The sequence below is a fragment of the Dermacentor albipictus genome, chromosome 2, assembly GCF_038994185.2.
Source record: "Dermacentor albipictus isolate Rhodes 1998 colony chromosome 2, USDA_Dalb.pri_finalv2, whole genome shotgun sequence".
Classification (NCBI taxonomy): domain Eukaryota; kingdom Metazoa; phylum Arthropoda; class Arachnida; order Ixodida; family Ixodidae; genus Dermacentor; species Dermacentor albipictus.
Genome location: NC_091822.1, coordinates 59,360,297 through 59,432,385, shown reverse-complemented (window position 1 = coordinate 59,432,385; position 72,089 = coordinate 59,360,297). Strand labels below are relative to the sequence as shown.

Genomic DNA, 72,089 nt, shown 5'->3' with positions numbered 1-72,089 from the left:
CTTCGGTTTGCGGATCACACTGTCCTGTTCAGCAACACTAGAGAGGAGTACTCGACAGCAAATGATTGCGAATCTTACCAGACAGAGTGTAGCAGTAGGGTTGAAGACTAATATGCCGAAGAGAAAGATAATGATCAATTGCAAGGGAACGAGAGCACGCTCGCCAGTCAGCCTCTACAGTCTTACCGAAGTCAATTACTCGAAGTATGCTCTGATCATGAGAAGGAAATTTACAGAATAAAAGTGGGTTGAAGCGCACACGCAAATATTCTCACATCCTGACTGGAAGCTTACCACTATCATTGATGACTATTGATGCATTCTACCATTCTACTATCATCGGACTATTGATGCATTCTACCAGTGCTAACATATAGGGCAGAAACGTAGAGGTTTGCAAGTAGCTTCCAGAAGAAGTTAAGAACCGCGCAAAGAGCGATGGAATGAATAATGTTAGGCGTAACGTTAAGAGACAGGAAGAGAACGGTGTGGATCAGAGAAAATACGGGGTAGCGGATATTCTAGTTGACATTAAGAGAAAAAAAAATGAAGCTGGGCATGCCATGTATAGCGCAGTTTAGATAACCGGTGGACCACTGGGGTTTCAGGACGGGTGCCAAGAGAAGGGAAGCACAGTCGAGGACGGCAGAAAACTAGGTGGGGTGATGAAATTGGGAAATTCGCAGCCGCAAGCTGGAATCTGTTTGCGCAGGACAGGGGTAATCGGAGATTGCAAGGAGAGGCCTTCGTCCTGCAGTAGGCATAGCACGGGCTGATGATGATGAAGGCATTGCTCCTGGGCTTGCACTGCTGCCGGGCATGTCCAGGAATTCTGAACATTCTTTATCGAAATTTCAAAGCAATACTCAAGTGTAACTCAATGGGAAAACATTTTTTCAAAGTTATATTTCAGAATATCGGCCGAGGGTCAGAAAGTTTCAACTGACTACAACAATCAGCAGTCCCTCCTAACATGCTATGCCTTTGGCACTTAGTCGGAACATTGGTGGTGCGTTAAAGCAGGTCAGAGAGGGGCGGTGAAGTCCCACGACAGGAGGAAATCGTTTTATACCTTCCCGGCAGAGATCACATTGACTTGAAGAAGCACGACATTTAAACCGTGAAGCGATCTATTGCAGTTAGCATTGAGACGGTAATGGTAGAGGGAGTGTCATAAAGTCTGTTAGCACGCGCAGGTTTTTGAGAGGCAGCCGATATGGTATAGAGTGGCTATGTGTGTGCATGTCTTGAGCGTGCCTGGGTATGGTTGTACGCGCGTGTGCCCTCTGTGTATGTGTGTGCGGGCGTGTGCCTCGGTATTTGCGTTTGTAAGCGCGCGAGTGCGTGTATGCGTGTGTGAGCGTTCGCGGCGTGTGTGCATGCCTGCGTGTGCGTGCGCGTGTGCGTGCGCTTGCGGTGCATGCGTGGGCACGTGTGAACGTGCACGCGTGCCAACGAACTTCTGCATGCGCGGGTGCGAACAAATGTATGCGTCTTTGTGTGCGCATGGATGTCTGTGCGTGCGTATTGTGTGTGCGTGTGTGCGTATGTGTAGGCGCGCGTGCACGACGGATAGAGAGAGAGAAAGAGTGCGTGTGAGGGAGAGCGTGTTTCTATGCGAGAGAGAGAACGTGTATATGCGCGAGGGAGAGAGAGAGTGTGTGTGTGGGAGCATGCGTGAGCGAGGGAGACAGATAGTGTGTGCGCGTGCTAGTGCCTCCATATTTGCATATGCATGTGCGCGAGTGCTCATATGCGTGTGTGAAAGTTTGCAGCGTGTGTGCATGCCTGCATCTGGGCGTGCGTGAACGTGTGCGCGCGTGTTAGTGCATGTGTGTGTGCGCTTGCGTGCTTGCGGTGCATGCATGGCGACGTGTGAATGTGCAAGCGTGCGTGTTCGTGTTTCAGCATGCATGCCTGGGGACAGAAGTGTGCGTGTTTGTGTGGGTGATGGAGAGAGTGTGTGTGCGTGCGTGTGAGGAGGAGAGTGTGCGTTCGCGCGACGGAAAGAGAGTGCGTGCGTGTGTGCTTGCGACGGTATTTGTGTGTTTGCGAGTGGGAGCGAACATTTTCCTGCTTACACCTACCCTTGGAAACCAACGCTACAATAAACATAGGTGTACTGCACAAGTTAGAGAACAGGCAGTTTACAATAGTTTCTCGGTTTACTTACGCTCAACGTAAGCACATTAGCAGGATGTTACGGCGCGCGTCCCTACAAGACAGAGACGCGAACGCAAACATAAGAACGCGTTAGAAGACAGGGTGCCGTCGTGGGCCTTGTTCCAACCATATCGAAGGCAACAATCTATTATTGTTGCACCTGCTGTTGCACCTGCTGTTGTTGCACCTGCTGCAGATGCCTGCAGCATCTGCAGCAGGTGCAGATGCTGTAGTTTCTTTGCAAGGAGGTTATATACTTCAACTTCTTGAGTGGCAGTCCCAGCCACTGCCTACGGGAGCGCGTGAAGCTACCGGCGACCGTATTGCTAGAGGAAAGAGAGCACGTCTACAGTACGTGGCCGCGGTATACGCGCGGCGCTCCGTGCGCTTGCGATGTGCAATGAAAAAATAAAATTATACCCCTTTAAGAAGTATATCAGTCCACCTTTGTGTGTCGCTGTCGTCGAAAAAAAATGTGTCATGGTGGCGGGTGCCTTGTGTTCTGTGTATAATAAGTAGTGACAACTGAAAAAGAGACGTATTTTCTGTTTTCATCATTCAGTAAACTGCCATGTACACCAACAGAGAGATGCCTTCTAGTCCATACGCTGCACCGGCCTGTATTGCCAGTGACATAACCTCGAAATATAGTATCCTTATGCCATTTCTTAAAAAAATATCAGTATTTCTGTAAATGACCGTTCAAGTCGTTGTTGATGAAGCTGGTGCTGCTTTAAAGTTAAGAATGAGCGTTTTTTTGTTTAAACCTAGAAAACAAAATAGAGGGTAGATCTCGTTCTTGTCCAGCGTTTCAGTTTTAACCGAAAGGAGTCAGTGAAAGCAAATTTGCAATAAAGCTAAGGCGACGACCTGTGCACAGCTGCAAGCCCTCACGCGCTCCAATGAGTGTAGCCTGCCGAAGTGTCATGTGTCAGCGAGCGGGTCAAGCAATCTTCATTTTTTTTTCATTTCTGCGTCTGTTCTGCCTGCGTCTGCGACAAAAGCGAGATTTTGGAAGGCAGATAAATTTAATGTGGTGGCAGGTGTCGGTAGCGCCGTCCAGCTCAGAAATGCAGAATGCTGTCGATAAATGGGCTGGAATCCCGGCGGCTTGTTTGGAAATACAGCTTTCTGTGCTCTCTGGTGATGGCGAAGCTCAGAATGAGGTGGTTACCTGACGACGACGGTTGCTGTCAGCGGAACACAATAAGCGAGCCTTCATGGTCGCACCTAAAGCCGAAAGTATATTAAGAGGAAATACAGTATGCTCCTGTCGACAAAAAAAAGTGCTGAATAACGAGCGGTGTTGTTGAGCGAGGTTGTAGACCCATAAGGTCACGTTCCTATCCCGGTGATCAGCGAAATGAACATTGACAGCATGTCAACTAGCGTGTAATTGATACTTCATTAAGGTCGTTGCTTGTTTGTGTTGTGTCTAGCACGATCGAGTAGTGTAAGCGATGACGGTGGAGAGAAAGCCGTGAGCGAAGTCTGCGAAAAGTACTTGAGGATAGCCATATTTAACGTCAACGCCGTGTTGAAGAAAGCCCGCGTCTTTTGTTGCTCACGTTGCCAGAAAGGCTTGAGTGGTAGCATACTGCTGGGCGTATTTGGTAACCACAGTGACAGACACACACTTTGTGGCAATAAGCAGAGGAAAGTGACCAAGTGAGTTGGACGGCCTTTTTCGAGCTCTGGCATAGTTTGAAAACTCAATGTGGTGAAGTATGATGCAATAATAATATACGCCAACGCAAATCAATCAACCCGGTCATACTTGCGCGACACGCCATGGTGGCCTGCTACCTGGACATCATGGAGTTGCGGCGAAGAGAGTTTACATTGGGTGCTTGAGAATCAAAACGAGCACCCCAGAAACGTCCCAGGGACGTCTCTACGGTACAGATCGGACGCACCTCCCCCCCCCCCCCCCCAGGAAAAATGGGCGTGAGAAGATGACGAAGCGCTACTACTAAATACATGACAGTGGTTCCACCAAACTGAACTCATGGTACTTACTGTACGTCTCTGCTAGTTCTAAAAAATAAATACCATGCAAATTGCTCAAGTGGACAACTGACGCAGGGCCTGCAGGCGCCAAACCGCAATTAATCAACGTAGGGTATAGGCGACACTACATGAAGCGGTCGCACGCAAAACCGAAACTTCTGTGCCCGACGAGGCCGCTTGACGGCTATAGGCTGTTTCACATGACGTGAGTGGGGCGAAAAAAATCGTTCTGCCGCGCACATGGCTGAGCGAATTTCGCTGACAGCTTTCACATGCCTTTGCGGCAGCGCGATTTCCGTAGCAGCGATGCGCAAGGTTACCTCCTGTTGACGAAGTATCCACGCCTGCATCGTTAAATGAAAACAACATGGCAACTAGCGTCAAATATTCAAATGTTCCTATTATTATTCGATAACAGAATAGGTACACTATTTTTTAACGTTTAAAAGCGTTGAGACTTTACGACAGCTTGCAGATACGGTGAGTGAGGTACTGCACAAGACCCCAAGTATGAGCGTACGGCTTGGCCTTGTGCGGCGTCGGTGGGGTGGTTAAGTTTAGTACACTCTAGTTTCGTTGTTACTATAGAAGCCACAACTTTTTTCTGGATGAGTATTTGCTTTTGCAGATGAACAAGCTACTATTGAGTGTGCATGTATAAGCAGCTGGCTCAATTTGTAGTGATGAAAAGGTTGACGAGGGTGACGATCAAGTGGGTACGTGCCTTACGTTGAAGCGGCGCCCTTCTCCCAATCTGGATAGCGTGCAGCTTCTCCTTTGAAACGAATTGTGTAAGCGGAAGGAAAGGAAAATGTTTATGTCGCTCCTAAGCCGGAAACGCTGGCGGGTACGCGCTGTTAAAACATAGCTAAAACTGGCCCGCGACATAGCTCCACAGTGCTACTAACGCGCGGTAAAACAAGGAAGCGCCTATTTCGACGGCGCTTTGTTTCGTCACACATTGCCCCTCCCACATCGCGTCGATCGCTGCAACTCAGCGATGGAATCCAGTAGCGGAGAGCCCACGACGTCGCCGCCGTCGCTGAGCGACGGAATTCGCTGTGTCGCTGACTAAAAATCGCGCCATGTGAAACAGCCTTATCGCATTGCTCGAGGTCTCGGGTTCCATCCCCGGCGCGGTAGTCGGATTTCGAGGGGAGCCAAATACAAAAACGGTCGTGTACTTTGTTTTTGGAGCACGGTAAAGAACCCCAGGGTATCAAAGTTCACCCGGAGTACCCCACTACGGCGTGCCTCGTAAACCGATTGTGGTTTTGCACGTAAAGCCCCATAATTCTGCCTGAACGTCTGCTACGATACGATGTGCCATGTGCAGCAATGACAATGCTCAACCGGCTGTCGTGTCTACGGTAGAACTAATTTGAACGGCTTCACTCCCATAGGGATAAATCATAGCAGACTAGCAGGGGATCGTAGTCGTCAAAATGCGATAGAAGAGACAGGGAAATCAGGAGGGAAATGCACGCCAAGAAGGCAGAAGCTTGCACAAGACCTCAGAAAAATAATATGTCTTTTTAAGCAGCGTGGTCTGGGGGCCGTGCTATTTTTTCAACGTCTATTAGGTGTCCAACAAAACATTAAAACAGGCCGACAAAAATGAGCGCACTTTGGGAAAGGTGAAACCACTGGATATCCCAGGACAGCATCAAATCAAATATTAAAGATGAGGTCAAAATAAAAAACCACAACGTTGACTGGGTGGCCAAATTTGGGGGAAATAAACTGGCCGTGGTATCCGTTCAGCTGAAACCCGATGGCGCGAAATAAGGCGACGATGTCGGCAAGTGTTGATGAAAGGTCAAGCAGGTCCTGTGGCCGACGACAGAGGCCGGCAGCCGTCAGGCGACTGCACGTATAAGAAAGGTCGTCAGTTGTTGCAGGGAGATTCGCGTCTAAAATTTCAGACGCGGACTCCATGACATTAAGTACAACGTGGTCTACGGTATCATTGGCTCGTACGGATTCTTGCGCCATAAAGACGGGAGCTAATTGTCTCACGGGCCGACTGTGACCTTCCTCGAACTGCCAACATCCCTTACCCGTCGTAGTTGCTTGGTGGTGATGGTGTTCGCTGCTAAGCACGAGGTCGTGGGTTTGAATCCCGGCCAAGGCAGTCGTATTACGATGGGCGTTAAATGCGAAAAGACCCGTGTAATTAGGTTTAGGCGCACATTAAAGGAAACTAGGTGGTACAAATTATTCCGGAATCTCCCAGTACTGTGTGCCTCATAATGAAATCGCAGTTTTGGCACGTAAAGCCCATTCATTCATTATTTAATATTCCTTAAGGATGCCCTTGGCAGTCGCGCAACTCTTGAATACATGTAAATCTCAGCAGTTAAGTGCGAGGTCTTTGAGTATGTGGGCAGCCTTTATATCGTTCGATATCTGATAGTCTACATTGCAGCTATATTATAGTCGCGGTACGGCAACATGGCAGACAATATTGAGAAACAGACAATTCGCGCATATATTACACAACAATAATTTTCAACAACGGTAATCCTTCACGTACTTGAATAACCATGACGTCAGACTACTTTGGGAACTAACTGCAACTGCTATATATGTCATACCTGAAGGTGTACCTGGCCCGGTACGCAAGTGCCAGCAAGTGCCAGCAGTTCTGTGGAATTTTGAACGCTGCCAGTGGATTCATCGCGGTGCTCTGTGCCCCCCGACGATTCAGTTCGACCCACGGAAAGGGTTCGGCAGTTTCCTTGTACTTTGCCGGTTGTCACCAAGGCAAACACATGGATGAGTGCACAGGAAACCCGGAACGAGCATTTATATAGGTCCAAATAAACATTTCATATATTTGAGAAGACTTCTTGCGTTTACTTTACGAAATTGCGCGTGGCACAGATTTGGTAGGGGCTTGTAAAGATCGTTCGCAATCATTTTTACTGAATAATGAAATCATTCCGTGCCAAGGCCACTCATGGTTCAGCAGTAGAAGCGAAAAAAAAAAATAAATGCCGCGCCGATCAGCGGCACTGGCGTGGCGTGTACCAGCTGACGTTCAACACACGCACGCCCAAAACCAAAACGTGTTAATCTCATCCGCTTGGTGCGCTCGACTCAGTTCGGCCGCTGGGCTCTGCGGGAGTGTCCGCTCTTGTTGAATTTCTTTCTCTATGCCACGGCCAATAATGGCCGCTTTTGTAGGTCTTGAGGAGACCTCCATTCTGTATGCGTACAGCTGGATGACGACACCCCTAGGTATATCTATATGCCACGCCTTTCAATATGACATGTGGCATATGGGGTTTATATTGCCATACGATTCTACCACTAAGGTAGCTCATACCTTGTCTTATATTCTTGACAAAGTTATTGCTCGGAATTCTGAGGATGACAGCCCACAAAAAAGAAATGCAATGAAATAAAACACTGACAGCGCATGCCTTTTATGTAACATCTCAGACTTACATGTTAAAGATGCGAAAAATAACAGAAACCTGAAAATGATGTAATTTTTCTGGAGCGGTTGTGGACTGCCTTCGGTATTGGCACACGCAAGAGGCCACCTTTCTTGCAGAAAGCTCGCCTTCGTGCATACCGTTTACTGCTTGCATTTCTCCGTAAATATTACGGTTACACAAGCTGCAGTAACTAGGAAGTGTGAGAAGCAGTCAGGGCTATTTGAACGCTGTCGCCTTCCACTGTTAAAGGCGACACTTAAACGTTTTTAGATACTATAATATTTTTCGAATATTTCACGCCCTTTCCGAAGACTAGTTACATTTGTTTGTATGTATTTACCTATCTATCAATGTATGCATCTAACAGTTTTCTCGCCTACCTTGGTAATGGGATAGTCCTTAGTCGAATAGGTAGTGCATATGGCTGTTATGCTGAGGTAACAGGGTTAGAAACAACCATCGGACCAACTTGGGTCTCTGAGTATGTTGCAATGCGTGCATACGTGTGACTCTTAATCGACATTCTTACACGCCGACATTACTCACAGTTGGGACTCACGTCCCGACAGTGACCGGGATTGGGACGGGAAAGTCCCGACAGATGCGGGACTGGGTAGGTACCGCTCTTCGAAGATACTGTTTGAGGCTGACTTCGAACACTGCTTATGCGCCACTCGCTGTGATCTGGTCTTCAACATATCTCTTTGATGTCAACTTGGATAACTAGGTATGCATCAGAGGGAATGTACAGCTCTACAATGTCGAATAGATGCATTAAATTTCGGCGGAGGAGAGCGGAATCGAAGCCACGTCAAGAGGGTTCCTCAAGGACAGCAATCCGACGCCGTAGCAGACTGCGCCACATGTGCACTGGGTATGTGCCACTTTAAAATGAACGCATTTTCGAAGCTACATCTTTAGTGAGCTACCCCAAGAATCCACTTGATATGTGCCGCTCTTAACTGAATATCTAGTCAAATTGAGGCTCTGGCTGCTTGGAAATCCAATGCACAATTAATAACGCTTGCAGGAACCAGCTTACCACACTTCCCGTCTCGGAGGCTACGCGCGAAATTCTGGACAGCGCCGCTAGATGGTGCAGTGTGTTAAGAGGGGTGAGAGAGGAGCCCGGCGACTGCATGAGGCGTTTTTCGGCGTTCGTAGTATCGGCACGCGGTGCATTTCGTAAAACACGCAGAGCCTTTGTAGCGGCAGCACTAGAGGTCGCCGACTGTTCTTAAGATTGTGTTGCTACATTCATTCAATGGTAAACGCATTACAAATCTTTCCTGATAGAGTCACTGTGCACTCGGGAAACTCCATAGTTTCCCGTTTGTTGTCTGCCGTCGACGAGCAGCAGCAGCGGTGGCCGTGGAAAGATGCTAGGTGGTAGGTACCGCTATGCTGGCGGGAGCACCAGCGAAAATGTATTCGCCCCGTTGTAGACCCGACAGAATATTGACCTTGATGATCGGTGAAGTTTCTTAAAGCGTACGCGGCTGTCAACAACAACTCAATTTTTTGTTCTGCGTAGCCATCTTTTTTCTTTTTTATGCGAAGCATATTACGAGAGCTCAACCCAGCTCCTCAGGCGCGGCGGTGTCGCCTTCAATACCACGTGACACCGTGACGTCACGACGGAGGAGAAACGGGGCTCCAACTCGCGCCGTCGCTCGCGGCGTCGCGGCGGTATATAAGCATCTGCACTTGCCTCTGCTTGACACTCACGAGGTGAGATGCCTCCTGTAGACAGCTGCTCGTTGGAATGAGAAGCGAAGGTTGCGGTGTGCTACAGAGACTGATTTTCTAGGTGGCTTTGGCTCCACTCTTGCAAGATGGGCTGGGTGGGAATCGAACCAGGGTCTCCGGAGTGTGAGATGAAGACGCTACCACTGAGCCACGAGTACGATGCTTCAAAGCGGTATAAAAGCGCCTCTAGTGAATGTGGTGTTGCCTTAGAAACGAGCTGTTTCTAAGGCTGAGGAGTGCGTCGCTTGCTCAGGCGCACATTTCGTTGCCGCGCCGAACGCTGCGTTGCTCGACGCTCACCGCGTCCAATGCGGGGCGCGTAGTCGCTGCGCCGTAGGCCATTGTCTTCCACCCCTTGGCGGGTCGACGGGAACGCTGTCGCGTTCCACTCTTGAAGGCGAAGCAGAGTAACGCATGAGTTGTTTCTTCGTTTAGCCGAACCAAATATAACCAAGCAACAGCAGTTCACCAGGCTAAACAGTGGTTCAACAACTAAAATAAAGGCTAGTATGCTTCGCATCCTGGGCTTAACCTTAGCTAAGCCACAGCCATCTTTTTTTTTGCTGCGAAGCAGTCAGTAGATCCAATGGCAAATTTCCGTTGAAACCATCACTGATAGTTCATAAATATAACCATCGGAGTTTGAGCAATCAAATAGCGGGAGAATGTTGGGTCAGTATGTCAACTTAAAATTAAATGTATGTGGGGTAACTGTGCGTGTTTAGTGAACCTACCAAAATCCCCAAGATAGCTCTTTGTACCAAATGAGGTTTCTAAATTGCGTCGTTTGAAATCTGTAGCCATGTTAAACCTTGCTGTTGCTGTAAAGGAAGTGTGTTTTTCATGACTCAAGAGGGTGAGGTTTCATCATGTAGGTGTTCCTGTCAACGACCGCTCAATTTTTTGTTCCACGTAGCCCTTGGTTTTTCTTTTTGCTGCGAAGCAGTCAGTAGATGCGATGGCAAAGCTCAGTTGAAAGCATCACTGACAGTTCATAAAAATAACCATAGGAGCTTGCGCAATCAAATAGCGAGGAAATTCTGCGTTGGTATGTCAACTTAAAATTAAATGCATGTGGGGTAGCTGTGCGTGTTTTGTGAACATACCAAAATCTCCGTGATAGCTCTTTCTACCGAATTAGTTTTCTAAATTGCGCCGTTTGAAATCTGTAGCCATGTTAAAGTTTGCTGTTGCTGTAAATGAAGTGTGTTTTTCACGACTCAAGGGGGTGAAGTTTCATCGTTGTAGGTCGCTAGAATAGCAGTTTGGGCTTGTTGGTTTTCCATTCTTCTGTTAACAGCGCAAAATGTAGACAAGAGACGAGACAAAAAGACACCACAAGCGCTGTTGTGCTTGTGGTGTCTTATGATGCTTGGGCTTATGATGCATGGTGTCTTGTGATGCTTGTGGTGCTTGTGGTGTCTTCTTGTCCCGTCTCTTGTCCACATTTGGCGCTGTTAACAGCAGGATCATTGTAGGTGTTTTTTGCCGTTGTAAGAAATCGTCCAGTTTGTGTTAAGTGAAGTTCACGACGCTTTCTGGGGCAGTAAACACTGTTCTGCTTGCAAAGAGCGGAACATATTCAGCTAAATTTTCGTAGGAATAAGCCGTGTTATGTGCGGAAATCCTTCATTCAGCTGGGAATGGTTGAGTGTTCCAGTTGTATAAAGCCCCAAAATATAGGTTCCACAAGAATGCTCCGTATTAATACTTATGTAACGAAGCTGCTTACAAATGCGCAGAGTGATTTAACGGGCATAAGTAGTTTCTTCATCGAAGTACAGGGTAAGAATTGTGAGTGAGTGCTTCGAACATTGAATGATTGACTCATTCGGTGACACATGTAAGTTATTTTGCGGTCTCGTGAACTTGGCAAGAAAACAGTAAAATTACATTTAATTAGCCCAATCTTCTGTTATTTACGCTAGTCCGGCTGACATACCTGTTTTACTCATGCTCACAAGCGTTCACACCTAAACGAAAATTCACCGACACTTATTTGCGCTCATACACGCGTCCACTCAGGAGCAGTCAGTCGAGTTCACACTAACGTGCACTCAGCTACACTCGCGTCGACTCACACTCGCTGACATTTCACATATTCACTCATTCGCCAGCTCACACTGGTTTCTACTCGCTTCCACTCGCACACTTCGTCTCACAGAGCCGTACTGATGGTTATGAAAGCATCAGTCAGTATGAGTAGGTGTATTCGTGAGCAGTACGCCGAAGTAGGAGGCGGCGTACTTGGGACACAGATGCTTAGGAGAACGCGTAATTCCAACAAGCGTAGAAGTTATGACCTAACCTAACGCTCCTGTATGGCAACAGTAGTCTTAGACAATTTACTGTTTAAATATCCTGGTACTTTACCTTTTAAAACGTTCATGTTTTTGGACGTGTATTAGGGCCACGGGCCCCCAATTTAAACTCACCTGGGCCCTCTCTCACAAATATTATTTTTGCTTGGGCTCATTCGAACTCACATTCACCAAGCTTGCACTACGCCGGGGTCCCTCGAACTCAGAATCACCACAATTATACATCGCTAGGCTCCCTCGTAGTCAGACTCACCAACATTCTACTCATGCATCCAAGCACACTCCAACTGAGACTCATCAGAGTTCTACTTAACCCTCGGGCTCGTGTGGATTCACTTGCCTATCTTCACCTCAGATGGGCTGATTCGAACTCAGACTTACCAGAATTCTACTCAGCCTGGATCGCTACGAGTCAGACGAACCAAGATTTTGCTGAGTTATGCTGACGCGGACTGAGACTCACCAATACTCTTATCTTCCGCACTTATTCAGATTCACCGGTTGGTATCAGTGTGAGTGTGAGTCTAATCATCAAGTTGTTTGCGGACGCATGGCGGCCAGTTTGGTCAATGTAAGCATTGTCGCAAGACAATGGAACCTTGAAAACCATTGCCCCTACAACAGCGTGTGACATTTCTACGTGAGTGCGCTCCACACACGTGACTGTCGTGTCAGGAACGTGGCTATTAAGCCTATTTTGAATGCCGGCTCAGTGCATTCTTAGAGTGAAAAAAATGATCTCCCTGTGTCATGCTTGAATGCTTGAAATCTGCCTTGTATAAATTATGTTCATTTCATGCAGGCTATAGTTTCAGGACGCCATCTGACTGTCTTCTGTGGGCTACGTTCTCTACCAATTTGTCATTATTATGATTTTTTTATGAGTGTGCATCTCTGACCGGCTGTCCCGTAAAATGAAAGCAGTGCCAGAGTACAGAACTTTGACTATCCTGCTGCTGCGGTGAAAAATTGCGAATAACTATTCTGTGCCTGCACCTGATGTCACACCGTCTGAATTGGTAGGACGTAAGTAAGTGGCATAGTTTTTTTTTCTCGAAGTGCAAGTTCAGAAGCGTTTGTGCGTTCATTAAAAGAAAGCTAGAGGGTGGGGACTGCTTGTAAGGTTAATTTATGTACAGTTAACCACGCCACCTAGGTTACACGCTGTAGTAATGGTTTTTTTCACGAGGTTCGGCTGTCTTGCGACAAGACTTACATTGACCAAACTGACCGGTTTATCAATTTACGCTTGACCGAACACTGCACGTTGCTAAAATGTACACCAAGCTACAGTTTAACAGAAACTCGGCACTCATGAGGCTGCTGACTATATATCAATGTAGCATATGCAGTCTTATGAGGCTGATCAGTGCACGCCTGAAATCGCAAAGCTTACCGTATTTCAAAGCATGCGCAGCCTTTCGTGAGCCAGTGATTTATCGATCTGAGGAGGGGCTTGCTTTTCTAGATAAGATATAATTATACCTCGCCCCATGTCACCACTCATTTTGTCATCCATTTCTGATAGTATCCTTTTTTATTACAACGTGATTAGCAGCTTGTTTGATGTTTCTTTTATCTCCCTGGTACATGTATTAGGCACTAGCTTTCAATAAGCCTTCAGTTGAAAGAGAACGCTCCAGTAGTTTCTTTCCTGTCGCACCCTTTTTGTCACCGTTAATTAATGAATCTTCTCCAACGCTCCAACTACTGCACTCGTACTGAATACATAGCTTCACTGAAGGAACGTTGGGCAGAGGACGTCGAAGTGCTAGCACTGAAGCAAAATGAGACATAAAGGTTGGAAAGCAGAAGGAGATAAAAAGAACAAAACGAGGGGGAACTCGAGAAAACTTAACGAAAGCAAGTAGAGCGCTGATAACATGTCTGCGATAAGACGCGCAGTAAATGGCCCTATGAATTGACCCTGCGGCTACAACGCCGCTGGGCAAACGTCTTACAGCAGAATGTAGTAACTTGCCACGTGCTCCCGTCATTGTATCTGACAACCTGGGTTAATGTTTAAGGCACGACTTTGACCTCCACAGACAAGAGGGAGTGTACGATTCGAATCAGCGGCTGACCGAGATGCAGCATTATGCAAGACGTTCTAGAAGACAGTGAGACTGCACGTGTAACTCTGGTCTGCCGACTCAAGAAGCAGCGAAAGCGCGAAGAGACCATCCCCGAAGGCACCTCTGTTTTTGCGAGGTTAGAATTCTTCCCTGCAAACTTCTCTATAGATAAGCGTATTGGTCAACTGAGTCATGCATTATTCTGAAAGGCTACTTTTGAAACAACTAACTATAAAAGATCCCCCCCCCCCTTGTTTGTAGCACGATGATACGCATGCATTCATATATAGCCCTCCGAAGAGTTTTAGTTGAAGCAAATTCTATACCTTATTCCGAGAAAGAAAGGCAGCACCCCCACTTTATCTCAGCCTTAACCGGACCATGTGGCATAATCAATATCATTTATACGAGTAGGAACAAATAAATCACTAAATCTCATCATTGCACACCTAATTTATCGATTTAACAACAACAATGCTGCTTAGCGAAAGCTTTTTCGCACTGCGGCTGTTTATGAACAGACTCCGCAACGCAACGCAAGTTACGGCGACTGTCGTTGCGAACAGGTGGGGCACTGCACAAATTGCTTGCGCTGCAGATTGTCGCTCGTTACCAGACCGCCATGTGCGACGACGAAAGTGAGCAGTTTATGATCTCGCGTTAATGGTTTCGGCGCATCTCGACATTCAAATTTTATTTCTGCTGCTGTACGAGAGGGTGCAGTGCTTTTCTTCTGCCAACAATGTCGCGCGTCCTGCTCACTCACTTGACTTGTTTGTATGGGCATCAGTAGAGGCTCTATAGTCTCCTGACAATTAAAACACGGCAGCTTAGGCATGCTGCAAACCAGCAAGGCGAGCATGGCGCGAACAAAGCGTGCGCCACCGGTAAAAAGCGGCCATATTAGATATTGCACTAAAAATGCAATTCCGCTTTCTGTTTAAGGCTACGTTCACACTTGGGAAACCGCAAGCAGACGGAAAAGCCAAAGCGACCGGATAATCTTTTTCGCGCATGTACGAAATGTTCAGATTTGTTTCGCCACTGCAGCGGAAACCACTTCCGCTTTCGCCCACATCTATCTAGTTTGCGTACGTTTGTCCGCGTGGTGGCACTGTTCATCACACTATTTCAAGACATACGTTCGTTGATTGACCACTAAAAACTACCATTTCGCGCAACTGCGCGTGTCGTTTTTAACTTTCGTCTACCATGGAAGATAAACAAGACACAGTTTCGATAGCTTTAGCTAGTTGCTTTTCCTAAAAATAGACAATGAGCAACGGAAAATGTTAAATTTTACGACCGGATGTTTACATGCGATTGCAGCTTCCGGTAAAGCGGAACGTCTTCTCGCTTCGCCTGGGCCAAAAAATCGGTCCGAGAGCGATTTTTTCGCCGCCTGGTTTTCTGCCCGTTTCTCCGCCTAGGCGGGTGGATTTTGTCAAATTTTTTCCACTTCCGCCTGCTCCGAGACCAAGTTTGAACGCCATGGAGTTTCCTACAAAAATTACTAGAGGGAACTCTGGCGCTGCAGTCGTTGTCCTACCGTGGGAATGATGGGAAGTACATGGATTTGTGTGGTCTTCGTGCTTGTGGATTTAGACGTTGTTGTGGCTTTGTATATTACGCTATATAAATTTTATTGTCGTAGATTTGAGCGCAATCTATATTCTTCGAAGGGCAGAAGACGCCGGGAACGCGTACATTTGCTATTAATTGCAACGATTGAGCTTGTCCAGGTGGCCAAATCAAAACGCGCCAAGCGTCTCAAGGCACTGACATGCCCGCGATAAATTCATAAGGGTGTTTCATTCGCTTGTCGATGCATGCGTCCGTGGCTTAATCGTTTCAATATCAGTCTTCTGTGCTGGAGTCCGTATGTTCGAATCCTGCCGTCGGGCAATTTTAATGTTTATTTAATTATTTATTACGCAATACACTGTTGAAAATGACGAGTTTACAAAGTCACAAATCCGTGTTTTAAGCCAAAAGAACGAAGTTTAGGCAAATCCATGTACTTCCCATAACTCCCATGCAGGTACAACCGCTTCCATTGCAGCTCCCGTAGACACTAGCGCCAGAGTTCCGTCTAGTTTTGTAGGAAACTCTATGGTGAACGAGGCCTAAGTAGCGCCATCTGTCGGGCCCCCGCTAAGTTTCATGTGCTGCCGCTTCTTATTTTCGTACCACTGTGGAAGGTACAGTTTCCCTTCTCTTAAGTTGGTTCTTTATTCTATGCCAACAAGGCCAGCAAGCACCCATTCTGCATTTTTAAGGATTGCTAAAATATTCAGCTAGCGGAACCGTAAGGAACGACCACGCTACGGGAACGCTGGGGCTCAGAGAAGACTGTAGCATCGCTGACCACGAGCCTAGAAACGTTTGCAGTATTCCTTTAAAATAAATAAGGCAGAGGTTAACTCGGGACCGACGCCGGCTTAAGTTGCTTTACAATATAGAGATAGATGTTTTATTGAAGAGAAAAATACAATGTAGAGAAAGGCATAATTCGAGACGACAGCAGACGCAGTAAGTCTATTGCGTAAGACGCAGTAATTAGCTCATGCCGGCTAATGCCTATACGTATCATCGGGATACTACATGTGTCGCTGGGCAACTTCAACAGGGATGCCTTCAGCATCTTCGATCATCATCTGCCCACTGATTTATTCACACAAATTTTACTCAAACATACGTGCACATAAACGAAAGAGAGAGAGAGAGAAAGGCGTTTATCATTACATAAAAGCTGGGAGGACGGTCTGACAGCCACGCACATCATACTGCTTGCAGATACTGTGCTACCCTTTTTGTATTGAACTATCGGCGAGAGCACACCGGATCACAGCGATAAACCAAAGCTTTAATTTGGGGGAACCTTCTAGTTACTGAATTCATCCTATAGTTAAAGGTTGAATGTAGTTGTAAATATCCCTCCCTCCTCAACCCTTTTTTAGGGGAGATGAGGGCAGGGAGAAGGGAGAGGGGGTGGGCTCGCACGTGAGACGGGGCTCTAAAGAGCGTTGCTCTTAAAGCGGAGCTTCTTGAAACCAAAGTTTTGCCTATCTTTCCATGGTTACCCCAGGCTCACTCGGGCGGTCAGGTTCTTGGCGAATAGACACGTATTCACTTAGAAAAAGTAGCAGATCCAATGAGTTGCAATCCATATACACCGAAGATTTCTGTGAGTGCCTAACGAGTCGGAGCACGAGTTTGTACGCTCTCGCTGTTTAGAGCGGCAAGTATGTTCACATCTCTGTTGGCAATCAGCGCCCACACGGAGATAGCAGACGGCGCGGGCAAACAACACAATGAGCAGTCCGCGAGCCGCGAGCTTCATAGCGATGACGGGATGTCGTGTCGTTTTGCTGCTTCTTCTTTTTTTCTTTCGTCCCGCACGGCTGCCGCAGCTGGAACTGCCGGGAATGCGCGAAGGCCAGCGCCTTGTGGTGGCGGTGCAGTAAACCCAGCGGCGGTGACGTAGGGTGCGCGCGTCCTCCGCTGTGATTGGTGACTATCCATTGAAACAGGTAATAGACTAACCCGACGCACTGAAGCACCTGGCCAGTCTTTTCTTTAGTGAACATGCTAGCAGAAGCGCTGCTTTTACTGTTTTGTCCAACCCGTTGATAAGGTGTATATACGTGCTGTCGCACGGGAGATTAAGCGCTCGCGTGATGTCTCTGCCGGGTACGTGGCATGCCCCCTGGCACGGTAAAACGGATCGCGAGAGGGGTATTTTGTGCCGAATACGCAACTGAGTAATACTTGTTGGGGGGCTAGTTGGTACATGTTTCCAGAAGAGGTTTATAGCGCCGAAGAAACACAACACACAGCAAGCGAGACGGGACAGGCGCAGTTTGTGCAGTTTGTGCAGGAGAATTATAGGTGTATCGTCTTGGTGATTGTGATTACCCTTAAAAGGTAGCATAAGCTGGTGCCATAAAAAAATCAACTTGACGCTATACTCTGCCTCGTTTCGGTCGTCAGCAGCCAGTGCGAAGCAGAAGGCACCATGCCTCGATGCTGCTCATGGGATCGCTGGAACTACTGCTCTCGGATGCCACAGCATGGTCCCGACAGCGTCCACAGTTGGTTGGTCGCCGGTGAGTAACAGATCTTCTATAATAGCATAGCAGATATCTGTGGATACGATTAAGCCGGTTGTGGGATCGAATACCGGCCAAAGCGGCCGCATTTCGATGCGGGCGAAATGCGAAAACACCCATGTGGTTAGATTCAGGTGCACATTGAAAAACTCCGGTTGGTACAAAGTTCAGGAGTTCTATATTACGGCGTGCCTCGTGATCAGATCGTGCTTTTGACACGTAAAAAGCCATAATCTTTTCTTTTTACGTTTAAGCCACGCAGACGGGTTGTATCCAATAATGGTAATGACAAGATGTAAGGTAGGTGTGAATAACACTGTTTACCTAGCCTTCTGCGTCGTTTGTCTTGTAAATGAACCGAAACAATAAAGGTTGTCAAGAGCGTGAATTCCAGCTGAGCTAAAGGGCTCTGCTTGCGACCAGCGGTATATAGAAGTGGTTGCCATGGGTCCACATCGAAGTGCTAAATGCAGAAATATGTGGGGAAAGAACGCCGATCAAGATGGTGTGGAGAAATTTATGCGCAAATCTAAAATCCACTGGGTAACACTAGGCTCGCTTCTACTTTTGTCAATCAAGAAGGCAGGTAGAGATTAGGTTGTTTCCATAATAAAGTTACTAAGTAACGTTGATGTTTGAATTTTATTCGCATCAAGTAGGCTTTACGCGATGTGAGAGCCCGGTAGGAAATGCTGTCATAAATGACAGCTGGACGTAGCCGTGGGTCCCCCTTTACACCTGACTGAGAGGCAGCGTACAAAAATTGAGGAAACAAGTACATACATGACACATTTAATGCACAATAAATAAAGACAGAATACATATTACGTAATAAACAAGTAACAATACCAATTACGCGTACGCCAAAAGCAAATAACTTAACTGGTATAGAACCTAGGTAATTGGGATGAATACACAAAACCCAGTGCATGAAATTGTACGTAGGAATTTTGTATACAAAATATAGGACACGTAACATGAAGCTCAAAACAATCAAAATCAATGTCACACAGAAAACAGAATACACGCAAAGAAATAAAGATAGAAATACACAACATGCAAAAGAGAGGGTGGATACGACGTAATATTTATCGACGTTACAAAAGGCAGATAATTATGGTGCTCTAATTATTACGTGTTTCTCAAAAAGAGAGCGTTCCAATCTTTATTGCCCTACTGTTCCAACTCTTTAATAGCCGAGGAAATATGTTTTGTAGCCTCCCAGTGGGCATGCGTTCTGAATGTTGCAAACACCTACTGTTCGTCGTTGCGTCTATTGTACATTGTAATGCTTTGTGGTAGGTTTGCGAGCAGCTATTCTTTGTTTCTGTTTAAAATTTTTGCAAAGGTGATAGCTGTACACTTCGGAAACAGGCATTTCTCTTTAATTTATTGTAATAAATGTTATCGCAATAATCGCGTTACTGTATATTATAATTTATTGTATTTGTAAGTACTGAATATATATGGTTCATGGCACATTCTCCACAACGCACAAGAACTTGTTTTGAATGTAATGTATTGTGACTAAATTATCATTGGTCGCTAAATACAAAGAATGAGCACAGTGATTTTGTTGCCTTCAAGTAGCGTGATCTTCGACATTAACATTTAACACCTGGAGTTGCCCACAGTGGGGCAGTTACTCAGAACAAACACGCCATTCGTCGCAACACAAGGAGTCGAAACGCATTTGGCAGCACTGCACACAAGGGGAGATCATCCGAGGAACTCATCCCGTTCAGACCTTAACGTCTGTATGTGGCCTGCTCAATTGAGGGGGTCACTCACATCGTCGAAAGGTAGTTGTAATGCCATTGGAGCATTGGACTGGCTCTTTCAGCTATACGTTTAGCCAAGCTGATTGGTGGTTTAAACCGTGCTTTATTTGCGGAGCCAACGTTAGTGGCGTTTGTGGCAGCGTCATGATGTGAAACATTATGCACAAAAGAAAGTAAAGCACCCCACAAGAACGAGGCTGTCATAACACCAAGCATGCAGTGAAAGATGGAAGACGAAGCCGTCAGCACTGAAAACAAATATGAAAGCATCACAGCATGGTTATGCTCAGCAAGAACAATATAAACAGGCCTTATTATGTGTGGCAATTGATCAACAATATTTGGGGCTATTCAGCCCACTGTGATCATGCCAACAATTAGTCTGAGGTTGGACCACGCATTTTCCAGCGTTGTTTTAGACAATGGTAGCTGTGGGCGGCGATTTGGCATCGTTGTGCTCAGGTGGAGGTGGGGGTTCCACTACTGTGCGCTCTGCCTTTTCGCTAGTGTGCAGTGCATTAATTCGGGACGCTTGCTCCTGCATTGGATAGTGTCGCTACGATTGCAATGGACCCCACAAGGCTAATCCCGAAGATTATCCTAAACAGAAAAAGGTGATAAAAATATGGAACCAAATGACCAAGACAAACATGTTGCACAAAGAGGCGGCATCGTGAGTGCAAGACCAGAGGAGATGATCACGTCGTCGATGTGGACGAGCTGTACGTCCAAACGAGAGCTCCCTAGCTCCAATTCTGCAAGTCCAGCAGAAGGTAGTTGAATCGGCATCGATAGATCTCTCAGAATTGTTGCTTCAAGCAAGCCGCGCAAACCCCTTAATTGAATGTACAGCCATGCGTGCCGCCGCGCACAAGGGTCTTGGGCTGTCAGCGCGAACAAGGACAGTGCACTGAAAAATCACCGTCGGACTCTGTCATCAAAGCATTGCTGCGACAAATAATCGACGCCCTGCAGCTGGAATTCTTTATGGTTTACATGCGCCAGTAGCGCTATCAGCTTGCAAAATTACAAGAGCTAGTTACACTCTGCTAGCTACACTACAGTAACTTCTACATACCCGTAACTCTACCAGCAAAGATGATTGTGCTGCGCTGTGTTGTGAAGTGTGCACGTACGTGTTGCACAGAAATAGCATGCTGCAGAGTCCTCCGCATCATTATATTCACCATACCACCACCATCCTTCCTCTTCACACCCTTTCCCTGCTATTTCCCCAAGCCCTTTCACCAGCGTGAAGTAGCTGGCTAGAGGCACTTCATTCAGGCCGACCTCTCCACCTTTGTTCCGTTAAACATATATATATATATATATATATATATATATATATATATATATATATATATATATCTTGTTGTTACCTGGCGTTCATCCCTCGGCAGCGAACTTGTCACGTTGTATCCTACAGGTGTATATACAGAGACAGATTGTGAATGAATCTTTTTCTTGCTATTTTGTTTAGGCCGGCTGCAAGGTCATTTATATCCTTTCACTTTGTAACTAGCTCATGGGTGTTGATGGCTACGCAATAGGCTCAAGAAACAACGCATGAGGTTGTTGTCTGCACTGGGGCGGGTGATATGGCACAAATAATTGCTCGAAATATGCAAATACCAGGGTCGCATTTGGCGACCAGGTACCGGATGGTTATGGCAATCCCTGCAGTGAGACAAAATCTCAGGGTTGCGGCTGATCGAATGATGCCCACAATAGCATATGAAAGAATATCTATGAGGCGAGTTTTTGCGGGTAGGCTGCCAATAATAGGGATGTGTTTTACATTCTCTGTAATGGTTGTACGGACAGTGGTTTCCGTGGGACACTTACCGTACATAAGCAATGGCTTCCGCAACGGAAAGTCGACTGAATAACGTTGTGCACTTATTCCGTCCGCAAAATTAAGTCTGGCGCTGTATTCCTGCTTAGGGTCAATATGCGATTATAAAGTCCGTTCACCTCATCAATCGCCATTGCACTAAGTACGGATGATTTTGTAGCTTTCTCATGATAGGCAACGGCTGGCAGAAGGAAGACAGCGTGGAACAACTCTGAAGGCACGCCACCACGGAGTGTTGCTACCCACGTCCTGCAAATCTTGCTGGTCGTATTACAGTTCTTGTCTTGTCTTGTGTCCCACACAGTGGCGCGCACCCACTATGGGGGATTGGCCAAGGAACAGGCAGTTTTCCGTAAAGTTAGAAGTATAGAGAAACTAGATTTGAATAGTGGAGCGTGGGACGATAGAACTGTAATTTAGACTTGCAATGAAAATATTGTTAAGAATTTTGATAAAATAATTTATAGTAAAGAAATACCACAATAGTTCTTTACATGAGCCGGGTATGAGAGCGCCCTCACGCTTCTTCCACTTCATCCCATGCGTAAATGCCCACGGCGTATAGCTACTTTAGCTCCAGTGGTTAATCAGATTACCTTTCATGGGAATTGGCTTCACGTTGATGTATATATGCTAATGATTGCCTGTAGGTAAGATTGGACACCGATGAATGTTGCTTGCACAACTGCGTTAGCCTCGTTAGATGGTTTTGAACCAAAGTCAATCACAGTTTTTTTTGTTCGCTCTTAATGTGCGTGAGCCCTGCATGGGTACACCTAAAACTTGGCATGGTCATGGGGCTCGACCCCGCCGATGGAGAGGGGAGATGGCACTCACTTGAAAATTATGTGCACACGACAGACCGAAAGAAAGACGTAATTTTCTTGGCACGCAGAATTCAAGAAGGCATTTAGCCCGTTTCTCGCGAGTGGCCTGGATTAGTCGTCTTTCTTTTGCTTACTTGTGCCGAATCCTTATGCCCAGTGAAACAGAGCAGACTTCGTGACTCATATGAAGTCCGCGCCTTTCTTTAGAGAAATTTATCTCCGTCTCTGAAGAACGAATACGACTCAAGGTTACTTAGAACGCTCGCAAATAAGACGAAGGGGTCAAGGTATAGTGTCATATATTGTAAGCAAATTAAACGGTAGATTACGGTATCTGGAATGAGCCTGCGCTGACTATTTGCACGTGTCTTGCCATCGTCGAAAGCCTATGCCTAAGATCGTGACGGCATAGAGATGAGTTTTATGCATTTCCAAGTGCATAAATGCTGCCATAAGATGTTCTGTGTCACAGCACGCTCTGTTTGCGTGCACTCTTGTATCGTCTACGCAGTAACAGATAATTACGACTCCAGAGAGTTCTGGCAGTGTCCACCGGTTGCATGTTGATAATATGTTGGCGGTTTGAAGAAGGCAGGCAAAACCGGTGAAAGATGGCCGCCGCGCCGTCAGGCAAACATTGGTCGGGTCGAGGATATAGTCTTGCCGTGTCTTGGAGACCATCTCGTGCAGCTCGCTGAGGCACTTGGTAGAGTTTTCCATACGAACATCCAAGCGGTGAGAGCAGTTCCGTTTTCATGGCAGGCCCACTACTTGCATCCAGCAGTTGCACTAGTGGCCAGCCCTCGCCATTCAATATCCGCCTCGGCTGCGGGAGCTCATGGGTTGAAATGACCTGGCCGCCGTTTACTCGCCCGTTATCCAAATGGGCACAGACGTCCAGTGGCAGGACACTCAGATTTCTTTTGGGGACAATCGTCCTGGCAGAGCAGCGCGCCCCATGCAAATCTCATCGAACCCTGTGGGCACAACAAAACCCTGAAGTACTTCACCGTGTGGGTGTCGGCTGCCATCGTCGGTGACCTTTGCTAGCGTTTTTTTATGACACGTAGTTCGCATACCTCATTATTTGTGAACTATAGCAAGGCTGGGCAAATAACGTTTGTAAAAAAAATGTCCTAAAAGTGAAGTACTTCAAAGTCTATGAAATCATTTATGTTGTATTACTTACAGGTGCCTGCGCTTTCTCCTCCTTCTTCGCCATGGCCGGGAGGCGTTCGGCGGGATTCCTATTTGTCGCCACACTGGAGACATTCCAGGTGAACAGGACCGAAGGCTCTTGGCCGATAATGGCGATGGGCGCAGTAGTTTACCTGGCAGGTGAGACCAACCGTGTTTACTACTGTGTTATTCTGTACCAGCAAGTTTAGGAAGGTATTGACTTCTTAGAAGCACCCGTACATTTTGAACATTGCCAACTAGCGTATGCGACTCCGTGCAAAAAAGTGCCGTACCTTGGCGTTCTGTTTACTGCAACAGGTTGACGTTTGATCTATGAAAAGGAGGGAACAAGGAGCCACGCTTTCCCCATGATATTGAATGTTACCGTAAGGTGTGACAGTGTGATATAAAACACTTCACAAATATATTTACTGGATGTTTTTACTTGCCGTTTACAACATTACCTGGTTTTTACCTGTAAGCGGCGTGCAGTCAAGTCGCTTCTAGAGCCCGCGTGCTTGAATATGTATGGAAAGGTTAAGCATTACGAGCCTGTAGAGATAATGAAACGAGGTCAGTTTTAGTTACAGGTTAGAGCGTGTTCCAAATATTGGAAACATAAAAATTAGAAACAAAACCAGATATGGTGAAAGGGTGGCGGTTCCTGGCTTATTACTTACGGAAAGAATGGGAACAGGGAAAGGAAAGCCCGAGTTAGAGAATTAAATTATATGGTTTTACCTGCCAAAACTACTTTCAGATTATGAGGCACGCCGTAGTGGAAGACTCCAGCAATTTCGACCACCTGGGTTTCGTCGACGTGCACTAAAATCTATGTACACGGGTGTTTTCGCATTTCGCCCCCACCGAAATGCGGCCGCCATGGGCAGGATTCGATCACGTGACCTCGTGCTCAGCAGCCCAACACCATAGCCACTGAGCAACCACGGCGGGTCAGTACGAGTTGAGCAAAAGATTTAAAGCTTGAAACTGTGAAGATGTAAACGCGTGGAAAAGGAATGGCAGGGGGTAAATATGGTCATAACAGGTGCGTAATATAACAGCAGAGCAATATGGCTTGAGCCGTGCGACATGTACAACTTCAGAGAAATTTGGGGCAGATGAGGCATTAGTACTCACTGGGGATTTGGTAGATAACTGGAGCCACGGCCCGCAGAACTCCATATGGGCTTGTGTACTGAGACAGGAGTTTTTCTGACAGGCCAATGTGACGATTCGGGGACCACCGGAGCACCAGAGATCCAGGCGAAAAGTGGACGTCTCTGTGTTGGCGATCGGACAAGTGCCCTCAGAGAATGTGTGCTAGAGTGCAGGCCTGCCCGCAGGGCGTCAGGCGTCGTCGCGACATACGTCGGGGTAAACTGCGTGTAGAACGGCCAGACATGAATATGTGCCGGTCTGTAGAAGTCCAACAGAAACGGCTTGTGCCCTATTCAACTTGGGGTGAGGGGATGGAAAGACCCTTTTAGACGTGTAGAAGAATTTCTTAAGCTGGTTGTGACTAGCGTACGGTCGTAGGGAGGAGGAGAGTTGGCGCTCCTTAGAGAGAAAGCGCGGTCGGTGAAGTCGCTCGCAGCATTATGAGCAGACTCACTGAGGTTCGAGGGAGCACCCTCGACCCGCCCACGCTACTTGAGTGGGAAACCAGTTGCCTAATACCTTTGGCCACTAGGTATGGGCTTGTGGGCATGATGCCGCCGTGGTCATTGCATCGTCGTCATTCCCATCCGACGCTTTTTATGCAATTATGACGTCATGGTCGTCGCTGTGGTTTCGCCTCAGGCTATCGCTTTACGATTCTCATCACTTCAGTAAAGTCATCCCATAACACCTTTGTTTCATCATCGACGTCAAGTTTTCGTTTTTATTCCAACGTAATCATACTATCGCCATTAAAAAGTGATTATGTCAGTCCTGTGATGTCATCATCCTCGAACAGTCGCTATTACAAATCTGTTGCCAGATCGTCATAGTGATGCAGTCGTGGTCATGCCATTGCGGGCACATCAGCTTAATCATCCGACTCTCTTCATACCGTCGTCGTCACATGGTCTTCGTCAAGCCAGCATCGTAGTTTCGTTGTTATCCCATTGTCCTCATATTATTGTCATGGCATCGTCGTCATTGCGTTGTCTAGCTTCATCATCTGGCTGTCGTCATGCCGTAATTGTTAAGCCACCTTTGTTGTGCATTATCGATATAATTCCGCCTTCATTCAATCGACACTGCGTCGTCGTCATACTGTCGACGTGATACCGTCATACTGAGGACATTCCTATTTACTATATATATATATATATATATATATATATATATATATATATATATATATATATATATATATATATAAAGGGACGCACGTAATGCCATATACTTGTACTGACGTTTCGACCGAAGGACCGGCCGTAACGTCAGCATGCACTCTTGCATATATATATATATATATATATATATATATATATATATATATATATATATATATATATATATATATTTATGTACATATATATATATAATCGGAGCCGCAAAAATATGAGAATTATCATTACACGTGTTACTTAGGCGTAACTTTAGGAATACGGTATGTCGCTGCACTGCTTGAATGCTGGTGGCATTCCCGCCGGTGGTCATTGAGCGATGGTGGTGGCGGTACAACTTTATTTCCCAAAGTAGGGGTCCTGAAGGACAATCGCCTAGGCGCCAGGTGTAGAGGGCAGCTCCCACGTCAGTGCAGGGAGCTCCTGGGCAGCCCGCGAGATTAGTTGTGCCGTAATCTTTTTATTATGCCAGACTCGTGCACGGGAATGACTCTTGCTACTAGGTAGCCATGTGGGACCCGTTTATATACATGAAATAGAGAACCACTCACATAATAAGATAGGTACTATCGCATATAGTTTGAATATAAATGGAAGCGCGTCAAAAAAAGAAAAGAAAAAAAAAAACAGGTCGAACGCTTTCCCTTATTCTTCAACTCAGGTTCCTGTTTTTTTTCCTAAAGGTGTACTGAGAGATGAAGACAATGTTGATCCTGCTACAATATTATTTATTAAAACTTCTAAATAGTTACTGCTTAAATAAATTCAAATGACGTTTTGTAAGAACACAACTTCCGTAGCGCCAGACAGGAATAATATAACTACCTCTAATGGAAAACCTCCCCATGGCGCCCATGCTGTGTTACCAATAACTTCAAGGGAGCCGCCACGTTGCTCCTCTGAGCAGGTGCACAGGCGCTGGCGACAAGATACAATTCATACGAGAGCCGTAATAAACGTAATGGGGAGCCTCATTATGGAATCACGCCACCGAGTTCAGGCGCCTGCGAACGCATGCTTTCACGTGGAGTGAGTCTCACATCACAATTTAATAATAGTCATCGAATTTTCTTAAGAATGTACGGAATAGACCTTACAGACTGTACATAGGTACATACGTATGTAAACGTTGCATTTTACGTCATCTTTAGGTATTGTTCGTTTTGCGAAAATGAGTGGTAGAAACCGGGTGGCATCTTGATAGTTGCCACTCCTTTCACCCAGTTTTTCTTTTGAAGGACGCATTATATCTCTCTCGTGCCAGACGCCTACTGGCTGCTCGTTTTAAACACTACCGCCAAATCCTAGAGGCTGTATCATGGATTTTCGCATAGGGTTCTTTAAACCCAGCGTTTACGCACATTTGTAATGTTTGTTGACGAATGTGTTGTGAGAACAGATTAGGTTACCTCCTATGGACTCCATAATTTTTTATTGGCAGGAATAAGGAAATAAATCCCTGGAAGATTAGACGGCGCCAGGTATAGTTCTCGACAAGTATAATAAAATCACACAAGTAATGCGCTAGTGCAAGGCAAAATCAGATGGTATGACAATGAATGTCGCCACAAATATCGTGTCATAACGGAATGCATTATGACAGGTACGGTGCGATCCGCTACAAAAATTATGCTGGCATGCGTACGTGTAGCGCACAAATACGTGGCACGGTGGTCCGCACACAAAATACAACTACGACGCGCGCAGCGCGCTGACGATGCGCGAGCAGTGGAATCGGCGCAATCACGCTTAAGCCTGGTCGAGCGGGCTCCGCTAAAATATGAATTCTGGACAGCGACTGTCTAGTTTTTCGTCACCCACTATCGGTGGCTCCGGACTTCAACCGTTCACCCTCAGCTCCGGGTGCCTCAGCCGGTTCGTTGGGTCTACCGCTGGGCCTTCGCAGTCTGCCTTCTATCCAGTCAGCCATGACCTCGGATTTCCTCGATCAAGTAGAGCCGCCCGCACCACTAGCCCGCGATCCCGAGGTCTCCACTCTCAAGCTCCCGGAGTTCTCGTCGCAGGACTCGCAACTTTGGTTTATTACCATCGAATCCTTGTTTGGTCACCACTGCCTCCGTTGGCAGTTGACCATGTTCGACTATGTCATTAGAACGCTTCTACCATACCTGCTGACGTTTCCAACTACGCCTACCGTCTACGCAGTGCTATGCGTTCTTTACCTGTCCTTCCCCTTCGACAATGATATTCTCCCCGGCATGTATACGTCAACCCTGGCCTTGAGAATTGCATGCACGTCCTTTTGCGCCATGACGCTGTGCGTCCTCTCTTACGTCCGCCGTGTGATGGTTGGTTCAAAGTACTGAAGCGTGCACCTAAAAACCTTCTATCGCCCATCAATGGCTGCGAAAATACGGTCTCCGCCAGCCGTCTGAAGCCGGCCTACTTAGACCCCTATTTATTAGCCATTTCTGCGGTCACATTCCTTCCCACCAAGTCAGTCCTACTCGCCGCGTGTGTTCCGCACCACCACCATCCGCGCTTCGCCATTCGTCCAGCTCACGGATTCCCCGCTAGAAGGGGGGCCCTGTAGCGCGCTACTACGCGCCACAATAGTCCGAACACAAAAGACGACGGCGACACGCCCAGCACGCTGACGGTGCTCTAGCAGTGAAATCGGCAGAATAAGTCTTCCGCCTAATTGAGCGGGCTCGGCTAAAATTTGATTTGTGGACAACAGGAGCATTTGAAGAAGGCACCGTTTCAAAACAGGCCCTCAGACTTCTTGGGGGCAAGGCAATCACGCACCACTTCATTAATTGGTTTCCCGCTCATCAGGTTCAAATAATCGGTGCGCCTCTCAACCTGAACGAGTCGGCTCACAGGGCTGCGCGCGAACTTGCCCACCGTGCTACCCCCGACCAATGGGAAGCCGACTCCCCAGAGAACAGGGACATGCCCTCCACCTACAACGAGATTACTAAACACTAATATCTCAGCCGTAGAACCTACTTCGTTCCTCATCCGCGGCTCAATAGAGCTCAAGCACTAACGCTCCGTCTACTACAAACGAATACGTATCCCGATCCGTCGCTCTTGCATAAAATCTATCCGGATACTTAGACCGATGGTACTTTCCGCGATTGTGAAGAAATAGTCACGTTAGAACATATATCTGGCGGTGTCCCGGTCGCGCTATATCATCGACAACAGCTCGGCCAAATGGGCGGCGGTTCTCGGCAGCCCTGTTCTGGCTGACCAGCTATGGGCTGTTGAGTCAGCCCACGATGTGGCCGAGTGGCTCGGCCTTCCATTTCCCACGTGGGAGCGGCCTGCTTCGTGAAGACTTACGATCTGCTGGACTTCAATAAAGTCGTGCCATACAATGTCATACCAGGCACGAGCGTCTGCCTGGTTTTTCTTCACCCACATACGTGCGCTTCTAATACATTTCGTGCAAGAATTCCCGCCATAACTGTATTAATCCATTCTGGTACGACATATATATATAGCAGTGTCAGCACAACACGCACTTCTTAGTATTATTCTTCCAGGTTTCATTACGGGACCGCTGGCTCACAGATTCAACGCTCGTCCAGTGATCATCGCAGGAGCGGTGATTTCTGCAGCAGGCGCCATTCTCAGCTTTTTTGCTACAAGTATTGGATTTATGACGCTTACACTGGGCGTAATACACGGTAAGGCAACTTTACCTGTGCGTAACGATGGCATAAGAAAACATACGTCGTTGTGGTACGGAGACTCCACCAATGCGGCAAAGGCCATTCTCCTGCTGAATGCAGAATCCTACTTTTGCGTTTTAACCTCTGAGACAGCACTTGCCTATACGTACGGAGGCGCTACATGTATTCTTCAAGATATCACAGAGTACGGTATTGAACAATCGTTGTTATAATTATTACGGAGCCCTGCGTAAGAGCGTTTAATATATATCAGTTGCCACCTTGGGCAGAAAACGCATCTAATAATCAATCCTCACTGCTGTTCCTTTAAGCCTCGCTGAAGCCTGTACGGCAGCTTGCTTGTGTAACGCATCTCGTAAAACTTACAATTAAGGCTTAGTGGTTTGGTGTGAATAATCAATCCTCACTGCTGTTCCTTTAAGCCTCGCTGAAGCCTGTACGGCAGCTTGCTTGTGTAACGCAGCTCGTAAAACTTACAATTAAGGCTTAGTGGTTTGGTGTGAATTCTTTTTCTTTTTCATGTAGAGAAGCATTAAGCTGATTTGTTATTAGTTTATGACAATTGTGAGCGTAGCGCGGTATCTGTTTGACACATAAGCAGCTCAATTACGAATCTTACCGCTAACCTAAATTAGCGAGCTTAGCATAAATATCCTAATTTCCATTGTTACTGTTATCAGAGCATAGCGCGCGGGGACCCATACCATTCATGCGTTGCTGTAGCATTTGGTAAGGAGTGTTCGCCTGAAATGTGAGCGTACCACGTCCTTACACGCAAAATGTCACGTGATGTCGGTGTTTCATTAGGGATGAAATCACCTAATGCGTTTTCCCCTTCTCTTCTTTCTACGTTCGCAGCCATAGGATCGGGCATGGTGTTCATAGTGGCCCCTACAATTATCAGCGAGCATTTTGTCAAGAACAAGGGCCTCGCGATGGGCGTCAACTTCGCTGGCGTCACCGCTGGTCTTTTCGTATTTCCCAAACTCCTGGAATACCTCACTGCCACCTATGGCCTACGTGGTGCTCTTCTGATCTTCGGCGCCGTCATCATGAACGGGCTTGCATTTAGCCTATTTCCCCGCACCCCTGCTTGGAGAAAAGCTTCCCGAGGCAAGAATGAACTCGCTGCTCAATTTCCATCGAAAGCCATCGGAGACAATGGAACCAACGAGCTACGCCATGCACTGACGGTGTTTAAAAGCCCCGTGTTCTACCTCATAATATACAGCTTTAACGCTTACTGCTTTGGATATGAGTGCTACATGTCGCTTTTCGTCGACTTTGCCTGTGATCGAGGAGTAACGCTGTCCACTGCCGTTACTGTAATGTCGGCGGGAGCAATCTCTGAGATCTTCGGGAGATTCACATTGCCGGCAGCAGGCGACCGCGGCCTGCTGAGCATCAAGACAGCTGTGGTGCTCACACTGGCTGCCGAAGCGGTGACGTTTCTCGTTCTTCCTTTGCTACGCTCTCAAGGACTTATTTTCACTGTGGCCATTGTCATAGCCTTCATCATCGGCACTGCAATGGTAATTTTTCCGGTGACTCTGGCGTCTTACTTCGGATACGAGAAGATGTCAGTATCCTTTGGCATTGTCGTCGGGTCCGCCGGGATGCTATCATTTGTGAAGCCAAGTTTGATAGGTGAGACTTATTCGTGTGACTGTCGCCACGAATTTAGCAATCACTTTGTTTTTGCTGTAATGCGCAATGCGCTTAGGTAGCCCGATGAGCACAAATGTGCAATGCGGCAATCGAACTCAACAGCAACAGCAATAACAATACAACAACAATAATAAACAACAGGTAACATTTACCATTAGAGAAAACTACCAGAATTGATGAGGGATTCTCGCCATGCGTAAGTTTTTGAGCTGCAATGTTCTTTGCACCGCAATGCTTTGTAAGAAACAAATTCATTTTGTCTGCATGGAAGTTGCGTAATAGATGGGACTAGAGCTATTTTGAAACCTAATATCGCAGTGCTATCCTTTACATGATCCCCCTGGTATTGATGCGCACATCTTCTGGGTGAAAACGTCGCCGTGTTCAATTCCTCTGTGACAGCTGTACCTACTATTTGTTCAACGGCGCTTTGTTGCTCGCAAACTGGTTTAAACAAAAGGTGATCACTGCTTGAACAGAACAGAACTTGATTCCCAACTACCATATGCTATGGCTAGTGTTTCACGAAGCACGTCGTCCTTCTAAACTTCACTCTGCATCATTATCTTATCGTAGCGGTATGATTTCTCTACATATGCATGAACTTGAAAATTAGCAGACGTCATCGGCAGTCTGCAAAAGAAAATGCTCGCCACAATATGTCCTATCTGCCTGCCTAAATTTTGGAGCGCGATCACTTGTTCCTCAAAGCTTATACCTTCGGTACAATAAACGTAAAGCCTTCAGTCCATTTCGCAACCTACTAGCTGACCTGTGCATTCAGCTGAAGTGAAGTGAAACGGATATATTAACGATAGGAGACCCATGACTTGGTTGGTCATTACGACGTTCGTTTGCGAGATTGTGCGCGAATTTCTTTCCTGTAGCCCGTATAGGGTCTGAGCTTGTCACGTCTGGAAATAGAAGGAATCTTGAGAATTTGTGAAGCCATGAGTTTTAAGAATTGCTTGTCACACATATTCTGTGACTGCTTCTGCCAGAAAAGTTGTCAGCCAAGCAGTATGGTCTTTTGCGTGCACTTTGCGTCTGCGCCCTTCTACCTGCACCATTGCCTGACCACTCGTGAGGTGTGGTCCATGGAATTCACGCAACTGCCAGTAGATCTCCGCCAGTATTGTTTAGGAGCACGACGTTTTATCAATAATGTTGAAGGGTTGGCAACCAACGTATTAGCAGGGAAATGGCATACAAAACCTAGTGGTGTACTACGACCGAAAATTATAGTCGAGATCTGAGAAATAGGCTCTACATTATTCTATCTGGGTATATTTCTGACGTCCATGCACGATATAAAAATTAAACTATGCTTACGTTTTGGGCGACCTTTGTACACATTTCTGTTGTTAGTGAGATAATTCTGGCCGATGTTTGTATCGTTTAGTACCTTTAGTTTTATCAACAAATTTAGGTTGGCAACTTCTACGCAAGCAAAACTTCCATTTTATCAGATTTATTAAGCGAGAAAATTTTATAACGTGACCACTCTTCCGTTTCTTTTTTCAGGGCACTTCAGGGACAGAGTAGGTGCCTATGACTGGCTCTTTGTGATTTGTGGCCTTCTCAACGGAGTTGGAGCCGCTCTTTGGATTGTAGTGCTTGCGTTGGAAAGAAGCAGGAGCAAAAAGGAACTTATCAACAATGAAAGCGCAACGCAAGAAACTATTATTACTACGAATTGCAGCAATAGCTTTCTGCACGAGTTTCCGAGGTGAAAGAAGAGAAACGCGGCTGTGTATAGTGGAGTGCCATAACGGGAGGTATTTTTCATGCGATTCTGTGTGTAGTCTCAGCGTTCTTGTGCAGTTGGAGGCCAGGCACTATGCACAAGCCGCACTGATCAGACAGCAGGGGCGCGATCGGTGATCCGTGTTCGAAACCCGCGTTCAGTTTGCTTTCAATATCGCCTCAGCGATTGCCTAGGCCTCGCCTAGGCCATTCGCTTCGGGCGGAAGTGACCGCAACCTAAACGCTCATTTCGAACAAGAGTCCGATCACGCTCCAGTTACTCATCACCTCGCACTTTTCTAATTATAACTCATTATCCCCCTTTTCGTTCGTTTGCTTTCCTGCCTGTTTACGATACTGTGGAGTAGAAGATGATGGGCATGGCCAGTCCCACCGCATTCTCTCTCATTAAACGTTCTTATTTTTCTCCACCACGCAATCAGCAATTTTCCTGAAACTAGGATAGGTGGAACCGATTACAAAGGCTGCGAATAAAATTGCCTTGACTTGTATACCTTTTCCTGTTGTGTCGTAGATTGGTGGAGCTCTGTGCCAGGGATCTTGTGCGAGATGTCTAATGTACCCATATTAATGCGAATAAGATTATGCCTACTTCAGCGGCTTTGATCTATCTATCTATCTAATCTATCTATCTATCTATCTATCTATCTATCTATCTATCTATCTATCTATCTATCTATCTATCTATCTATCTATCTATCTATCTATCTATCTATCTATCTATCTATCTATCTATCTATCTATCTATCTATCTATCTATCTATCTATCTATCTATCTATCTATCTATCTATCTATCTATCTATCTATCTATCAAAGTACGAAGTTTTCTACCTGCTTGAGCCACTAGGTATGGGCTGCTGGTCGTGAGGCCATCGTAGTCGTGCCAGCATTCATTTTGGTTTCGTAATATATCACTCTCGTCATGCCGTCGCCATAACGCGTTCTACCACGCTCTTGTGGCCCAAGTTATTTACCAGCTTGGTCCACGAGGTAATATTTCCCGGTCGTTATGGCGCAGTGGCAGTTGTGTCACCATAATTTCAGTTTTGTGATCCGACACTCGTCATGCAATAGGGGTAACACCGCCATAATGCCGTCGCGGTAGTTCAATGGTCCTCAATGCAGCTTCGTGATCTGACTGTCGCCAAGCTTTCATCGTCACACCTTGTGACTCAGTGGCCAAAGTTTCTTAATAGTTTATGCCAGTAGGCATATGTTCGGGATTATGATTCCATCGTCGTCATCGCATTTGGTCTTTTTGCTTGCTGCGCTATACTGTTTTGCGCAGGACAAAAAGAGACAAACCTTCCTCTGTATAACAGTGAAGAGCCGCAAGCAGAAAGATGCCATACCAGCTCGCTCCAGTAGAAACTTTACTGTAAATCTCGTCATTTCAAATTTGTCATCCATCTATTGTCCTACCGCCGTAATCGCGCCATGGTCCTCACACAGTTGTGGTCATGCGGTCGTCGTCACGCTGTACTATTATTAGTGTCATCGCTCAAGTAACATCTTGAAATTTTCGCACAGTCGTCACACCGACTTCGTTGTTCCATCGTGGTCAATACTATCACGTAGTAGTGATGGTGAGTAACACAGAGTCCAATCTGTGAATTACGAAACTAACTTTTATTAGGCGAACTTCCGCCCCCAAAAGCAGGTTTCCCAAAGCACAGCAATAGCGGCAAACACGGATGGCGATCGTCGAAGTCTGATGCGTCGGTCAAGGCCATCGGCATTTATGCATGAGTCATCGAAGGTTCCAGAGTAATCGCTCGTGCCTGCGTGTCTTTCAGAAAGTTCTACACAGTTCGCGTCGTATATACAATTACATTACACAAGCTTCGGTGGCGACAGACTGCAGAAAGAACCATCAATACCATTCGAGGAACTTCCGACGCATGCTGGCGCGTCCCGCGCTCAGCGATAACATTTGTTAGACAATGAAAAGTGGTCACCCGAAGAAGATAAACAAGCACACGTGTCAATGCCGCCCTCTCAAAAAGCAACGTCCCAACGATACAAATATTACAGGAGGACACATAACTCAAACATAACAAAAGGACAAATAATAACCAAAAGTCGCAAAATACCAAGGAAGCAATGTCCAAAGTAACACAGTTAAAGAAAAGTCCAACGTTCAGCTTTACAAAGTGCAAACTTCATTAGAGCTGGTAGAACGGCTTAAGTTGCACAACATGAACTATTTCAAGTCGTGAGCGGCGTCGCTGTGATGGCGAAATGCCGTCTGGCACGACCTCATATTCAAGTGCGCCAATGCGTCGAATGATCTTGTATGCTACGAAATAGCGGAGTAAAAGCTTCTCGTTAAGTAGTCGTCGGCGTATCGGGGTCGCCAAGAAAGTGGATGGGGAAACGGCACCGCGGTAGCTCAATTGGTTCGAGCATCGCACGCGTATGATTTTTTTTCATCCACTTTCATTGCCAGTAATTTATCATTTTATTAATTCAATTAGTAAGTACAAGTAATTTCCCCTATGTTGTCCTTGGTGTCCTCGTTTCTTGGCTTGCCACGATACGATTAATAATAATCGGGCCCGTCGGTTAAACCCCTTTCTTCTTGTTGAAACTTCAGCGTATCTCAAACACGCGATGAAGTCATGAAGCATGTGTAGATGCTTTGATGTTGTCGTATGGAGCAATGGAATGTAGAAAAATGTAAATGTTTTTCACAAACAAACAAAAATAATCATCATGCACCACAAATATCTAAAGACAAACATATTTAAATAGTAAAATGTTGAAGCACCGTGGAAAGAGTGACGTTAGCGTAAGCGTTTGACCAAACAATTGCCAATACAAGGTTCTCTTACCATATGCCTTTTAATAAAACAAAATAAGTATGGCCTACTTATAGAAAGGTAGTTTAAGAGGCCTAAAGTTTGATTGCATACGTAATTGAAGTTCCCCAACATGCATTAGTAAGTCATACAGAAAGCTAGTTGCGTACATCACAAAATAGGATGGGCTAATTCAGGAGTTTTACGTGCGAGAAATATGATATCATTATGAGCCATGCCGTAGTGGGCTAGTAGGGATTGATTTTCACCACCAGGGATGTTAAACGTGCCCCCTACGTACGGGACACGGGAGTTCTTGCATGTCACCCCCGTTGAATTGCGGCCGCCGGGGCCGGGATTCGATCCGATGACCTTGTGCTTACGAACCAAACACCATAGCCGCTATGCCGCCGCGGCGGGTCAAACATCTAATACACACTACTCCATTATTTATCGAATGACGCGATGTCTTGGTAATCAACAACAATAAGGACAAATATGCAGTTGACAAAGTGATACTTCGACCTATAGAAAAGTCAGCCAGCCTGTCTCTGACGCTTTTCCTTGGTTAGCGGGAGTCCTGGAGATTTCCGATTAAAATTTCATAGAGTTAAATCTGGCTATACACTCTAAGAAAAAAGAGAGTAAAAAGTGAGTCACAGCAACTTGACTCTCTTTTTTCTTACGAAGACCCATTTTCGCGCGGGTAGAGTCACAAAACAAGAGTCAACATTTGTGTGTGGGTTGTTTGACTCTTAATAGGACGCGAAGAGTCGTCGTGCAAGATTGCGACTCCTCTGATATTCGAGATGAGTCTGGCGAGAGAAAGATTAAAATGCAGGAGAAGAAATACCAGATAACGTCTTCTGTTTTAGGCAGGCCCTCGGGTTCCTAGTCCTGGTTGTAATCAGTTCAGTTCAGTTTTGTTCCTTAAAGGCCCCCATTTCAGGGGGCGTTACATAAGGGGTGGGATTACATTTGTAGTGAGGAAAACAAATAGCGATAGTGATTTAACATTGAAGGTGATCTGTTACGCGTTCTTGAAAAGCAGGTGTTGAAGCGATGGCGACGATGTCATGGGGTAGGCCGTTCCAGTCCATGGCTGCTCGAAGAAATAACGAAGCTGAAAACGTAGTAGTACGTGATAGTGGGCGGGCAACTTGAAGGGGATGACTGGTGCGGTGGGATATTCGTGATGCGGCGGCGATATACGGTGCTTGATCGAGAGGAGAATAAAAGAATTTGTGATAAAAGGTGAGGCTAGCAATGCGACGACGAAAAGAGAGGAGTGACAGTCCGGATGTAGCTTTCAAGGATGAAACACTGACGTCATATGAGTATGAGGAATGAATAAATCGGGCAGCACGATTCTGCACAGCTTCCAATGCGGTGATTAGATATGCTTGATGTGGGCTCCAGATGGGGGATGCATATTCTAATTTGGGTCTTATAAGTGATTTATACGCGAGCAATTTAACATGTGGTGGGGCAAGACGAAGGTGTCGTTTTAGAAAACCGAGTGTTTTGTTTGATGCTGAAATGATGTTACCGACATGTTACCGACATGCGGTGTATCATTATTTCGTCAAGCTTGTCATGTTCTGCAATTACATCGAACTCTCAATATCAATTTTCCTTGAACATGTTTGTTAATATCTCACACGCTTAAGCGATAGCTGGCTTCCTATGCTAAGGAAGACCCGGATTTGTCACAATGGATTCTGACCATAAGTAAATCTAAAAAATATAGCATTGGCTACTAAAGAGAGCACAGCAACGAGATAACAAGTTCAGTAGGCGCACTCAACAGTGTCGATTGTAAATGTAATTGCGCTACGTATAAAGTTAAATTTTGAGGATTTAGGTTCCAAAATCAAGATCTTGTTATGAGGCGTACGGTAATGGAAAACTGCAGATTTATTTTCAGCAGCTCGGGTTATTTAACGTGCACGGAATGCACAATATACGCGCGTTTTCGCATTCTGCCCCCATTGGAATGCGACTGCTGCGGTTGTGATTGGACCCGTGACCTCGAGCTCAGCAGCGCAACACCAAAGCCACTGGGCTACCGCAGTGCGTTGCGTTCCGCGACCAGAAACAAACATTAGCGTACGCAGCACTGCTTTTGAACCCCCCAGAAATTTAAAAACAAAAATATAGCAGTTTCCCCCCAATGCTGCATGAACCACTGCACGAACCAAGGTTCGTAGCTTCATCACCTGAATAAACTGCAGTAAACAATCGCTTACTCCGTAAATTAGCAAGCACGGGGTCACGCGCGCACGTGCAAACGTGAACAGATTTCACTCAATGACCGCGAACACTCGCTGCCACAGCGTCGGCGTGATGAAGGGCGCGAACAGAGCGGACAGAACGCTTCTGCTGCCTCGTCCTTCAAAGCGTCTCCGAAACTTGAAATGGCGATATAGAAGCGCCTTTCCCCTCTCCCCCCCCCTCCCCGCTTTGCACCCATCGGAAATTATCTCCAAGACAGATCGAGAGTGGCGCCAGACCGGGCTAGAGCAACGGCCAGTGGAGAAGCGTGCTAAACCAGCGCCTCCTTTTGCCGGCTTGCGCGCGTTTTATCACGTGACCACCTATAGATACTTGGGGCACCCATCCAGGCACTATACATCTCGGCTCGCCCTCGTACACTTCCTTTTAATGCGCACAGCTAACGGAGCAGGATAGGATCTTATCGCACTTTATACGTAAGCTCACGGCAACACCGACAGATACCCGCCGTGGTTGCTCAGTGGCTATGGTGTTGGGCTGCTGAGCACGAAGTCGCGGGATCGAATCCCGGCCACGGCGGCCGCATTTCGATGGGGGCGAAATGCGAAAACACCCGAGTATTTAGATTTAGGTGCACGTTAATGAACCCCAGGTGGTCAAAATTTCCGGAGTCCTCGACTACGGCGTGCCTCATAATCAGAAAGTGGTTTTGGCACGTAAAACGCCATAATTTAATTTTTAACACCGACAGATATATTTCGGCGGTTGTGTCCATATAATTGCTATCGCAAAATTCGCAATACATAGAAAATTTTACTAAGGACGAACCACGCTGCTTCGCCATGTCGTGATAGAGCGGTGAACGATAGTTCTAGAAAATGTGCTGCTAAATCTCCGCCAAATGACTACACGCTCGCATTTGGTGACAGCGGCACACAGTCGCAAGAATTTGTGGAGGAAATACCGGAGTTCTGGCAGCTTCAGGTGCACTAGATCATTCAGTAACATGGGCAGCTTTGTAGTTCTACCTTACATCAGAGCAAACTGCACTCGACAGAAATCAAGGGCAGCCGCATCGTTATAGCTAAGCAAATTAAGCACAATTACGCCGCGTCTTCACACTTCTAGCACGCTCCGACAGCCCAGCGATAGATATTTAAAACACAACCACACTCGGACGAGAAAATTTTGCTTCTGCCAAGTGAACGTAGCGGGTATTTCAAGACGCGTGTTAAATTGATGGCTGTTTCATTCGTAAACATTACTTAAGTGACATAAAATTATCAGTGAGCAAAACAGTTTTTATTTCAACGCAAGGAAACAAAACCGAAACTAGCGCAACTGTTTTGCCCAGTTGTGCAGATACAAAATGATCCAAAGCCGAAGCCGTCAATAGCATGACGCCATTTTGAACTTGTGCTTCATCACGCGCTAGTACGTTGTCGTTGAGTGGTTCTGAAATCGCTGCGTTAAGGGCGACTGCAACCAAGCGTTGTGGCAACTTACGGTGGGAGCTTCTGTCCGTGCTGTGCGATTGCGACGAGGGGACCGCCGCGAGCAACAGCGTATCGCCGATTTCGTCTTTGCCGACATCGCCGGACCGTCACAAGCGCCCGAAGTGCTGCGGTTTGCACTGCATCTTTCATTGTGATGTGGGAGATCGCAACGGACAGAGACGACCAGATGCATACGACCGACTACGAGCGGGGAGTGACCTGTGCCATATTTCTCTTAACGTCTCAGGTAAGCATATCAGCTTTTGTTGCGAGTTTACAAACGGCGCGTACTCGGCCCTTCCGGTACGGCTACATTTTGCGCCATGTTTCTCTTGGCAGTTCACAGACGTTTCTTAGGCATGCGTGCGCGTATGTAGGCGGAAATACTACTGGCAGACGGAAGCCTCAGGAGAAACACCGTTCTTAACGACTCTAGTGACGAGTGGCCTGTCGCATCGAAAAATCCGTAGAATATCAAGTACTGCGTAACTTGAAGTGTAGATACAATACTAGCACCAGTGTGACTTTCGCATTGCGAAGACAGGTAATCGACAGGGCAGCTTGTGCATTCTGAAGATTTACTAGTGCTTTAGGTATATTGCCGCGAATAATAAAAGCGCTACAACGATGTATGGTAGCGTCAGGCGATGTGGCAGCACACATATTTTAAGAGCAGTTAAGCGGCTGCATGCACAAGCGAACAGACAGCGCTTTCAAAGCGCTGAAAGAGAACAAATTTTTTGTGCATTTGGCTGTAAGTAGAAAACACATTAGCTCACAATCTAAGCCTATATATAATGTAATATTTTTACGTAATCTTTATTTTCACGGTTGTAAAAATTTAAAAGCATGAATATGCTGCAACATTTATATAGTAAATCCTACTACGCTTACAAAACCTGGCTGTGTTATGTGGTGAAATTGTACTATTGCTACTGGATTTTTTATATTGATTCCGGTGGTTTATGAAAAAAAAAGGTCCTTTTATGTGTAGTTTTATGTTAGTGCGTATATTTGCCCAGCAGAAATGAGTTGATTGCAAAGTTGTACCTTCCAGTGAGCTGCATATGAACCCAAGTTTATCCTGTCTTGGCTATTGTAATGTGCATACAACAATTTTAAGTATCTACAGCTGTAGTTGGCTTAGTCGCTGCAACATATTTTGTAAAAGTAGAAGGCCATTTATTATTTTGCTGCTTCCATGCAGAAATACCTTTTTTCTTATAGCAAGAAAGGCTGACAGTATTGAATGAAATGAAGTGTGTTGTATTTTTCTACTAACATAATAAAGGAAATTTCGTCTGCCGTGTATCGGAGATTAGTTTACCTTTTTGTACTAAACAATGCATTATGTCCTCGGCTACTGCTGTTGTCCTGTGTATTTTTATAATTTTGAAATGTATTTTATTTTAGGTATTCAAGAAATGGCAACAGCCAGAAGTCACCATCTTACCAGCACGTTATGGGTGAGACAAATCGTAGCAGGCACTTTTGCTTATCTCATTAGCATATGATGCTATTTGTTGTAATTTTTGTGTCCACTTTCCTGTCTTTATGCATTGTACTATTATTGTGCAAAGGGTAACAGTTTTACATTGAGACAGAGTAATCACCCAAAGGGGAGACATGGCTGGAGGAGACAACACACACAAGCCTCCTTTGTCCGTATCTTTATATTGCGCAATTACTCTGTCGTTATCTGCCAACAAACCCAAGTTCCTCATCAGCTACATTTACTAATGATCCGTTATTGCAGTTTCATTGACATAACATTGAAAGTACAGAGGTACACAGAAAGACAAGAGACTTGAACTGATGAAGAGCCGTAGAACAAGGACCGCTGGAGCCAATATTTTGACAAAGAGAAGGAGATTTTTTTTCTCAAAACGTTGGCTCCAATGAATTTTCTTGTTCTATCACTATTTACGGTTGAAAGAAAGCATTATTCCTCTTGCTGAAGTATTATGCATTATGGCATAAAAATTAGCAGGGTGAAATATGAGGAATGTCAAAATTCTTGTATATTCCAGTGCTAAAGCGAAAGCCAGGAAAACAAGATGTAGAGAACCACATTGTTATTTTTCATTGCCCAGTTTAGCCAGCTTTATTCCGAGCTTGCACTTTGTTGCATTAACGACCACTGGAATTTGTTAATTGAATTAGCTTGGTCATTTACTTATATTAAGAGATTTTGAACTTGTATTAATGCAGCTTAACATAATGCATGTAAAAATAATTTACAATGACATATTTAGGTGGCAGGCTTGCAGTTGTCTAGCAGATCACTTGATGGTATGAGCTCAGGTTTCAACCGAGCTTCCATGCACAAACCGGTTACACATTTTTTGTTTCATTGCTTGGATTTTCATAAACATAAGTACCGTGTCTTTTTTTGTCGGGCTTCTAGTTGTGTCGTAGGACCTAACTGTTTACCTTTATTTGTATTGGTAGCCATGTTACACAGACAGCTCAGTTTTATTGTAAATCATGTCATGGTAGGACTAAGAACATTTGTGCAAATTTGTTGCAGGTACACTCTGGCGGCTCCTACCCCTGTGTCCTCCCACCACCCTGTCCTGACTACGTCCACTAGGTAGTTGGGAGCCTTTGGTGGCTTCTGCCACTGCATCCTGCCGCCACCATGTCCCGACTATGTCCACTAGGGAGTTGGCAGCCTTAGTGATGATGCCAGCAGGCTGACAGCCGACAGAAAGATTCAGGTAAATACCTGTAATTAAGCGACGTCTTTTTGAGTGAAATGGCTTGTAGTCACTCAGCAATGAAAGACGTAACTTCGAAGTAGATTAGACTCTCTGCTATCTGTGCAGGGATTCTCAAGTCCATGCATTTTGTCTTAGCCGCCAAGAGGCTATGTGTATTAGACGAAATGCGATGCAAATTTTCAAACTGCAAGAGACCACTTGCACAATTTTTTTTTTGTTTAACACAAAAACTACTTTGATAAAGCTTTACCAATTTAAAAAGAATACAATGTACTCTCATACATGGTATTTGGCATAAATTTACTAGGGCTGCCTCAATGGTAAGTAGGCCGATAAACGTACACCAAAACTGTCTTCTTTTCCAAGTTCATCCTCCTCTGTGCACTGCTGCATAATGTATCTTTCTGATACCATTCTTGCACACAGCACAAGTCCTAAACACATGGATTGCATAAATTTGCAGTTTTTGCTGTAGGTCACTTTTGTGAAAATAAAGTTAATAAGCCATTTTGTCCATTTTTAATCAGCCATAATAAACTGAGCAGTGGCTAATAAGCAGTCAAGTTTCTGGTGTAAGGCCTCTCTTCGTTGTTAAAAATTTGGCCCTCTTAATGAAAGAACCAAATTTTTGGCTGCCACTTTATGATGCATACTTGACATAATGACATAAATTTGACATAATGTTTATGGCAGTAAAAATTTTTTTGCTTTAAGTATTGCGTGAAATTGAGATTTCTTTTATATTGAAAGGCCCTCAGTTTTCAAGAAGAAATTCCAAGTGGTTGTGTGCCAGGTTGGAACAGCTGGTATGGAATAGCCTACTTACACAAATAGGGAGGGTCATGTACACTTGACTTTATGTTAAGATACTATTATTGATCCACAAAAGACAAATTGATGGATTCCATCCTATAAGCAGCTCTTCACATTCAGTTCCACTTTTGCACATTTATATACCTTGAGTCTGGTGACTTGTGTCTGTTTTCATCATCTGCTATGTGCAGATGGTAAACTTCAGATTTGCCCTATGGTACAGAATATTTTGGTGCTAAATATATGAATCTGTGTTTTTCAGGTTGCCTCGAAATTTTACCCAAGCCATGCCGCACACTCGGGCCAGGCCTCTTGCGAACGACGTATAACCAGGCTCAACGCATCAGGGTCGAGGGAGTCCGGAGATCAAGGCAACCTGCTGTGCAACCTTTGGTGACCCCTGTACATGTGCTACCTATTTCACAGCTGTGCCTCACCTACCATCTATCCAAACAGCATCACCAGCTGTGATCACTTATCGAACCATGGATGAATGTTGGGGTGGAGTGATTTGAACAGACATTCTATTTGTCTCTTCAAATTCTTTGTAAATATTTCTGTTATAATTCATATGTGTCTTTAGTATCTAGTTTTTAAGAGTTCCTTTCTCTTAGAATTTTCACCATCAGCCCCTGCTATTCTAATGTATACCTGCCTTTAAGCCCCGTTTCTCATAGTTCTTTCGTACTTGTGGTTGTAATTGATAGGTTATTAATTCTTGTTGTATGGAAGGCTAAAATACTAACTTACGGCATTTTTTCTTCCTTTGATAATCTACAGCACTGCAATGTGTTCAAGAAATGTAACATAACACGGGCTCTGGTGTAGGATAAATTTAAGAGCAATATAAAGTACTTATTTCAAGCACCCATTATTTTTTAAAAACTCAAGGATATAGGAGCACAAGAAAGAAACTATTGAACTAGAGAAACATTGGTTCCCCTCATAAGTCTGGTAATAATGTGACTTCTTTCACTGCAAAGATACTGGTACTCGCATACAAGGCTTGAGACACGAAAGCTATGATACCCTTGGCATTTCTCAGTGCTTATTTGCCACACTGATGAATGTCAAAGGCAGCATAGGTTTCATGCACACATTGGTTGTATTACACCTTTTGAGTATTGCATTTCTCAAACACGGTTTTGCAGCAGTGCTTTAAATAGCAGATGTATTTCCTAATTTTCAGAATTTGTTAGTGCAAGAGTAACGCTACAGATCATGTAAAAATAATTTTACAGACTATATGTCCATGGATGCATGTTTCTTCTGATGACGTAGCAGTGCCATGTGGTCGGGGGATGAATGTCCATTTCAGATTTAAATATTGGCTTCCAGGCCTGGGTTAGTCTCCTACACTGAGTATTCTAGGTCAAAGCCCAGTTACTAGAGGAAAGTGAATAAAACTAGGAATTATAAACATCAGAAGATCTTGTTCGGGACACTAATGTAACAATCAGCAAGGTTCTTTGTGCATTCATTTCTAGATTTGCGAGATTATATTTTGACTGGTTTCATTAATGCGAGAACAAATATTTGTTTATTCTCATGCTAGAGTTGGCTGCCCCCATTCGCATACAACCCCTTTACAGGCTAAAAATTAAGTGTATAATAGGCTGGTTTTCGGTTTTGCGCCCTCAGTGTTAAGGGATGCAAACGGTGACATACAACAGAATGCAGAAAAATGTCTAAGGAATGCAAGCAGGGCATGGGACTTTTTAAACAGATGCATGCGTGTGCTATTTATAAAACTCCCTATGGTATGCCTCAAGGCATTTTGTAACCCTTTGGTAGAAACACTGACACCCACTTATTAAGGGGAAATGCTCCTCGAAACAACTTTTTAAATTTGTACTAGAAATTTGAATGTACTGGTATTCATAGGGAGTTTTATGTAGATTTGAATTGTCATTGGTTTTTGTGTAGCTGGTGTTTAGTTATGTCCTACATAGTGGCAATATATCTTTATGGGCACTTGTGTGTAAAAGTTTCGCAAATGGTTTCATGCTGTATCTTATTTAGCTAGGTGTATACCGCAAAGTGGCGATACCTATCCAAACAGCTTGTACAATTACTGGAATTATGCAAAAAATATTAGGCCACTTTAAATAATTTTTAGATTGCAATTTCAATTAGATACTGGTATTCTGCTTATCTTGAAGAGTATGTATGCCAAATTTAATTTGTATAGGACAATTATAAAGCACAAGGTTATTCTCATGCTATTGTGAGAAAAAAATTATTGAAGTATTCTCAATAATTTTAGTAGCAGGCCTGCCTGCCTGCCTACTAATCTTGCATACTTCTAGTAACTTTACGTGCTGTTTGAATAGATATCGGCACCTTGCAGTCTACAAGGAGCTGAGTTAACTGCAGCACACTGCTTTTTTGTGAAAATTTAATACACAAGAAAGTGCCCGCAAATATCACTATGTATTTTGCCGTTGTATAGGACATAACTCAAGAAGCAGCTAAACAAAAACTAATGGAAGATATGAAATCTGCATGAAGAACTCTACAATTGGCTCTCTTTTGAAACCTCTAGTACAAATAATAAAAATATTTCGAGTAATATTCAATCAGCAAAACGTTCCCCTTGCTACAGTGACCTACAACATAGCGACGCAAAGCTTAAGGCAAGTCCTCTTGTCGAAGCGAATATGGGCTGTCTTCCCAAGGGCTTCTGTTAAAGACGGTGAATTTTCCTGCATTTACCAGAAGTGCAATACTAAAATGTTTGTGAATGTGCAATTGGTATTGGCACACTAACAGAAAAAAAGACAGTTCTGTGAAATGTAGACATGAGACGTGACTTTGTTGGACATTTAAATTTTGACTCCATATATTTGTGTTTTTTACTGAGTGTTTCAACGGTGATTGCCTCTAATTATTGAACATAACTGCTTCATGACAGTGCGACAATTTTCCCTAACATAAATTTTAGCTGTGGCAGGCATTAGAATTACAGTACTCAATAACGTCTACTTTGCAAGAACTCAGACTAGCACCAGTTCTGATATACATATACCCAAAAAGTAATGATCATCCTACAAGGCTTACAGAAGGCTTTTTGGCAAAGTAATATCCGAAAGAGCAAAGCATGTTCCACCAAGTATGGTGACAAATATTTCAGAGCTGCCAGTCTGAGGACTCCTACAAACTAACAATACCTTCAGCACTGACTAGCTTCAATAATGGGATGTCAGTGTTTTGCTAAAATTAATGAAACTTCAATTATTGTGATTTTGTTTAAGAAGACATTTGTAATTAACGTGCAGTTCTAATCTCTGTCACTTTTATAAATATTTCCCAATTATTTTTTCAGGCTACAATTTTTGGTAATAATGGTATTCATTGCAGAAAGAGCTAGTACATGGCATTTAATAAAGAAGGTACTGGTCATTGTAGATTTTCTGTCTTCAGCATTTGTTCTGTTCCACAGCTGTTTCTTGAAATCTGAAATGATGTACCCATCACTTTGTTAGCGATAAACAGGGAAATCTGTCAGTATGTTTTGTTTAAAATGGAGCTGATCAACCCAATAGTTAGGCTATTTGCTAATTATAAATTACAATGATAATAGTACAGGACCATAAAAACAGACTGATGCTGAATAACAGCTGTGCCCAGCTACATCCACGCAGCTTTGCCACACAATGTGCATGTGTTCAGAAGAGCCAAATGCCCCAGAGAGAAAGCAACAGTAACTAATTGTTCGTCATCTTGTACAAGCAGATTATGCGCTAGATGTAAATTATGCTCAGTAAATACATAAGTCAGTCATGTGAGGTGTCTCACTTTAGGTTGCAAGTTGGAACTTATTGCAATCTTGGTTTTTATTTTGTTTCCTTTGTGAGCATGAGTGACTTAGTTGCCTTGGCACATTTTGTCAAAACTGTTTCTTCATCACTGGGAATCACAAAATTTCAATTACACATAAAATTTCCAGTTACTGATATGGTAGACTTCGAAGTTAATTCTCTTATCTAACAAGTAGTTTTATCATTCATTGAAACATATCCATGCAATGCACAATAGGAAACGAAATTATAAATATCTGTTCTTGCTTTCTACCCTGCTCTACAACATTATGAAGATACAAAGCAAAACTATAAGTTTACAATTGTCCCCCATAACCTGAGTTTCGCTTAGAATTTGAAAAACAAAATTGACATCCTGCTATAGTGTGAGAGTTGCTTTGGGCACCAAGTGAACTGCGTAGCACCTGTGCTAGAGTACACAACAAAGCAGAAAATCGCACCAGATTGGAATGGCAGTGGTAAGTTAAGAACAGATGTTTTATTTCACGCACCATTAATGTGGCTTATCATCTGCTCCTGTTTCGTGGGAACGCATACATTGGGAAGACAATTTTTTGCACCAATCTTACCTTAGCGGGACACTTGAGAAAGGTAGAAATCAAGAACAGGTATTCACACTTTGTTGCCCACAGTGTATTATCTGAATGTGTTTCACTCTACAAAAGACTACTGTGGTAGATAATCATAAAGACCAAGACAAAAGAATTAAAAGAAGTATGTGTCAGTCATCCTTCCATGATCTCCCGTGTTTATACAAACACTTCTTTCTGCATATGTGCGAAGCCGTAGGGAAGCATTACATAACTCAGTCATGCTTTCCAAGTTAAAAATCGGAATAAGGACAATCACAAGAACATTGTATGAGTGATTTGTAAATGTGGCACCTAATGGAACTCATTTACGTATGTGCTGAGGGTACATTACAGCCAGTGCATAATCTGTCTGCTCTTACAGGATAGCTTGTGATGAGTAAAAGAAGCCTTCCTCACATCTTCCTCTTTGTTTCTTTTGGATCTTGGTGCACCATGTGTATTGTTACAGCTGCATGCATGCAGCTGGGTATAGTTTATGTGTTCTGCTACCTCCCTTGTCCTCATTATTCATGTGCTATCTTTGCCGTAACAAAATACAGCTACCTGTGCTACATATTTTGTCAGCGTGTTTGCATTATGGCAAGTTTTGTATTAGTGGTTATTGCAATCTGCGAAATTGTCTGTCAGCTATTATACTTCGTCTTGAAAAGTATGTTTGTCAACATAAATAAACAATTAGTATAAATTTTGCTCTATTTATTTCTGTAATATTATCTGTTGTGAAGCTTTTATACACTATTGCATGTTGTATGACAATAAAATTGATGCACAACTTTTTAATGTGGTATTTTTCAGATCAATTTTCAACTGACGCTAACACGCACAAGTTGTGGGGGATACGTGCCAACAAGAAAGAGTACCATAAGGTAAGACAGCTGTTCTTACTGTTAGATTGGATTATCAATTGCCAACCAGTTGTTTTCAGCAAGCATAGTATAACGCATAGATTATGGAATCTAAGTTGGAATATTGTTTTTATTGCACTTGATTATCTGGATCTCCTTTGTACATAAGTGCGGCCTTCTTTATTTGTCATGTGTAGCTTACTTGCTTAAAATGTTAAATGGTAAGTTCTAAATAAAAACACGTCTCGAAGAACAGTGAAATAGGTTTAACTTATAAATGTTTTGACATTAGAGACCTGTGCAGTGCTGAATTGAACTTCCACATGAGTTACATAATATTTTTGGGTCTCATAATGGTTCTGAGTTGCATTGCAGTGTCATGCATATGCACCTGCAGGCTACATATTGGATGTTTATTTAAGACTGTTTTGCTTGGTTGGCTATTGATTCCAGTTTAATAGTAATGAGAACTGTCTTGCTTTCATGGTGATTCTGTGCTGACTAATACATTTGAATTTTCCAGAAGACAACAAAGGGTGATGAAATGTTAACTTTTTGTTGCTAACCTGCCACGTCCTTTTTGGCAAGTTTGCTATGGGTTCTTTCTTATATGTTGTCTTTTCACAGTAGCCATCTTGAGAGCTAGCTGTAGTCGTGTGTACTTACAGCAAAAGTTGGTGACACATTTTGAAAAGCAGCTCGACACTGCCATCTGAGAGTCAAACGACTTACATGGATTAGTTATTTTACTCCATTTACAAGAGTCCTGCACCATGCACAAAGGGTAACTTGACACACTGCTGGAGTTATCAGACTCATCAAGAATAGTTACCCGAATCCTTCAGCAGTGGTCATGTCACCCTTTATCTTGAGTCGTTCGACTCATTTAGAATTGTTAACGGACTCCCTGAGCACTAGTCTTGTAACCCTTTTGAGAGGGTATAGGCGACTATTACAACAGAGTGTGCATGACTATTGTGTGCGGAGTCACGCAAACACCTTGTATTGAGCACAGATAGTCTCGGGACTCTCTGCCGAAAGAGAGTTCGGGTGTCTCCCACAAAGTGTGTCGTATACGTGGCGAGTCCAGACTCTCCAAAAAGAGTAAGAGGTACTCTTTTTTTTCTTAGTGTGTAGAGTCTACGGAAGGTACGAGCACCTGGGTTCAGCCAGTACAGGAAAGATGGTTAGTACATGCATTTGCCTGAACTTCGTTTTTCTGGATTGAAAAGATTTTATGACTTTGCAAATCATTCATTCTTGATTAAGTACCACCTTATAAAAGCAACAATCCGTGATAGTCTTGCATATCTGCGTATTCTTATGGCATTTCCTGCTTAGAAACATAAGATTGCGCAGCCATTTAGGCCGATAGGGTAGGTAAGGCCATCATCATCAGCAGCCTGGTTACGCCCACAGCAAGGAAAAGGCCTCTCCCATACTTCTCCAACTACCCCGGTCATGTACTAATTGTGGCCATGTCGCCGCTGCAAACTTCTTAATCTCATCCGCCCACCTTACTTTCTGTCGCCCCCTGCTATGCTTCTCTTCCCTTGGAATCCCGTCCGTAACACTTAATGACCATCGGTTATCTCCCCTCCTCATTACATGTCCTGCCCATGCCCATTTCTTTTTCTTGATTTCAACTAAGATGTCATTAACTTGCGTTTGTTCCCTAAGCCAATCTGCTCTGTTCTTATCCCTTAACGTTACACCCATCATTCTTCTTTTCATAGCTCGTTGCGTCGTCCTCAATTTAAGTAGAACCCTTATCGTAAGCCTCCAGGTTTTTGCCCTTTACTTGACTACTGGTAAAACACAGCTCTCATACACTTTCCTCTTGAGGGATAATGGCAATCTGCTGTTCATGATCTGAGAATGCCTGCCAAACGCGCCCCAGCCCATTCTTTTCTTCTAATCATTTCAGTCTCATGACCCGGATCCTTAGTCACTACCTGTCCTAAGTAGATCTATTCCCTTACCACTTCTAGTGCCTCGCTACCTATCGTAAACTGCTGCTCTCTTCGAAGGCTGTTAAACATTACTTTAGTTTTCTGCAGATTAATCTTCAGACACAACCTTCTGCTTTGCCTCTCCACGTCAGTGAGCATGTATTGCAGTTGGTCCCCTGAGTTACTAAGCAAGGTAATATCATCAGCAAATCGCAAGTCACTAAGGTATTCTCCATTAACTCTGATCCCCAATTATTCCCAATCCAGGTCTCTGAATACCTCCTGTAAACATGCTGTGAATAGCATTGGAGAGATCGTATCTCCCCGCCTTACACTTTTCTGTATTAGGATTTTTTGCTTTCTTAATGGAGGACTACGGTGGCTGTGGAGCAGCTATATATATATCTTTCAGTATTTTTACATACGGATCGTCTACACCCTGATTCCGTAATGCCTCCATGACTGCTGAGGTTTCGACTAAATAAAACGCTTTCTCGTACTCAAGGAAAGCTATATATAAGGGTTGGGTTTATTCCGCACATTTCTCTGTCACCTGATTGATAGTGTAAATATGGTCTATTGTTGAGTAGCCTTTACGGAATCCTGCCTGGTCTTTTGGTTGACGGAAGTCAAAGGTGTTCCTGATTCTATTTGCAATTACCTTAGTAAATATTGTGTAGGCAGCGGACAGTAAGCTGATCGGTCTAAACTTTTCAAGTCTTTGGCGTCCCCTTTCTTATGGATTAGGATTATGTTGGGGTTCTTCCAAGATTCCCGTGCGCTCGAGGTCATGAGGCATTGCGTATACAGGGTAGCCAGTTTTTCTAGAACAAAGTGCCCACTATGCTTCAATAAATCTGCTGTTACCTGATCCTCCCCAGCTGCTTTCGCCCTTTGCATACACTGTAAAAAAATTTTCCTTACTTTACAGAAAATTTGCTGGTAATTTGTGACCGAACACTCTTCCGTAAATTAAGAACGGTCATTTCCGTAGAACGGACAACTGTAAAAGAGAGACCGTAATACAAGATACGAGTGCTTCTGTATCTAGAAAACGGAAGACTGTATTCTGAATCTGTACTATGACCGTTAAAGTACGGTGCTTCTCGTATTCAGAAACGGAACGTAAATTAAGAACGGTCATTTCCGTAGAACGGACAACTGTAAAAGAGAGACCGTAATACAAGATACGAGTGCTTCTGTATCTAGAAAACGGAAGACTGTATTCTGAATCTGTACTATGACCGTTAAAGTACGGTGCTTCTCGTATTCAGAAAACGGAACACACTGTATGCTGAATCTGTACTATAACCGTTAAAATACAGGTGCTTGCCGTATTCAGAAAACGAAAGACTCCGTATGCTAAATCTGTACTATATCCGTTAAAGTACAGGTGCTTCCCGTATTTCATCTTGCAGAGCATATCCATTATTCGAAGAATGTGCCATCGGGGACAAAATTGCCCAGGACGTGCGAGAGTCGACCGAATTTTATTGGAGTGCTATTTGCTGGGATCAGCCGTGCCACCATCTGCGTTCAGAATGTGCATTCGTGACCCACTGTTTTCAGCGGTCTTGAGCAGAAATGCAATTTGGTCATCACTCGCACTTCCAGGGTACTTTTGTCCACGATAGTACATCTCCTTTAATGCAAATGTCATGAAGGCAGCTCATAGTCAAAGCAGCAGATCACCATTGAGAAAATTGTCTTGCCAACACAGTGACATGGCTGCAGAGATAAAACCCTTTGCACTTTCCCAGGCAGCACACCAGCATTGGTCCAACCATGGCCCAATGCTGGCAGAAATTGGTACCAATGTTGGACCAATGTTGGCATATTGGCAAAGTGCAACCCAATCCAATGTTGGCCCAGCGTTCAAGCCAAGATTGGACCAATGTTATGCCAATGCAGCAGCCATTGTGCTGCCAGCGTAGGACCAGCGTTAAAGCCAAGATTGGACCAATGTTATGCCAATGCAGCAGCCATCGTAGGACCAGCGTTAAAGCCAAGATTGGGCCAATGTTATGCCAATGCAGCAGCCATCGTGCTGCCAGCGTAGGACCAGCCTTAAAGCCAAGATTGGACCAATGTTATGCCAATGCAGCAGCCATCGTAGGACCAGCGTTAAAGCCAAGATTGGGCCAATGTTATGCCAATGCAGCAGCCATCGTGCTACCAGCGTAGGACCAGTGTTGAGCCATATCGTTACCAATATTAATGCCAGCGTTGAGCCAATGCCCTTTGCATGACGAATATTCTAGATATTTGAATTAGGAAGGAACAGCGCCAACTAAGACGATCACAAGAGGGGAGAACGAACGAACGTCCTGTGTCGTTCTCCCCTCTTGTGTTCGTCTTAGTTGGCGCTGTTCCTTCCTAATTCAAGTATGCACCATCTAGCCCAAATGAATGTTCTCCCGAACTATTCTAGATATGCTGGCTTTAGAGCACGCACATATTCTTACCGCAAACATTTTGCTAGTGGCATTTTTTGTAGCAATTATCCCCTTACTCTCTTCCTCAATAGTAGCTAGGAAAGCTCGACAAAAAGATGTCAAGAAGCAGAAGTCATATATGACTGCAAATAATAATAAAAGAATACTGAAATTGACGTTTATGACAGTTTATTTGCGAATAAATTTTCAGAAACAGGCATTTTCCGTGGACCTAGATGGGTGACGCTCGATTATCTTCAAACAGTTTATTTACAGGCACTGCCCTCAGGATAGGAATTGGGCAAGGTGCCGAGGACGGTGGGCTGGCCAGGGGCTTCAGGGCATGGAGCTGACGTCGGTAGGCAGGTTTGTCAGTGCTTGGATGACAGCAGGCTTATCAGGCCCCCGAGGACCACGATAACGCGGTGGTTTCGTTGATATTGCCACCATATCCGATAGCGACTTCACCATTACTTGGAGGAAATGTTTGCACTGTAAAATGAAAAGAAACAATGTCAGAGATGTTGGTATGACAAATGTATGATGGAGAGTTTTCATTTGAAAAATCGCCATACTGCAACAATATTATAAGTATGAGCAGAGAGTTCGAAGGGGTGAATCAAGAAACTTTCTTGCAAGAGATTTGTCAAGTAACACTTCCTAATATTTCGACATATATGGCATACCTTGTACAAGATGTAACGTAACACTTAGAACAGACATAAATTGCGCAGTCCACTTTGTTTACAGCTCACACTTAGTCAGCGTAGCACTTTAAAATTAAAAATTGCAGCAAAACCTGCTGCAGCACAAAAAGCCTAGTTTCAGACAGTGTAGACACAATGCGGCCTTCGTGCGAAATTTTTAATGTGGAAACCGAGAAGTTCCGTCAAGAAACACTAGTAAAAGAAGCATTTATTCGAAAAGAAAGAAATACTGTCAGCTGGAAATGATGCTTGACCTATACCAGTGAGAAGAAGCGTGGTTCCTCGGTATCACTAGCAGGATCAGGCCGCACGCGTGGCTTGATAAAATCTTAGTCCTGGAATTTGGGTGAAATTCACAGAGATTTACACGTGGTTCTACTCCAGGCACTATTCGAAGGCTGCAAATAAAAAGAGCTATTTAATTACAGGCATTCTACATTAGCCAGGCCTGTTTCAGTAATATATATACCGCGTGATATTGCTTGGGTGATATAGCTTGGGTGATATTGCTTCTGATAAACCTTATAACATGCGCAAAACAAATGCACTCACCATTGTATGATCCATGCTTCTTTGTATCTGAGTTCATCCCACATCGAAGACGGTGCCCACGAGCGCCGACTTCATTTCTAATTGTTGTTTCGCCTATATTAATTCTAACACTCACAAAAATTCGTGGCCACATTGCTGCGTATTTCAAGATGTAGGCTTCTCAGTAGGAATGACGACAGCAAGCGAGCATTTTTTACGAGAGGAGTGCGCTGGCAAGAACGGACGGCAAGCACTCAGGTGGTGTTGCACCCAGTCGGCGTGCTAGCGACACGTAGAAAGAAAGAGTGAAAGGAAAGGGTGAACGAAGAATACGGCGTAAACGCCACTTTCCCCCGCTAGACCTAGCCCGAACGGGTTTTGGGGTGGCAGCGATGGAGGGCGACAAGGAGGACAATAGTGACCCCGCCGCTTTCCCCCATGCTTCCGAGAGCACCCAATTCGACACAGCAGCTTATGGCTGTCTGAACGCTTTACTGACAGCATTGACCAGGCTCACCTGGGTGCGTGAAGGAGAGGCAAGGGGGGGCTGAAGGATGGAAAGCTAGGCCGAAAAAAAAAATCCGGAATGCGCCGTGCCTACTTAAGGCAAAGACAAGAGGTTGTTGACACGCAAATGCCAAAACGTGCAATTAATTTTTTTTCTGTCAGGGGCATTCATACAAGGAGCTTACTACGCATGCACGAACAAACAAATATATTAGAATAGGAGCATGATGTCGCCGCAACATGCCATGCATGCTAAACAAACAAACAATAGGTTCACTAATGCATATGCGCTCCATCTCGATGCAATATAAAACGGTTTCATCAGCTCTGAGGCACTGTAATTCTCGATTCTCCTCAGAATCCTGACCCACTAAAGCCGCGGAGCGTACATGCAAAAAATACAATGCGCAGGCAAATTCGCAATACCGTTGCTTCTTATGGAAAGCTCAAGTTCTTATTCACGATCAATAAAGCAGTGGCTAAATTTATGCGACTTCCCCTGCTTGCTGCGTGGTACACTGGCTTTTCTCTTTAGGGGACACATTTCGGTAAAGGAGAAGTGCAATAATGGCGGTGTACCATTCATGGAGTTGACATGGGAGAACATATTTTTGGTTCCTGCGCAGTGTGCCTGTGATCAGTGCGTTAGTTTTCAAAACACGTTGTTCAATCTCAGCAAGTCGTAGAGCACTAAAAGCCGACAAGGCGAAAATTAGCTTATTACGGGCCAATGTCCTCCAAAGAAAGCCAACTACTAACCCATATTGGCAAATCCATACCAAAGTCGGTCCAATAATTCCCGCCTTGTTGAACGGCAGTGCCAATATTGTTTACTGACTGTGTAAAGTGGACCAACATTGGATCTCTATCAGAATGGCACAGCCAATATTGTTTACTTACTGTGCAAAGTGGGCCAACATTGGATCTCTATCAGAATGGCACAGCCAATATTGTTTACTGACTGTGTAAAGTGGGCCAACATTGGATCTCTATCAGAATGGCACAGCCAATATTGTTTACTTACTGTGTAAAGTGGGCCAACATTGGATCTCTATCAGAATGGCACAGCCAATATTGGCGCCACGCTGTTAACCTTAGGCCAACATTGGGCCAGGAACCAGAATGGCACTGCCAATATTGGAACCACGCTGTTAATCTTAGGCCATCATTGGGCCAAGAAGTGCCAATATGTTTCCAACGTTGGCCCAACCTGACGTGCCGCCTGGGTTGTGATATGAATGCACTGCATAGCATATATACAAAAAGGTGCAACATTTCAGTCCTCAAGTTCTTAGATCACAGAAGCAACTTTATTTTCTTCAATCACTCGTCTCGCACTTCTTCCTGGTGAAAGTTGTTCTTGACTCCAAACGCTTGCAAGGATAAACTTGCTGCTGTTAGGAGAAACAAATAGTATTCTTGAACATCCATCTTAAAGAAAGCGGCAAAAAAGTATAATCACAGAACACGACAAAGCAGTAACTTCGGTGTTAGAAAAACATGTAAGTAGATCAACATTGTTGGAACAAGGGATGTTGCTGTAGCCAACATTTCGACATAGGTGCTTGTCATTAGGGTAGCAAATGTTTTCCTTGGCTGTGTTGTTTTGGATTTTGCATATCTCACTGGCCCCTAGCCTCATTGGGGGATTAGTAACTGGTGCATATAATAGGTCAAGAGAAGCCAAAGTGTTAAAATAAAGGAAGGAAGGGTGTGCTTAGCAGTGGTGATTGTGATGGAGCGGGTATGAGCGATGCTGTCAGTGCTTGCCAAGAGTAGGGGTGACCAAAACAGAAAACGATGTACCCATGTAAGCAGTCATTAATCCAGTAGACCTAATCTTCCCAGAAGACAAAATAGGTATCAAGATAAACAGTTTGCACTTTTGGAAAAGGAAAACTAAGAGTTAAGGAAAATAAATTTTGTATCAAGATGCATCTGGTTAAGATCACTGCAAGTGATCTTAACCAGATCAATATATATTTGGTTGAAAGCCGATGAAGAAAAGATATATTAACCAAACATTAAAAAATAGGGACATTAAAATTAAACTGGGTATGACCATAAAACAGTAAAGAACAGCCTGTGGAAAAAAAATGGGATGGATAATATAACCAGGTGCAAGATTGCAAAACGTCGAGCGCTGTTTATATTCATGCTGCTGTTGACAGCTTCAAGTTTCTGTCTTCCTGTGGAACCTTTGTCTTACTTGAACAAGGAAATGGGTCATTTTTTAAACAAGCCAGTTCAAATGCAGTTCAAAGTTTCAGCAGTGTTATATAGAAGAAAATATTATGGCCAGTTCTGGGTGTGCTTTCATTCACCAGTTATTTCCACCGGTGTAAGTTCAAAATTTAATGGCCTAAATGGACCTTAGCTCTTGGCAAACCATTAGCTGGTCTTTTTTTCAACACAGATACCTGCACATTATATGTGTTGGCAGGAATGCTAGCGAACTACATTATACTTGTTGCCACAACCAAAGTGAAACTTGGTAACAGTGATTGAAAAACCAGCATTCCACAATATTGATTCAAGTCGTCTGGAAAAGTTGCTTAAAAGTTAACGTACACCACCTACCCCACCAGACACAATTATTCACCACACTGACTCTCATGGTGTCAACCATGCTATTACAAGACTAGGCATCAAGTGAGGAGAATTAGGGGATAAGAGGGCACAATGCTTTTTGTTAGAACATCAAATGTGCTTTACATAAATGCTACATTCCAACTAACAAAGAAGCAACCGGTTTGTGAGATAGTGACCAATGCATACGAAAGCTAATGACATTCTGTGCAGCAGAATCTTTACGATGAGGTGTTATGCGCACAAGTGCACTCTTTCACACAAAATGACATCCTGCAGTCAAACCTTGTGCTAACATTAGAGGTTGAAAAACACCGTAGTGGAAAGCAAAGAGTGCTAAATTTGTTGAAAATTGCTAAAAATTAGTCGATTATTCATTATCCTTACTGCTGTAAACAGGCACCCTGTTTTTACAGTGGTAGCAACAATGATCAGTGGCACAGACAAGAATAAATGCTCATGAAGTTTGTGCAAGAGTACAGTCGCCGACCGTTTATTCGGACCTCACGGGGACTGCGAAAATGTCCGAATAAACAGGTGTCCGAAAAGCAGATTAAGAAAAAAAATGAAAGCCTTTATTTCCACGCACTTATTCGGGCTCGGCAGTAGGCTTGAAGAAATCGTGAATGCGCCGTTGCACGCCGTTCCGTTTACACGCAATCAGATAAGCCTGATCTCGGAGAGCGTCGTACGATCACTATAGGTGGCTGAAAGCAGTCACTGCTTGTACACGCTCCGCATGCGACGGCAGCGTAGCACATGGTGCGTTCATCTTCCGACTCAAGAGTAATCGTCCAGCGGTGCAGCAGAAATCTGACGAATGATCTCGCCGTCGTCGAGTTCTGCGCACGTCAGTACAGCAGTGTCGGTATGTGAAACTGTCAAATGAGACGGTGTCCGGAGTCGCAATGCAACTAGTGCGCAGGTCTCGGCAGAACATTTTCCGCGTCAGTAGGGAGCACATCGTAAGGCGACAAATCGTAGGCCTCCCGGCACCCGCTTGCCGGCATTCCCCAGCGCAGTCTGTGCGCGCACTGTCGGCGCCATTAGACACTTGATGGGATGTTTCCGTATGCCGCGTTGGATCACCGAAACCTCGACACAGCGCACAAAGCAAACACCACCCTGCCGACACCAGTCGCACAAACGAAAAACGCGGCCTGCTCGCAGCGTCGTGCGCGAAGAAACAAATCAGCTGCTGGATTGTCTTGACATGGCTTACTAAGCTGAAACCGGAACTGCTGTAGAGCCACTCTATCGAACTAGTACAAACGATGATGATGAGCGGGGATTTCAAGTAGCGCCACTTCGTGGGGCAGCAAGGAGGCTCCGTTCAAAACAAAAATGGCGTTCAGCAAGTCGAACCATGCGCCGGTCAGAGTCGGTGCATAGTGCTCTCGATCGAGTTGGCTCAAGGAGTGTCCGCAAAATCAGACGAGAGGTTGCAAGGTGTCCGAACTTTCGGCAGTTGTTATACATTATGGTCTATGGGGAGAATGGCGGTGCCGCGAAGCTGACCGAAGAATCGGGCATGTCCGAATTTTTGGAGTCCGGAAAATCGGTCGGCGACTGTATACCTTACAAATTGCACCCCATTTCACATTCCAATATGGTAGAAGAGGAAGACGAAAAAAACTACTTTCTGGTGGAGGATGCATACCCTAGAATAGAAGAAACAAGTGTACCCTAACCATTGCTGCTGCCGATGCCTGTGCACTAGCAGTTACATATAATATGGCAGTTACAATTGTTTTTCCACAAGCACTGCAAGCTGCGGCCAGTTTACCAGTACACAGCTGTAATAAATTTGGGGCAAGCTAAAGCTCTCTAATGGATTTATCTCATATGACACAATTGGAATGCAATATTCTGCAAATAAGTGAAGCGCGATGTGCCATCTCATACAATGAAACACCTTTGAAGAATCTGAATCACCACCTGCACTCTTAGGCAAAGTTACACCCTTTGGAGTGTCCCTTCTGCCACACAACAATAATCGTTATCTGCCTTGATGCGTTTCCTTTTTTGAAAACGCCACGCCCGCTACTTTGCTGTCGGGAATGCTATCATGCTGATAACGCGCATGCCGTTCGTTACTGGAAAGCACAGGGCTTGCAGCGTTAAAGAAAGGAAATGCATAAAGGCAGATGACAATTATCGTTGTGTGGAAGAAGGGGCACTTCAAAGGGTGTAGCTCTGCCTAAGAGTGTGGGCCGTGACGAGGGAAAAGAGTGTGATCTGTGTAAAGTAGTGCACCTGTATAACCTAAAGCTTTGGAGAATGCATTTAGTATGAGCTGGGAAGGTTCCTAATTTTAATCGCACACAGTAAAAACCCCCATGCAGTTTTGCGAAATGCAAACCCCCTAACTTTTTGTTGTTAAAACGTAATGACACGTAGGGCCATAACATGTACATTATGGGTTTCGTTCCCAAACAATCAAAGTGAATAGCACCAACCTAAGTGTTATGTGCCTTCTTGTTAGTGTCGAATGCTGCGATCGGCAGAGAAACAGATTTCTGGAGCAACAGAAAGTATTAGGTACAGTGATCTCAGTTCTTTCACTGCTGTTTAAGCATTATCGGGTCTTAACGTAAAGAAACGAGGAATAAATACATGCATATTTTACGTCACAACCCTCATAAGTATTTAGTAGTCTGGATTATAAAGGATTCCAGATTTACAACGCAGGACAGATTTTATTCCATTGAAAGAATGGCATCATGCCAATGATTCTGCATTTGGTGCTATATTTATTTGTATTTAGTTCAGTTGGAATGTGTGTGTATCGTCAGCGATATCGCTTGACATGTTTTAGATTGACTGTTTTCTAAATTTAGGCAAATTCGTATTTGCAAATAATCTTGTATGACACCAAGAACTTGCTTAGCAGGAGTATTTCTAACATTTGCAAGATATGAGGCTCTTGAATGCATATCTAAGCCTGGAGTACACGCCGCCCCCTAATCTCATCAGCAAGTTTCTGGAACTCATCTACGAGGTTTCTTATGATGAATGTAAAGTTGCTTGAACGGGAGAAATAGGGAACTTATAACAGGTGAATTATGCAGCATAAGAATGATGTCAGCAAGAAGCAAGCATCAAGAAGCACTGCCACTCAATGTGCATAGACTATCAAACACAAGAATTATTTGGGATGATTTAAAATTCTGGCATTGGAACGAAATGTCTTTTAATGTATATGTAAACTCTGATTATTCACTCTACTACCACTACCTTCATTAGAAACATTCATAATCATTATCCTATCTATGCCACATCATCCTAGCTAATATTCAAGCCTTCATAAGCTGTTTTTTTACTGCTAATTCTCTGTGGGAAAGAGGTGTCCGTATGAAGACCATTACCCGTTTTTTGATAAATGATAAGGGAAAAACTTCACACCAAAAATGCATTGAGCTTGATCAAGTTCTGTGTTTGATGCTGTTGATTCTTTTTTCCCTTTGCCATCATTGACCCACCTGGTTAGCTAAGTAGACAGAAAAGCTGCAGGAGAAAGGTGGGGGTGCCAAACCAGACTTGTGCCCCAGGGGACCTTTTCACGGTCACTGGAGGAACTGCCTGTGGCCTCGGCATCTTCCTTGAGGGCCATGGCCATGTCTAAGAAACCTTGTCTCCACAGGCTGCACAAAGAAAGATAATTTGCTGAGCTAAGTCTTTTTCTTAAAAGAACCCATTTAAGTTGTATTCATGTCTTTGCACCACAAAACTGACACATGACTGGCCACTCAAGACACTTTATGTGTATTCGAAGGCTTATTCCTTGGAAAAACACTTTTATGTAGCACACAATGAGTAACAGTAACAAAAAAGTGTATCAGGAGGCTTTCATATTGCTCTACAACTTTTGATTGACACATTTCATTTAATTATTTGAGATATTTAATAACTAATTAAGAATTATGTAATTAGGCAGAATGCACAAAATAATCAGAGTATCTTCAAGCGATGGCAAACATTACCTTCATTTTGTCTAGTTACATCGCATTTACATATTTCTAAATCTTGGTGCATGATAGTTAAGCCACTCTGTAGATCAAAAAACAATATTAAAATTTTCATAATCATCTCTTGCGTGTTATTGGTGGCCATGGCTGCTTCAAGTTATTCTTTCAGTATGGTACAAGCAGTTTTGAAGTGAAATTGTTTTCCATCGAGGGCATGCAATCTAGACAATCAAGCAAAAGGTCAAGTTGTGTTCCCTATTCAGATGTTTAACTAAGAAGCTGCAGGAAAAGGAAACAGGACACAACACCTAATAAACAATGCAAAATTTGAAAATTTAAATTGAACAAGAAACCAGTTTTTGAAAACACAGAAAAAAAAACCAGCAGCTTACATTGAATACACCCTTGCTATGTACTCCAAGTGAAGTTGTTACCGCAATGCTTGGGCACCATATGAACGTAACAATCAACAACTTCGAGCAGAATATTAACACCACTAAATGAACTGGCCTTTGAAGATTCTTGATCAGAAATCCTCAACGACTTGTTCTGGCGTTTAATCTGTCAAGCTCAATCTGTATTATCAAAAGCTGGCTCTCGGCCATAATTTCTCTAAATGCAACATCAGCTTAAATAACAAGATAGGGTTGACCTGTAAATAAAGTGGATAATGCATGGCAAACATCATGAACTCTCTTACATGTTAACCAGAGGGTTCACTCATGCAGCCACGAAATTGTGATGCAGACACGATATATTGAAGCTGGTTTTGTGAAATGTCTCATGCTTCCAAGGCTTCTTCAGTTGTGAAAGCTGTCTCCACTAGCTAAATAAGCGATGAGAATAAAAAAAGAACTTCAACATGCTCGCAATACGTTGGCCATTTGCAAGTAAACAGCAGCCTTTTTGGGCGCCCAGGTTGCCTGGTGCAAATCTATTATGCCACAGTACTTGCGTTACCCAGTACCAGCCACTTTAAAATGCAATGTGTTCAGAGCCCTTTCCCTCTCTTTTTCTGCTTTGGAAACAGTTTAACATGTGTTCAGTAGGCGTCGAGAAAGGGGACAGAAAACACTGTGCACCACTGATTTCTAACATGTTTCGCTGGATGCAGCACACCGCACCGGATGCAGGTGTAGCCAGTGGAAATGCTTTGTCATGCAGTCGCTTGTCCTGGAAGCAGGGCATATGGTGGACTAACTAGTGCGTGTGATCAGATAATATTGCTGCCGAAAAACTTTTCTTCGTGGTTTTTCACATTTTAGGAGGTCTCTACATGTCTGGCAAGCGCTTTTATGACAATCTGAACCCGTATATGATAGTGTTCTCTTATATGAAGTTTTTTCTGATTTACCAGTGTTTCCATTGCACGCCACTTATGTTAGCGACACTGTAGACACTACAATGGAAAAATTCTGGACACCTCGAAACACTGCTTGGGTAGTTTATGGCGCATCAGGGAGGCATGTTAGGGGAAGAAATGCCACACACCCATGCAACAAAGTGGTGCCGCAAAGTTGTGAAGCACCAACTTCCGGGACAAGGCCGGCTTTAGTCGAGGGCGCTCGATGTGCTGTTCATCCCCTGTAGTAGAGATCAGTGGCGGGGACCCTTTTATACTGGCTGTCTTTTCTGGTCGGAACCTTGGCAACAGCTTCCACCCTACTTTTTTTTAACCTGCAACATGTGCAGAGAAAGTCACATCACTGTGCGTTGATTGTATGGCTTTATTGTTCTACACATTCTATCAAATCATTAAAAATACAGTTAACACATTTTTACTACTGTATATAGACAGTCTAGTTGCTATACATGCGAAATATTACCATTCCTCTGACAGAATGCAATAGAAGCGTACACTGTAAAGCTACACTAAAATTTAAATTGAGGTGACACCGTATGAGCATACAGTATGCTTACTGTATGCTCTTGCTCTGTGTCAAGTAAAAGTTAATTGTCAATCATTTATGGTGTATTTCTGCTTACTCTGGGTCATCAAACTGTACAATGTTCCAAGCTTACACATTGTTGGCTTTTGATTGCCTATGTGATCCGTTTCCTACTTACGCATGCAGTAATCCCACTGTAATAAGGAAAAAGAGAATAGGAAATGCCGTGATAATCTTCCACATTTGATGAGGGCAGGAGCAATGGCCAATAGCATGTGGTTGAAGCTACATAAATACTCAGTTTTCACACAGCCTAATTATTCAGCAAGTAATAAAGAGCTATCCTGTGCACCTCTGCATGACCAATAAAATCTGACTATTTGACACTGCACTAAGGCTGCCGCTTGGTACTGTGCGGCAGTTCAGCTTTGGTTTTCTGATATACAGAACTGTTTAGGTACCAGTAGTTTACTTTGCGATAAAATGGAGCTTGGAGCACTGGTCATTTGCACATAAATAATGCGACAGCAAATATAACAAAAAGGTAGGAATATGGGTCTCTTGGAAAAAGTACACACACATTATGATTATAATGTGATGTGATGCCACAATGAAACAGAAAGCAACGCATAGAAGTGGACGGCGCTTCCATGCCACCAAGGTTATTGGACAGACAGTACTTCAGAAGTGCCCGCAACACAATGTGTTGGCGGGCTAGTTGGTGTGAATCCATAAATACTTTGTTAAACGCAAAACAATGGACACAAGAAAGACGACCGGCACAAGGTGCTACACTCAACTGACATCACTTTATTGCGTCGCTCCTTTATAAATAGAATCTAGAAGAACAAGCGCAGTGAGCACCATGTGCAGAGACCACCAACAACCAATCACAAGAGCGTACTCATGCGACGGGATCCAAAAAACCATATTGAGCACTGCGCAAGGTTAAAGAAGGCACACTAATGCACTGTGACCCCAATGACTGTATGAAGAAAGCTTCCGATAACTCTCGGGCGGTGGTATCACAGAACTTTTTCAAAATCGTAGTACATTACTTGCACAAAACATGGCTTTGCACTTCCATATTTTACAATGTTGAGCCAAATGGGAACCTGTGCCTGTTGGTATGGATCGCTTAGGTTCGCAATGTTTCGTGATAGTACGATTTTGAAAAAGAGCCGTGATACCACCGCCAGAGAGTTATCGGAAGTTTTCTTCATACAGTCATTGGGGTCACAGTGCATTAGTGTGCTTTCTTTAACCTTGTACAGTGCTCAATATGTGTTTTTTTTATTCTGTCGCGTGAGTGTGCTTTTTTGATCAGATGTTGGTGGTTCCTGCACATGGTGTTCACAGCACATGTAATTCTAGATTCTGCTGTCTACAAAGGAGGGACGCAATAAAGTGATGTCAGTTGAGAGTAGCGCCTTGTTCTGTCGTCTTTCTTGTGTCCGTTGTTTTGTGCTAAAAAAGCAATGATGTATTCCTTGTGTGTGTTTGAAGACAGCTCCACACGCAGTAGCGATTCCAGTATTGCTGCCCAGTGGTTTAGCTCGCCGCAGTTTGAAGTGCCACAAAACATAAGGAGAGAAACCTGCATTATAGTCTTGTTGCAAACAAGAATATAACGTGAAGTGCATTCTGAGGCCAGAAACTATAAAAAAAATTCATGATGCACCGCTGTGCAGGGTCTTATAGCAAAGTCAAATACATTTAGCGTAAATATCACACTATGACGGTGCATAATGGTGGTAATCTGTAATAATATAAAAGGTGCCTTAATGTTACAACAAAAGCTGACATTACTTAATAATAGCCCTGTAAAATTTAGCATGCAGGGGCACCGCTTGGTTAAACAATAGTGATGTATTGTCTATGTACACAAGTATTACCCACGCATTTCTGCCATTGTCTAAATGGCATAAATGAATGGGTAATACTTGTATACATAGATATTACATCTCTATTGTTTAACCAAGTGGGTAAACTACGTCTGCCTGACACAAGATTAGAATTAAACCATAAATTATATATAGTCACCCTAACAGTAACACCTCACTTGAACTTCACAGTAAGTAGACGCCTGTTGATGCCAGCCTCCCCCAATGCTAAACTGTGCTGCATGCTCTACAGAGAAATTATGGTGGTATCACTCAACTCTGAAGCAATTCAGGTCTGCAGCACTGTAGAAGACATCTACAAATGTCCCATTTCATGCATAACAGCCTGAACTGCTTGCACATCTTACCAAGTGCAAATTAAAATTTCTTCCTGTTTAGCATTTTTGCCTGCTAGACCACAATCCAATGTCATCAATATATTAACATATTACCTGAAAGAACCTAATTTGGCTTAGAGATTAACACCTTTGCATACTGCCACAGCTACACTCTGTCATATGCGTTGCAATCATTAAGGAGTGCTGGTCCACCAGCACTGCAATGTCACTAACAGTGATCACCTACACAGCTAAGTAAATAGTCATGATTCAGGTGGCAAACAGCTAAGAGAAAAAAAAAATCCACTCACCTTGTGAGCTACAATACTGCAATAACTTGAGAGAGATGTACCCATTGCAGGCGGCAGACTTCTCAGCTCCAGCACAACAGCAACTTGCCTTTCAGTAAAAGAAAAGGATTGATTAGTAATGATAAGTTACCTTGTTTTTGCTGAGTATCAATACAATCTGGCTTTCATGCATATCCACTCTCCGCTTTAGTAATACAACTGAATTATTCATCAAATAAAAGAGTCTATGATGATACCATTCGCTTCTCTTGTATGTCCAAATTTTTTCGCACTGATACCCCGTTTACTGCTTGCTTAGTGACACGAATGCCTTGACTGCCCAGATATCATTCGAAGCAACACGTCTTGCTGCACCGCAAAAAGTTGCACCGAGGAAACACAGCAGGGCAGGCAGAGCAAAGAACTTTTTTATCTGGCCACAATTAAAACGTGCACCCAAGCAAGAAAGTAACGATCACAGGTAGTGAGCGACTGCTATTGCCTCGAACGTTTATTTCCGTATTTTAACAGAAGTTCGTGTATCGGATACAGTATGCTCTCAAGCCAATACAAGCGTCAATACAAGAGCTCAACTGAACGCAGTTTTATTCTACGCTTTTAACGCGAGTGAACAAAAGGTTAGAAGTACCTCGCGGAAATTGCGATCGAGCCAATTGCGCTACGACTGGAATCGATCTGAAAAGATAGGGTGATCCCTTTCCCCATTCATGCGTCATTTTTGCCCTAAGACGTTGCATAGTGGTCTTTTGAAACAATATTTCTGTTCGCGACACCGGCTTACCACACATCATTTTAACACCTACGTTATGCAAACCAAATAAGATTAAAATGGGCTTACCTCATGAGCAAGTTACGAGCGCGCGTAGACTGTTGAACACCCGTTGAGAGCAAGCAGGCTATCCGTGTCCAAGCGCATACGTGCACCCAAACACAGGACAACTTCTTCGATGCCGCAGCGTGCAGAGTTTTGTACACGAAGTGAAAGACATCCAGCGCAAATATCTCCGCGCGATGAAGGCAAATGACGAGCGCACAAGCGAACACAACACAGCGACAAATTCGGAACTCTGCCAATTCGAACGTGCCGAGACCCAAGCAGCGTAACCATCCATCGTTTCTGTTCTTCGCTCCCGATGCGTCAATCTCTCTTCCTTGGGGTCTTGCTCCACTCTTGAGCACAAATCGAGAGATATTTACGGCGAATTAACAACATTTACAACACAACTCGAAAAATGCCGGCTGACTACACATGTGCACCTCCGTCCGCCACTCCTAACCGACGCGCAGCGCGCTGCCCCCTGGTGCCGCACTCTGAGCGCGGAGAACCGAACAGAATCGGTTTCGTTTTCGCATTTGTGCTCTAGTTACTGGAACTGCAATATATTTGCTTGACAAATAATTGAATTCTAAAAGAGGAGAACGCTTTCTCTCCCAAAAGTTAGTGCGTTTTATACAAAGGGAGAGAAAATTCAAAAAGCAGAAAGGCAGAGAGTTCAACCAAAGCATTCGCTACTGGCGATAGCAAACCCCTGTGCTACAATGAAATGCAATGCAGTGCACTGCGATGCGTCCATAAGCTCTAGTACAGGGATAATTTGGGCTGGTTGGTGCATGTAATGAACGGGTAAATAATGAGTTGTGTCATAACATTACCCATGTATAAAGCACATGGAACTAATGGTGTTGCATCCTAGGTCAAAAAGAAATAAAGCTTGAATCGTTACATCTCGGCACTGGGCATTCTTTCTTTCCGTATTATTTTTTTCTTCTTTTTGACAGTATACACAATACTAGCACGGTAATAGGTCCTTCATCTTCAGTCACCTTCCAGTAGTTTACACACATGTCGGTGCATGTTCGCGTTCTTTATTCTACCGTACAAGAACGAGCGCGCTTACCGGTCTTGTTTCAAGATGAAGCGCCAAATGTTTGCGCTTACATCTTATCGCAAGAACTAACACATGAACAGTGAAGATTATGCGTAATCGATTTGTCTCAATGAATGGGCAGCTATTGTCAGAGACGAGATATTTTGTAAATATCATGGGAATGAGTTCAACCAACTACATTGCAGTTCAGCAGTGCCCTTTGACACTTGGGTTAATTGCTTGCCGCATTCGAAAATTTCCTCCGACCGTTGTACTTGGATCTATTGGTCGCCAGTCCCCTTCGAGACCATTTGTTGCAAAATGTAAACGCAGTTAGGGTCATTATACCACTCCCTGCGTTTCGGTACTGATTTAGAGTGCGCACATTTTTTGGCGTATAGAGCACCAATGTCATTCCCAGTGCACCAGCACCTGAGTGCCGCAAGCTTGTTTACGTATGCACGTATGTCCCCGGCTCTTCATTCACTTAAACATATATGCTGTGTTATTAACTATGAAGCGCTTAATTTGAGAACATTGCGAGAACACGCGTATATTTGCGCATATGATCAGCGTTACTAAGCCCACATGCGCGGTCACTGCTACCGGAATAGAAGATGCGTATATATATTTATACGATCTGTTATTGCAGCTTTTGGTAGAAGGCTAGCTCTCACATTTTGTACGCATCTTCATAATGCGTACAGTTTGCGTGTTCAATAAAGTATTGTTAGCTGAAACTTTATGAGTACGAGCGCTCATTCAGACAGCTTAAATTTTCTCATGAAATACGGATGTTCACATAACAAAAATACGGAATTCTCTCTGTTTCGTCCAAAACAGTGTATAGCCGTTATATGATTACAGTGAAAATGTCCGTAAAGCTGAATACGGAGAGCACTTTCCGTATATTAACGGCAGATTTTGCCTTATTTTTGAAATATGACATACTTTCCGTATTTTTATCTGCACTTCTCCGTATAATGACAGAAATCCTCCGTAAAATTACGGAAATTTTTTACAGTGTAGCTCCCAAGGCTTTCTTTACTTCTTCCGGCGTTAGTGTTGGGATTTCAAACTCCTGTAGACTATTCTCTCTTCCAGTGTCGTCGTAGGTGTCACGACGATAATGGAAGAGATAATGGAACAATGTACAGTAAATTGAAGACTCAGAAAGTTTAGAGCCAAAAGTACGATAAACAGGCACGTCCTTGTAATAACCATCTTACAACATGCAGGCTGACTGGTTGCAGTGCCAGAATTCCATGTAGAAAATTTTCTATGATACTTTATGTCAGCGATGTCTCATTATACCTTCTTTCATGCATACCGCATGGACCAATACGTGTTACCCTCGTAGAGCCGTTCAGAGGAAACACAGTTAATCCTGCAGCCCCCATGTTAACCCCCAGGTCAACCATTACAGGGTTAGCCTCGTAATGTCCAATGTATCATATGCGCTACTTTGCGTCGCCAACAACACCCAGTGGCCAGCTGCATGGTGCACACCACGCTGAGATGCCGGTGTGTGGTTTGAGCCGCAAACGACAAAGCCATGGAGAGTGAGCGCTGGTTTCAAGCATGCGATAAGAACAGGCCGAGAATTACCGTTCTTTTGATCTCTCTGGAAGTTTCTGCAATTTAATTTTTGTTTTATTTTGTGTTATGGATAGAGAGTACATGTGTTTTCAAGCATACATTTGAAAAGAAGTTCATGCTAGATCCACACCTCCATTGCACTGCTGAAGCGCTTCTTACAGTATATTAAGAATTAAAAATATATTTGAAATAATCTACTTAGGTACCTTGAGAATACTATGTAGGTTACGCAAAGTGGTATCTCATGGACCTGCCGTAACGGTGGCTCCAAGCACACCATGATGATTGCAACTTCCCTGAACAGTTCAGTGTGGAATAAATATATCAACGTGCTTCATTGCGAAACGAAGTATATGAACACTCCAAGGGAATATTAGAGCTCACTCGTACAGAAAGGATTCAGCAAGAGCGGACACTCCCATAGAGCCTAGCGGCCATATTGACTGCAGCGCACCAAGCCGCCGACATTAATGCCTGTACCACACTTCCGATTTCGGTTTTGGGTGCGCGCGTTTTGAACGCTATAGCTGGAACGCATTGCACCGGCTGCGCTGATCAGCGCTGCGTTTTTTTATTTTTCTGCTTCTAATGCGCAACCGCACGTGGTCATGGTGCGGAATCGTTTTATTGTTAAATAAAAATGATTGCAAACGATTTTTACAAGCCTCGATTGAATATGTGCCACATGCAATTTTACATGGAAGACGCAAGACGTCTTGGGAAATGAGGACATAATTCTTTTACTCCTTTTTTGTCCATTCATCCAATGTTCCCCAGGCAAGCAGCAGTAGTTCCCGTACGAAGCTCTATCGGAAGAGGTCAGCTCCAAAAAGTAAATTACAAGCATCTGTCATTTTGGTATTTACACGTTATGTGAATAATGCATGTAGAGGCGAAACGTGCGGAAGTGGTGAATCGGCGGCATTGCAAACAAAAGCAATTCGCTTTTACAGACATAGCACAGAAACTACCCGACTCATCTCAAAGAATACCTTATATGCCGTACATGCCCCGAAAACATCTGATTTCCAATCAATACCCCATTTCAAGGCCTTATTTCGTGCACTTTAATAGCACAAATACACGGGTGACTGCACGTTTGCAAAAGAACTGCGCTTCTAGCGACGCGGTAATAGGCTGCGTATACACAGAGGTGGCCGCAACATAGGCTCTCAAGCGAATCTTGCTAGACTCTCGCAGAATGCCTTCTACTGGCACTCAAGTCAAATTCTTGCGTGGAAAGCCTGTTTTCAGTCATTCAGAAGACAGAATTTTCAAGTTGTTGGTTTTGAGTTCTTTAACAGAATCAATTAATTACATTAACGAAATTAATAACAATAATGCTCGAGGTCAAAGAAAACCTCAGGAATTTGTCCCAGTAAGGTTCTGTACACGTGCAGCGGCGTCACACCACCGAACTGCTTTTCGCTAAGTGCGTCACAACACCAGGCGCGGTGCCTGCTCTAATTTGTAAAGTTACGCATGCCTGCAATAGTTCCTCTGCTATGTCGTCCGAACTTTTCTTTTTTCATAAATACTCTCAACTTACGTGGCTTATCTTGACCGCTGACTATTTAACGCTGCCATCAGCTTCGAACCCCAGCGCTTCTGGAAGGCGGACGTTCCCTGTGGTTTTGGCTAAGTGGATGAATCCCTAGGTATTCCATTACAATGTGCTGACCCGTATGTGGAATTTGTTTACACCAGGCACATCCCTCCCACAGTGGGGAATATTGACTCCCGTATGTTTTTTTTTTGTTGTTGTTCTCGGGCAGCCATCATCGACCTCAAAAATCCATTTACTGCGCTCTGTGTTGAAAAAGCTAGAAGCTGTGGCGACCATCGGGTGGATGAAAATGGAACCACTTCCACAGAAAAAGGGCAGTATTGGTGCAGCGTCAAAACAGATGGCTAATCTTAGTAATAACTGAACTGTAAAGCATTGCTACTAAGTAAAATTAGGTTTGCTAATCTGGTTTTACGCTTTAATTAATGCTGTCGTGACGAACGCCGCATAGCAAAGGCGAATTTGAATCTTACTTCTTTTAATTCTTCGTCTGGGATGCCGCGCCCCATAACGTTGCAATGAAATTAAATACAGCCATGTAGGCCATTTAAATTTGAATCGAAACGGGAGACCTGAGCCCCGCCACATTCTAACGTTACCTGGGCATGGCTATTTATTTACTTATTTATTATTTATTACAAATACTTTCAGAGCCCGAGGGCATTACAGAAAGGAGGGGTTAATAAGTATACTAGTGTGCAATTATACAATTTATGAAAATACAAGGTAACCAAAAAAGTAATCTTCATTGGCACTTCTGAGCTTAGTGTCGACAAGGTGGTTCCATTCTGCACTGGTTTTGGGAATGAAAGAATAATTATATAATTTGGTTCGGCAAAACGGCACACAAGCCTTGAACTGGTGGTCCACACGCGATGAAATGTGCATCTGTTGAAGAAAAAGGCAGCTTTTTAACATTTCATTTTGATGATAGATTTTGTGAATTAGGCAGAGACGAAGAAATTTACGACGTAAAGACAGATCAGGCAGGTTTCGTGTGTTCTACATAGTGGATACAGAAGCGTAGCGGGAATAATTTGACCGAATAAATCTGGCTGCGCAATTCTAAACAGATTCAAGGGAAGCGATTAGTACGGATTGACTGGGGTCCCAGATGCTAGATACATATCCTAGTTTTGGACGGCCTAAAGTTTTATAAAGAATTAATTTTAAGGAAGGCGGCGCTTTGGAAAAGTTACGGTGCAGGTAGCCAAGAGTGCGGTTAGCATGGCGGGTTACGTGATTAACGTGCATGTTCTAGGATAGGTCGTTAGTAATATTAATGCCAAGGTATTTGTAGGAGTCAACGGGATTCAAGTGAAACTTTCGGTACTAAATACAAGAGGTGGCCTGCAAACATAACCAGGTGCGCAAAATTAGGCCGTATTGCGTGGTCATCCTGCTGTAACTGATCCATCGGAAGGTCACGCCCTCACCGAATGGCTCAACAAGCAGAACGGAGTCTAGACAGAACACACATGCGTACCGCGCGTGCGTATCATGCACTGTTCTCCTCTGCCTTTAATTGTTGCCGCAAGGTGAGAAGAGGGAGAGGGCGGGGGATGAGTACGTTGTCCACGGGCGTAGTGCGCTGTATGCTTCGCTGACGTTATTCAAAGTTTATGTGACATCACACGCACGCAATATATACGGTACGTGA

At 44.2% G+C, this 72,089-nt stretch overlaps 1 protein-coding gene and 2 long non-coding RNA genes across 10 annotated transcripts; 2 read left to right on the top strand and 1 right to left on the bottom strand.

Annotated features, from left to right (window-relative positions):
• Window positions 1-13,761: 13,761 nt before the first annotated feature.
• Window positions 13,762-33,448, top strand: LOC139055941 (monocarboxylate transporter 2-like). Of its 8 annotated transcripts, none has more exons than XM_070533617.1 (6): window positions 13,762-13,900; window positions 17,761-17,873; window positions 23,531-23,677; window positions 29,373-29,516; window positions 30,381-31,169; window positions 32,715-33,448. In XM_070533617.1, the coding sequence occupies exons 1-6, from the start codon at window positions 13,788-13,790 to the stop codon at window positions 32,921-32,923; spliced, it is 1,515 nt and encodes a 504-aa protein (XP_070389718.1). In that variant the 5' UTR covers window positions 13,762-13,787; the 3' UTR covers window positions 32,924-33,448. The 8 variants fall into 8 exon arrangements, with proteins under 8 accessions (XP_070389718.1, XP_070389717.1, XP_070389720.1 ...); XM_070533616.1 differs by having other exon boundaries at window positions 17,758-17,873; XM_070533619.1 differs by lacking the exon at window positions 13,762-13,900 and adding an exon at window positions 17,240-17,297 and having other exon boundaries at window positions 17,758-17,873.
• A 6,003-nt stretch (window positions 33,449-39,451) lies between these two features.
• Window positions 39,452-46,617, top strand: LOC139055940 (uncharacterized). The gene is made up of 4 exons (XR_011512029.1): window positions 39,452-39,737; window positions 40,904-40,956; window positions 42,021-42,210; window positions 43,289-46,617. It is a non-coding gene; the product is annotated as an uncharacterized lncRNA (long non-coding RNA).
• A 9,098-nt stretch (window positions 46,618-55,715) lies between these two features.
• LOC139055424 (uncharacterized) lies at window positions 55,716-62,640 on the bottom strand. Its single transcript, XR_011511743.1, has 3 exons — window positions 62,466-62,640; window positions 60,489-60,650; window positions 55,716-55,811 (listed from the first exon to the last, which is right to left on the bottom strand). It is a non-coding gene; the product is annotated as an uncharacterized lncRNA (long non-coding RNA).
• Between the last annotated feature and the right edge of the window lie 9,449 nt (window positions 62,641-72,089).

Coding starts and splice junctions, on each gene's coding strand:
- LOC139055941 (XM_070533614.1), top strand. CDS start 17,558: ATGTTTCCAGAAGAGGTTTATAGCGCCGAAGAAACACAACACACAGCA. Junction 17,874..23,530: donor CCACAGTTGGTTGGTCGCCG/GTGAGTAACAGA, acceptor TATTACTTACAG/GTGCCTGCGCTTTCTCCTCC. Junction 29,517..30,380: donor TACACTGGGCGTAATACACG/GTAAGGCAACTT, acceptor CTACGTTCGCAG/CCATAGGATCGGGCATGGTG.